This window comes from Tenrec ecaudatus, unplaced genomic scaffold, assembly GCF_050624435.1.
Source record: "Tenrec ecaudatus isolate mTenEca1 unplaced genomic scaffold, mTenEca1.hap1 Scaffold_380, whole genome shotgun sequence".
Taxonomy (NCBI): domain Eukaryota; kingdom Metazoa; phylum Chordata; class Mammalia; order Afrosoricida; family Tenrecidae; genus Tenrec; species Tenrec ecaudatus.
Genome location: NW_027459181.1, coordinates 24,011 through 96,099, shown reverse-complemented (window position 1 = coordinate 96,099; position 72,089 = coordinate 24,011). Strand labels below are relative to the sequence as shown.

The following is a 72,089-nucleotide window of genomic DNA, read 5'->3' as shown; positions in this document are numbered from 1 at the left end:
AAGGGCTGGGGCTCCCCAGGCCTGGGGCTCCCTAAGCTTAAGGGTTGGAGCACCCCAGCCTGGGGCTCCCTAAGCCTAAGGGCTGGGGCACCACAGGCCTGGGGCTCCCTAAGCCTAGGGCTGGGGCGCGCCTGGCCCGGGGCTCCCAAAGCCCAAGGGCTGGGGAGGCCCGGGCCTGGGGCTCCCAAAACCTAAGGGCAGGGACGCCCCACGCCTGGGGCTCCATAAGCCTAAGGGCTGGGGCGCCTCAGGCCAGGAGCTCCCTAAGCTTAAGGGCAGGGACGCCCCACGCCTGGGGCTCCCTAAGAGTAAGGGCTGTGGCGTCCCAGGCCAGGGGCTCCCTAAGCTTAAGGGCTGGGGCGCCCCAGGCCTGGGGCTCCCTAAGAGTAAGGGCTGTGGCGCCCCAGGCCAGGGGCTCCCTAAGCCTAAGGGCTGGGGCTCCCCAGGCCTGCGGCTCCCTAAGCTTAAGGGTTGGAGCACCCCAGCCTGGGTCTCCCTAAGCCTAAGGGATGGTCTGCCAAAGGCCTGGGGCTCCCTAAGCCTAGGGCTTGAGCGCCCCAGGCCTGGGGCTCCCAAAGCCTAAGGGCTGGTGAGCTCCGGGCTGGGGCTCCCAAAACTTAAGGGCAGGGGCGCCCCAGGCCTGAGGCATCCAAGCCTAAGGGCTGGGGCATCCCAGGCCAGGTGCTCCCTTAGCTTAAAGGCTGGGGTGCCCCAGGCCTGGGGCTCCCTAAGCCTAAGGGCTGTGGCACCCGAGGCCAGGGGCTCCTTAAGCCTAAGGGCTGGGGCGCCCCAGGCCTGGGGCTCCCTAAGCCTAAGGGCTGGCGCGCCCCAGGCCTGGGGCTCCCAAAGCCTAAGGGCTGGGGCGCCCCAGGCCTGTGGCTCCCTAAGCATAAGGGGTTGGGCACCCCAGGCATGGGGCTCCCAAAGCCTAAAGCCTGGGGCGCCCCAGGCATGGGGCTACCAAAGCCTAAGGGCTGGGGCACCCCAGGCCTGGGTCTCCCAAACCTAAGGGCTGGGGCGACCCATGCTGGGGCACCCTAAGCTTAAGGCCTGGGGCGCCCCAGGCCTGGGGCCCCCTAAGCCTATGGCTGATGCGTCCCAGTCCTGGGTCTCCCTAAGACTAAGGGCTGGGGCGCCCCAGACCTGAGGCTTCAAAGACTAAGTGCTGGGTCGTCCCAGGCCGGCGGCTCCCTAAGCCTAAGGGTTGGGGCTCCACAGACCTGGGGCTCCCTAAACTTAAGGGTTGGAGCACCTCAGCCTGGGGCTCCCTAAGCCTAAGCGCTGGTGAGCCCCGGACTGGGGCTCCCAAAACCTAAGGGCAAGGGTGCCCCAGGCCTGGGGCTCCCTAAGCCTAAGGGCTGTGGCGACCGAGGCCAGGGGCTCCCTAAGCCTAAGGGCTGGGGCGCCCCAGGCCTGTGGCTCCCTAAGCCTAAGGGCTGGGGCACCCCAGGCCTGGGGCTTCCAAAGCCTTAAGGCTGGGGCGCCCCAGGCCTCGGGCTCCCAAAGCCTAAGGGCTTGGGTGCCCCAGGCCTGGGGCTCCCTAAGCCTAAGGGCTGGGGCGCCCCATTCCTGGGGCCCCTTAAACCTAAGGGCTGATGCGTCCCAGGCCTGGGGCTCCCTAATCCTAAGGGCTGGGGCGCCCCAGACCTGAGGCTTCCAAAACTAAGGGCTGGGGCGTCCCAGGCCTGGGGCTCCCTAAGCCTAAGGGCTGGGGCTCCCCAGGCCTGGGGCTCCCTAAGCTTAAGGGTTGGAGCACCCAAGCCTGGGGCTCCCTAAGCCTAAGGGCTGGGGCACCACAGGCCTGGGGCTCCCTAAGCCTAGGGCTGGGGCGCGCCTGGCCCGGGGCTCCCAAAGCCTAAGGGCTGGGGAGGCCCGGGCCTGGGGCTCCCAAAACCTAAGGGCAGGGACGCCCCACGCCTGGGGCTCCATAAGCCTAAGGGCTGGGGCGCCTCAGGCCAGGAGCTCCCTAAGCTTAAGGGCAGGGACGCCCCACGCCTGGGGCTCCCTAAGAGTAAGGGCTGTGGCGCCCCAGGCCAGGGGCTCCCTAAGCTTAAGGGCTGGGGCGCCCCAGGCCTGGGGCTCCCTAAGAGTAAGGGCTGTGGCGCCCCAGGCCAGGGGCTCCCTAAGCCTAAGGGCTGGGGCGCCCCAGGCGTGGGGCTCCCTAAGCCTAAGGGCTGTGGTGCCCCAGCCCAGGGGCTCCCTAAGCCTAAGGCTGTTCGGCAAACCAAACTGAGCTCAGGGGGAGCTGGTCTGTGGGTTATGTTAGCCATAAAGTGAGCAGTTTGAACTCACCAGCCACCACTCCAAGGGAGAAAGAGGAGGCTTTCTGCTCCCATGGACTTACAGTCTTCGAAGTGGCAGGGAGCATTTCTATGCCTCCTATGATTAGGATCTCGGAGGGTGAGGGTGGAGTTGGTTCGGACCTGTCTTCAGGCCATTTCCCATAAGGGCTTCCAGCAGTGGCTCTGCCTTCAGGAATGTCTGATGACCTTGAGGGCAGCAAAGTCCTAAACACACTCTGGCAGTGGTTCTCAACCTTCCTAATACAGGTCCTCTTGTTGTGGTGATGCCCCCCTCCCCCAACCATTAAATGATCTTCTTGCTACTTCATCACTGTAATTTTGCTACAGTTATGAATTGGGTGAGCCCTGTGAAAGGGTCATATGACTCCCAAAGGGGTCGCAACCCACAGGTTGAGAACCACTGCACTAAGTGTTCCCCTCCCAGGCTGCCCTACCAGTGTCTGGTGTGCATAGTTCTGTGAGGTGAGGGAAATGGACTTAGTGTCTGCTTCTGGTGACAGTTGATGTGGGTCGGCTTTCTCCCTATGTCAAATCCCTCTCAGGCCATTTGTCACCACAACAGAGGGAGCCATGCACAAAAAAGCAAGAAGAGGATGCAGCACAGCAGGACAGCAAGCAGAACAAAGATTGAATAAGCACAATTCACTTCAATCATGAATCGGGTGAGGAAGACCCCAGTCTAGTGACATTAGATCAGGTTTAGGGATTGAGTGAAGGGACCCCTCTTGGCTCCCCACAGTCCCTATTTTGCTTTCCCATTGACCCTGACCCTTGCATCGTGATTGGTCCTTATTCCAGCATGATGGTTGGTTTCATAACCACGGCATATGGGAATGTATTAGTCCATAGGTTATACAGGCACAGCCTCTTGAATGGGGCTATTTGGGCTTGCTCATGCAGACCTCTAGTTGTCCTTGACATGACTGGTAGAATGGATCATGTGAAGTGATTTGAGATTGGCGTTGAGATCTGATAGGTCATGCAGACTTCTAGCTGATCCTGGAAGTACCCTATTTTAAGGAAACAGAATGTTTGGCGTTTAAGTCTTATTTGAGCTTAAATTTTGAGCAATAGGCTGTGGCTCACAGTGAGAGTCTATGTGGAGACCCTACATCCATTTTGAGGGGCCACAGATTCAGCCGCCATTGAGTTCTTTCCTACTGCTGACTGGCAGTGGAAAGCTTGTCCCTCAGGCAGTGTGCTTGCGTCCACTCCCCGGGCCAGACTCAACGATATACGGTAGTGTGCACATCCCAATGAAGGTCCCGCTCATGCTCTCACAGGCCCTCCTGAAACTCTATGAATTGATCTGTCTTCAGTCACAATTTTGTGACAAAGTTGTTTGTTTTCTATGTCTTGTTTAAGTTTTCAGGAGCCCAGGTGGTAATGCTGGATAGTGTTGGACTATTAAGAGCAAGGTCGCTGGTTCAAAGCCACTAGTCATTCCACAGGAGAAAGATGAGGTTATTGCTTCCTGGAAAGGTAGCAACTTCAGGATCCCTACACAGAGTCATTATGAGTCAGAGTCAGCAGGACAGAATGGGTGTCATTTTATTTAAGTCACTGTGGCTGTGGGTCCTTCTGACACCATTTTGGCCTTATGCGGATGCTTTCCTTCATCAAGAACAGCGGTTTGTGCCTTTTTCTTGTGTAAAACTTAGCAAAGGAGTTCCTAATAAAATATAGTTGAATTGGGAGTCTTTTGCCCCTTAAAACAAAGTAATTACATAAATAGAAACGCGACTATGGTGCTAATAACCAGTTGGAGAGTTGAGAGAGCTGAACTCTCAATCCTGATAGAAACCCATTGTGACTGAGCACCTGCTCAAGGTCATCCACAGCCTATGAGGTTGAGCCTATGTGTTGGGGAGTAATTGTGTACATAAAGTTAACAATTTATCTTTCTAAAGATTCTGTCTAAAACTTACTTTAAATAATAAGTTTTCCCCTGGGCTAGGTAAAGTTCAGAGAGTTTAACCCCCTAGTATCCACCCCCTCTCAGCATTCATCATGTTAGGCCAGAGGAGGCAAATCACACCCACTACCCAGGGAGCATTGCTTCCAAAAGCACATTGCCTGTGCCGGGGCAGAGGGGAGGTACCCGGACCAGAAATGCTGACAGAGTGGAACCAGAGAGCTCAGCCCCCAGCTTCCCGAGGGAGCAGCTGTGATGGTTCACTTCTGGATGAATATGTTTAAGCAAAGGCCAAGGGCATGACTTGGGCAGCACGAAAAGCAGATGTGCAGAGGTTGTTCACTACATTCCAGAAATTCACACACTCTCCGGAGGCTCCTTGGCTCAATGGCAGGAAGTCATTGGTGGCTTCCACCTTCACTCCCAAAAGGTCACTGCCGTCCAGTAGATTCCAACCACAGTGACCCTATATGGAGTTTTCAAGATTGTAAATCTTCATGGGATCCAGCAGTCTCATTGTCCCCCTTGGGACAGGGAGCTAGCAGCCCGTTTTGCCACCAGGGCTCCTTCCTCTCTAATTCTGGATCCAGTCCCTCCGAATATCCTGCCCTGCCCTTGTCTAGGCTTCTTAAATGCGTTCCACGCTGCTTATGTTAGTCTGGGTGCATTTGAGAAACAAATCCACAGAAACACATATGTATAAGAGAGTTGCATGTAAAGGGTGATTGCACATCAAGAAAACATGCTCGCATGTGCTTATGCACCCGCTTTGTCTTCAGCGATCATGTTGGGGTAGGCTGGTGTGCTTTTTCTATGTGGGCTTTGTTGTTTCTTAGCTAGATGGTCCCGTTTATCTTCCAGTCTTTAAGACCCCAGACGCTATATCCTTTGATAGCCGGGCACCATGGTGCTTAACTACTACACCACCAGGGTTCATTAGCATGTGACTTATCTCCTGTCATTCACACTAGATGCTCAAAATAGCAGGAGAACAGGTTTCTCCTTTGTGGCCACACCAGGTACTGACAGAACCAAGAACAGAGACACAGTTATATATCTTGACTATCATTTGCATATTATATGCCAGGAATCCCTAGGAAGTGTCTTGGAATTGTTCTACTCTGGTTCAAATTTCACACACCCTCCCAGTTTCCATACTGATTCTGCCAAACCCCTAGTAACTGATTTGCACCTCCTATCAACTTGGAGAAAACACCCTATGCCAGATATAGAAGTGGACATACTTGGTACCCAGAAAACCTGTTCAGTGTTTTGAGGGCGGCTCAGCAAACACCCTATGTCAGACATAGAAGTGGACATACTTGATACCCAGAAAACCTGTTCAGTGTTTTGAGGGCGGCTCAGCAAACAAAATGGGCACAGTGATTAAGCATTCAGCTGCTAACACAACGCTCAACTCTGTAGTGGTTCTGCAAGAGAAGGATATGGTAGTTGACCCCCCAAAAGAGTTACAAACTTGGAAACCCTACGGGTATTTGTATAGGGTCGCTATGTGTTCCAATTGAGATGATTGTCATAGGTTGGGTTTGGTTTAACCCGTCTTACTGAGTATATACATACTCCTTCTTTACACGCGATCAGTTACTTTAGAGGAAAAAGACATGCCTGTCCCAGAACAATCCAAGGACTGGTAAAGGCAACACCCACTCCCTCTGCCTGCCTAACTCTAAAATGCTGCCCATAAAACACTCTGCCTGGTAATATGTGGGCAGCACACTGGGGAGGTGCAGCAAATGTGTGTTGAATGTATGAGGCCATTTCATAGTTTGGTTGCACGATCAGGGTGTCTGTTATAAAGCCCATCTCTTTGACTCCACCTCTCAGCAGAGATGAACACAAGCTTCCCGTTTTTTTTTTCTCGGCAATGTCCTTGTCAAATAAAAGTTCCTTGTAGATCAGTAACTTGCCACAGAGCAAAACATATGGGAAGAGGCTCATCTTTCTCCTGGCTATGAAATAGAATGGCAAGCCTTTCCCTTCAACACACACACACACACACACACACACACACACACTCACACGCACACACATGCGTGCACACACACCCCTGCCTTACAACTACATTCGGTTGATTAGCAAACAAAGCTCTACAACCCAACTATGTGTTTTTCTTCTCCAGAGGAATGACGGACTTATATACCCTGCATTGTCGTTTTTTAATGGAATTACACCAGTTCTCCTCACCTTTTCGTAGATAGTGCAGTGAACTATTAGATAACTGCAGGTATTGAAAACTAGTATTGACTTCCAGTTTGTGTCACCTTTGGCTTTGAGCACCCTCCACTTCTCTAGTAAGCTTTCCATTGCTTTGGGGAAATTTTCTCTCTCTGAATTCATTATGTGAGGGGGGTAGTGTAATAATCAATGTGCCTATGGAGGACTATCCTTCATGACCTAAACTCATTAAGGGGCAGTGCCTGATGGAGCATCAGGTTGGAGGAAGGCTTATTAACAACCTGCATTATACAGATGACACAATTTTGCTGAAAATGAGAAGGACTTGATTCACTTGCTGTTGAAGTTGAAGGATTAAAGCCTTCAGTTTGGATTATGACTCAATGTAAAGAAAGCCCAGACCCTCACAACTGGACCTATTGATAACATCATGATAAATGGAGGAAAGATCGAAATTGTCAAGGATTTTGTCTTGCTTGAATCCACAATCAATTCTCATGGAAGCAGCAGAGAAGAGAACAAATGACACATTTCACTAGTCAAATCTGCTACATGAGACCTCTTTAAAGTGTTGAAAAGCAAGAGATTACTTTGAGGACTGGGGCGGGTTGATCCAGGCCATGGTATTTTCAACTGTCTCATATTCATGTGAAAGTTGAACACTGAATAAGGAAGACCAAAGAAGAATAGATATATTTGATTAGTATTGATGTAAAAGAGTAATGAATGTACCATGGACTGCCAAAAGAACAAACCCATCTAACTTGGATGAAGTACAGCCAGAATGTTCCTCATGGCAAGGATAATGAGACTTCGCCTTAACTTTGACATGTTGTCCGGAGAGATCAGTCCCTGGAGCAGGACATCGTGTTCTGGAAAGTAGAGGGGCAATGAAAAAGAGGAAGGCCCTCAACAAATGGGATTGACACAGTGGCGGCAACAATGGGCTCAAACTTAAGAACAACTGTGAGAATGGTACAGGACCGGGCAGTGTATGATTATGTTGTATGTATGGTCACAATGAATCCAAACCCTCCCTATGACACTGAACAACAACAACAACCACCACCTGACTGAATCCTCTGGGAGGACTCTTGAATGTGAGAAAATAGAACGAAGCCAGAGGAAGGATTGGAGGATGTCTTAAGTTCTTGTCTTAATCTCCTTAACCAAAAATTATCCAACAAGTCAGTAGCCTTAAAACACTTTTCCCCCTGCTTTGGAGCTTACAGGTTCAAATTTGGGGTGCGACTCTAGGTCAGGGTCCTTCTTTGTGGATACCAGAAAGTTCCTTGGCATTCCTCGCTATTTTTCTCCCCGTACTGTGTGTTACTGAATCTATCTTGGCCTTTAACTCAGAAGTGTTTAGGTTTAGGCTCAAGCCTATTCTCATATGGCCTCATTTTTTTTAACATTTTATTAGGGACTCATACAACTCTTATCACAATCCATACATATACATACACCAATTGTATAAAGCACATCTGTACATTCTTTGCCCTAATCATTTTCTTTTTTTTACATTTTATTAGGGGCTCATACAACTCTTATCACAATTCATACATATACATACATCAACTGTATAAAGCACATCCGCACATTCCCTGCCCCAATCATTCTCAAAGCATTTGCTCTCCACTTAAGCCCTTTGCATCAGGTCTCCTTTTTTTTTCCTCTCCCTCCCCCCTCCCCCTTCCCTCATGTACCCTTGGTAATTTATACATTGTTATTTTGTCATATCTTGCCCTATCCCGAGTCTTCCTTCCCCCCCTTCTCTGCTGTCAATCTCCCAGGGAGGAGGTCACATGTGGATCCTCTTAATCAGTTCCCCCTTTCCAACCCACTCACCCTCCACTCTCCCAGCATCGCCCCTCACACCTTTGGTCCTGAAGGTATCATCCACCCTGGATTCCCTGTGCCTCCCACCCCCATATGCACCAGTGTACAACCTCTGCCATATCCAGCCCTGCAAGGTAGAATTTGGATCATGGTAGTTGGGGGCAGGAAGCATCCAGGATCTGGGGGAAAGCTGTGTTCTTCATCGGTACTACCTCGCACCCTGACTGACCCATCTCCTCTTCTAAACCCCTCTATGAGGGGATCTCCAGTGGCCATAGGGCCTCATTTATATTACAAAAGAACTCCATTCTTTTCAAACAGGATCATGTCCACCAAGGTTCAAATTTCTCACATATTTTGAGGGGGCTACAGATCAATCCATAATGGTTCTTTTGGGTAGCTGTAACAAATGGCTACCAATCGAGTGACTTAAACAGCAGGCATTTGTTCTCTCACTTTTCTGAAGGGCAAAGGGTTAAAATTAAGGTGTGGGCAAGATTCATTCCTTCTGAGAGCTCTGAAGGAGAATCAAAGTAGCCTCTCTCTGCTTCTGGTCACTGCTGCTAATCCTTGATATTTCTTGGCTTATAGATGCACTGATCCAATCTCTGCCAGTGTCTTCACACGGGGTCTCTGTGTGCCCACTCCTCTTCTTATAAGAACACACCAATCAGTGCATGTAGCATCCATCTGAAATCTAAACCCAGAAAGATGGAGCTCTTGAAATCCTTAACTAAGCACATCTGCCAAGACCTCCTCTCCAAGTAAGGCCATAGCCTCAGGTTCCATGTGAACATGAATGGGTGTGTGTGAATGTGATTTAATGTACTACAGAGGGCACGCTTTGGCCTCAGGAGGAGTGTTTCGCCAGTACCTGCTTCACAGCCCTGAGATTGCCCAGGCATTTGCCACATGTTCTTGTCTTCCCACCATTTATCCACCAATAGGCCTTTTTCCCTAAGTTAGTCAAGCGTCAGTTTCTGTCACTTGTGATCATGACCCTCCCTCCCCCCCAGGTCACAAATTTAAACTGATACAGGCGGTTTCTTTAATGGGCACTATGTTATTCTGACTAGCAAGCAATCCTAAGGAGGGAGGATGAATCAGCAAGAACCCGCTTGCTTCATCTAGCTTCAGGGCAGTCCACAGAGGATTGATCCCTGAGCCACTAACGAATTTTGCAACTGTCACAGAACAATGCAAATAAGTAAGATCCACATCTGCTGAACACCATCATGAGGTCAAACTGTGTGTAAATAAATGCCTGTTTCAAGGAGTGAGTAAATCCTTAGGTAAGGAGTGACAGGGCTTTGTTGGCACAAACACAGCAAGGCATTATGGGTCGGATATTAATGAACTCATGCTCCTGGGCCTCACAGAGCCCCAGCTCAACTGCTTCAGCTTGTTGACAAACTGAACTCAGGGTACCCGGAGAGAGCACTACCATTTTGATGAACAGGGTTGGTTGGGGATGATGCTTCCTAACTTGCATTTTAATATAAATTTGATGCTTCATCTGAGCAATGTGGAAAGAGCATTCAGATAAAAGAGAGGGACAAACATCAAGTGACCAGAGGATGAAACTTCTATCTAATCTGTGCCCACTGGAATTGCTTCGTGGGAAGGTATTTTTTGGGGGTGTGGGGTTGTTCCCCTACCCTGCTCCAAGCCTTCCTCCTCATGCCCACCCCCACCCCAGCATACATCCTACTGGGAGAATGTCTCTGAATAATGAAGTTTTAATAAATGAAGCTTTAATGCGCCTGATAGTCTGCCTAAGACCCTTTCAAATTGTAGTCTTTCATTTGTATTCTTCCATCCTTTTTGAAGAAATGAACCTGATGGCAGGTAGTATGTTTCCTTTCCAGGATGAGCTGATAGAGCCTCACGCTGCTGCAGTGGGAGGTAAAACATTAAAAGGCCCTCTGTGGCTATGAGACATGCCCACTCTCCAAGAGACACTGGGCAGGTTTGCTGAAGCTCCTCAGAATTGACTAGTGGCCCTGGTCCACCCATCTCAACCAACCCAGTCTTCATTTGCACTGCATGCCCTCTCTGAGCTCCAACTGCATGCTTCATTTGATGATGACAAAGCCTCTATTGTCTGAGAAGATGCGCAGACATATAAACTAATAAATGCTCCCCCTGTCCCCGGGGAGTGTGAAATTCTCCCATCATGACCCACCAGCTTCCCTGGAAATTCCTGTCTTAACTCAGGCACTTAATATCATTGGTGTCTCTGCTTCCTTCCTTCTTGCACACCCCCCCCCCCAGGCATTAACTCTCATCCTTCCTCTCCCTAAAATATACTTTGAATCTATTCACTTCATGCCATCCCTACTGCCCCAAGGTGTGTCTTGCATTGACTATGAAACTAGATTCTGTATCCATTTTCCAGGGCTGTCAAAACAAAGCATCGTAAATCAGGTGGCTTTTAAGAACAGTCCACCACCTGTCTATCATTTCGTGGTGCAGTGGTAGCTAGAGTGTTGCTGTGAAATTGGAAGCCGTGCCACCGATATGACAAACCCCAGAAGGGTCAGCAATGATGGGCAGGCTTCAGTGGAACCTCGAGCCCTGTGGTGCTCAACCTTCCTTTAATACAATTCTTCATGTTGTGGTGACCCCCAACCATAAAATCATTTTCCTTGCTACTTCATAACTGTAATTTTGCTACTGCCAGGAATCGGGTGACTCGTGTTAAAATGTCGCTGGACCCCAAAATGGGTCACAACCCACAGATTGAGAACCACTGCTCTAGCCTAAGGCAGACTAGGAAGAAAGACCTGGTGATCTACTTCCAAATATTAACAAATGAAAGTCTTATGGGTCACAACAAAATATGGTCCTATAGAGTGCTGGAAGATGAGCCACTGACCTGCACACAACAGCTACAAAAATAGACTCAAACACACCAACAAAGGCCTGCTGAACTCCAAAGCCCTAACAAACCCACTGCCCTTAAGTCCATGCCAACTCATAGCCGCCCTATAGGACAGGGGCGAACTGTGTATTAGTCTGGGTATGCTAGAGAAAATCGAGGGAGACTCATGTGTATGAGAGAGAGTTGGTGGTTTTTAAAAATCATTTCCCTATTATTTAATCATTATATTAGGGATTCATACAACTCTTATCACAATCCATCCATCCATCCATTATAAAGCACATTTATACATTCATTGCCCTCATCATTGTCAAAACATTTGCTCTCCACATAAGCCCCTGGCACCTGCTCCTCATTTTTCTCCTCCCTCCCCACTCCCCACTCCTTATGAACCCTTGATAATTTTATTGGGGGCTCATACAATTCTTATCACAGTCATTCCATCCATCCATCCATCCATCCATCCATCCATCCATCCATCCATCCACCCATTGTGTGTCAAGTGCATTTGTACATGTGTTGCCCTCATCCTTCTCAAAATATTTGCTTTCTACTTGAGCCCTTGGTATCAGCTCCTCATTTCCCCACTTCCATCCTCCTCCCCCTCCCTCATAAATCCTTGATAATATATAAATTATTTTGTCATATCTTACACGTCAAACATCTCACTTCCCCACTTTTCTGTTGTCCGTCCCCCAGGGCAGAGGTTTTATGTAGATCCTTGTAATTGGTTCACTCTTTCTACCCCACCTTCCCTCCACCCTCCTGGTATTGCCACTCTCACCACTGGTCCTGAAGGGATCATCTGTCGTGGATTCCCTGTGTTTCCAGCTCCTGTCTGTACCAGAGTACATGTTCTGGTCTAATTCTACCTTATAAGTCCAGAGAGAGAGTTTTATATCAATCAGAAATTGTACATTAAGCAAACGTCCCAGCCCAGTGCAGATCAAATCCATAAGTCTGATATTAGCCCATATGTCTGATACCAATCTATAAATTCCTTTTCAGACCCATAAAACCTGTGCAGTGATGCTGAATGCAGGATAATCACAGGCCAATGGGTGGAAAGTCTTGTGGATCCAGTGGCATTGTAAGCATCTCAGTGCTGGCAGCGATCTCTCTGAGGCTTCTTTGGCTTCAGAGGTCTGATCGCATCCATTTGGCTTGCCTTCTGCAATGTCTCCCAAGGAGTAGCAGAGAGAGAGAGAGAGAGAGAGAGAGAGAGAGAGAGAGAGAGAGAGAGAGAGAGAGAGAGAGAGAGAGAGAGAGGTCTTCCACCTCCAAGGAGGAAGTACCAGATTTCTCAGAGTTCTCAGGAGAAGGCTATGCCCACATAAAAATCTAACTGACTATCTCCAGATTGGCAGCCTACACTCCACGCCTACACTCCTAATCCTTAACTCGACACAAGATTAGGTGAGTACCACAGGCTCCTAATCCATAACAAGCCCATTTATTTTTTCCCTGCATACCGACACCAATCCATTACCCAAAGCTTTACCCAATGGGTGGAGATCTACTTCTACAACATGAATATAGAAAAATCGCTTTTGCTTGAAGGCTCTCAAGGAAATGCTCACTGAAAACTCCATCCTATTATCACACCTCCCCCAAATTAGTCTTCTTCTGGGCTTTCAGTCACACCAAGATCTCTCCTGCCCCAAGGCCTTTACATGCACTGTCATCTCTTCCAAGCCCTGAAGTGCCAAGTTCAAAGTTCCAGTTAATCTCCCTGATGCTGAATTTTAAGAACTGTGTGTGTGGGAGGGAAGGGGTTGGGCTGTGTGTTGAACTGCTGGGTTTTGGAGCCATTTGTTATGCAACCTCATTTTGTCAGTGACTGGTTAATTAATGCAGCATTCATTTGCCCTTCTTCCACTCACAGCACATGGCTTGTATCTTTGGGATCACTCTTCCACCATGCTCCATCTCCATGTTTATGCTGGCATTGACCCAATCTGCCAGCTCCAGGCCTGCCTAGTCAGGGCATGACTTTCCTCTGTCCAAAGGGACTGGGTCAGACTCACTATGTGACTCATGCTAGGTTAATGATATCTAACCCTAAAAGTGCCCTAGAAACAATTACCCCATTGCCAATGAGTCCATTTTGAATCATAGAAGGCACCTGTGGGGTTTCTCAGACTGTAAATATTTATGTGAGCAGAAAGTTCCATCTTTTTCCCTATGAGGTAGCTGGTAGGGTAGCACTGCCAACCTTGCAGTTAGCAATCCAATGCTTACCTGATAGTACCACCAATGATTAGAAAGGAAAAGAGCCTCTCTCTAATAGAATTCCTGAGCTTCTAGATAAAACTACAGCTGTCATCAGGAAGCCTGCGTGAAACTCAAAAGGAAACAGCACTGAAAGGAAAAGGTTCAAACTCTGATGGTATCAACTGAGTGCCAGAACCCAGCTATTCCTGATGCTCTGTCCCCAGACTTACATATTCCATAGACCTACCCATTAATTCCTTCTCCTGTTCCTTCCCTTCTCACGCCATAAGGTACTTTGACTTAGCTTTGAAGGCACTCACAACTTCACGGGTTCTGCCTTGCACAGGTGTCTGCTTGCTTCCAGTTCAGTCCTGACATTGTCCCTATCTTTAGCCATGTTAGGCTTGCGTCCTAGAGCTTTCCTTTGCTTGTCTCCCTATTGCTCTTGTCCTATGAAGTCTGTGGCTTTATCTTTAAGTCTAAGTCCTGCCCTTCCGCTTTCGTAGAAATCTGTCTCTGTATCTTGGCTCGTGGCAGGTTGTGTCCTTCAAAGATGACTGTCCTAATGTTGCACATCGCACATTCTCTTGTTACAAGATGAGTTTGTGTTCATTTTTCCAGAAACAGGGCCTGCTTTCCCTCTTCCTTGCATCTTGGCAGGCCTTTGACTATGGCAGAAGTGTTGCTCTGTGACTTCCACCTGGTCGTATTGGGTTGTTCACCATTGGGACCCTGTCAGGATATTGCAAGGAAGACCAAGCCAAATGAAAATGTCACATATAGGGTTCTTCTTGAGCTCCAACCAATAGAAGTATCAGTCGTGTGAGGGAGTGAGTCTTAAGAGAGCTGCAGCCTCTGTCTTTGAGCTACCCCAGCTAATGCTTGATGAAGCCAATACTAGTGTCCTCACTGAGCTCTGCCCAGATTGCAGATTTGTGAGCCAAATTGATATTATCATTAATTTAAGATGTTAATTGTGGGGATACTTTCTGTTAGCAGCAGATCATCAGAATACTGCCTAATCAGACTGCATTGCCAGTTTTACTCTCTCCCTCCATATATCTTTCTATCTATAGATATAGATATAGTTATAGTTATAGATGTAGATGTAGATATAGATTTAGATATAGATTTAGATATAGATTTAGATATAGATATCCTCCACTCATCTGACAGTTGGTTGTACTATAATGGTTTGTGTATTGTTATGATGCTGGAAGCTCTGTTCCCAGAATTTCAAATACCATCAGGATTGCCCATGGTGGACAGGTTTCAGTGAAGCTTCTAGACTAAGACAGACAAGGAAGAGGGGCCTGACAGTCCACTTCCAAAAATTACTGAAAGAAAACCTTATGGATGACAAGAGAACACTGACTGACTAATGTGTTTTGGACACACTATCAGTGGACAATTGCTAGAGGAAGACAACATATTTGATGAAATAGAGGGACAGGGAAGATCCTTGTTGAGGCAGATTGACCTAATCGCTGCAACAATGGACTTCAACATTCAGGAATGTGTGACAATGGTGCCAGATAAGACAGCACTCCATTCCATTTCATATAAGGTCTCCATGGATCACAGTAGACTTGATGGCACTCTCTATATGTTTGTCTTCAGTGACTTCCCATAGGGCTGCTCTGCCTGGCAGCCTCTATTCTTCATGCTTCCAAATGGGGAGCACAACAGGTCCATAGCACTGATATTCCCCTCAATCCCCAGGTAAAGTAAGGAGGCATGAAACTAACTATGTTGTTCTCTTTGCCTTGTCTCTCTTCCTTTTCCCCTCCTCCAACAGGGCTAGAGGGGGTAAATACTTACCTTGCAGTCTAGAAGAGAATTTCTTCCACACCAAAATCTTCTCCTTCCTCTAAAGGCACATACATGCCTTTCTCCTTGTTTTGAATTAAAATGGCAGATGGGATGGTAGGAAAGAAAATGAACTAGTCTAACAAAATGGCCAAACAGATTTACCTTCCACATAAGAATGCAAATAACTCCTCAATCTTGTTATAGAGTCATGATATGATGAGCTCCATCAAAGCAGAGTAGAACACCACGGAAGTCAGACCAGAAAGACAATATTGAGTTGATTTTGTATGAGAGATTCTAGTTGCTAATTATACTTTTCATAACAGACAGATGGCAGGTATAGAAGCCCAGACTTAAAATGTCTTTATCTAATTGCCTGCCTAAATATATATTTGCAATATGGTCTTCAAAGGGAATACTTTCTTTACCTTAAATTCCATTTCTTTTTCCGCTCTTTTATGTAATTTTATTTAAGTATCATTGATGTACAATAAACCGTAGTGTGTTTTGCTCTTTGAGGTTTTTAAAAAGAATCATTTTATTGGGGGTTCCTACAACTCTTAGTACAATCTATACATAAATCCACTGTGTACATTTGTTGCCATCATCATTCTCAAAACATTTGCTTTCTACTTGAGCCCTTGGTATTAGCTCATTTCCCCTCCTTCCCCCTCCCCCTCCCTCATGGACCCTTGATAATTTATAAATTATTATTCTGTCCTATCTTACACTGTCCGACATCTACCTTCACCCACTTTTTTGTTGTCCCTCCCTCATGGAGGAGGTAATATGGAGATCCTTGTAATCAGATCCCTCTTTCTACCCCACCTTTCCTCCACCCTCCTGTTATTGCTACTCTCAGCACCGGTCCTGAAGGGGTCATCTGTCCTGGTTTCCCTGTGTTTCCAGTTCCTATATGGACCAGTGTATATTCCCTGGTCCAGCCAGGTTTGTAAGGTAGAATTGGGATCATGAGAGTGGGCGCGGTAGCATTTAGGAACGAGAGGAAAGTTATATGTTTCATCGTTGCTACACTGCATCCTGACTGGCTCATCTCCTCCCAGCGACCCTTCTGTAAGGGGTTGTCCAGTTGCCTACAGATAGATCTTGGATCCCCTAACTGTACCCCCCCTCATTCACAATGATATGATTCTTTTTGTTCTTTATGCCTGATACCTGATCCCTTCTACATCTTGTGATCACACAGGCTGGTGTGCTTCTTTCATGTGCGCTTTATTGCTTCTGAGTTAGATGGCAACTTGTTAACCTTCTAGTCTTTAAAACCATAGACTATCTTTTGATAGATAGGCTCCATAAGCTTTCTTCACCTCATTTGTTTATACACCCACTTTTTGTCTTGAGTGATTGTGTCGGGAAGGTGACCATCATGGAATACCAATTCCTTAAATTCCATATCTATAGGCTTAAGTCTTACCCACAGGAAGACTATTTTTATTTTATCCCTGGAACAAAATCTTGCAATAATTTTCTCTTTTTGGGTAAGTCCATCCTGAATCACTTATCCTTTAACATTTACAAGAATTTATCTATAACCAACCCCATTTACATAGTCTCATTCATGCTATTTCCACAATAATTGCTAATAACCCTATTTTTTAGAATCGGAAGAAAGCATCAGCATCAATATCCCATTGCCACTGAGTTGATTTCAACTCATGGGTACCCTATAGGACAGAATAGTATTGCCTCATAGGTTTCCAAGGCTGAAAAAAAATATCTTTATTGTGAGTTGGGTGAAGGTTTACAGAATACATCCGTTTTCCATGTGACAGTTCACCCATATTTTGCTTCATGATATTGATTGCAGTCTGCTCAACGTAATATCACTTATCGCACTTCCTCCTTGTATTTCCTGTTTCCATTCCCCCTTCTTTCCTGACCCTTCTGAACTTTATCTTTGAATAAATTATATCCTTTTGATTCAAATAGTTGATTAGTGTTACTTTTTACCTTATAGATCTACCTATTGTTTGGCTGAAGATTGAGCCAAGGGAGTGAGTTCAGTTCCAGATCTGAAGGTGCCTAAGGACAACAGTCTTGTAGGTTCCAAGAATCTCTCTCTGAGCAATACCCCTAAACTTTTAAAATAAGTTTAAACTTTGTTGCACATATTTCTCCTATTCTATCACAAAATCCCAAAGCAAATTCATTATCATTGTGTTGAAGCTCACTCATAGAGACCCTACAAGATAGAATAGAACTTCACCCTTTCATTTTCCAAGGCTTAAATCTTTACCAGAGCAGACAAACTCATATTTCTCACATGGACCAAATGATAGGTTAGAACCACTTACTTTGTGGTTAGGAGCTCAATGAGGAGTCCACTCTGCCATTAGAGCTCATTAAGAATGCTATCCAGGATTCCCTAATGCTATCCCTCTCAGATCAGTTGGTAGTGGCAATAAATGTAGATCTTAAAGGGGTCAGACTGCCACATCGTAACTCTTCCTTGGGGAAGATGGTGGGTTTGAACTGCTGATTAATTAGCCCTTAAGTGCTTAATTACTGCCTCACCAGGGTTCTCCTTAACATCAGAACAGTGGACACTTATTGGTTTATCTTGCTGGTCTCTGTTCCCTAAAAATTGCACTTCATCCACAGGGTTTTCTTCCACAACACACAGCTGCTAGTGTTTTTGGTTTTTTTCTCCACATGACTTCACCTTCCTGGTCAAAGCTGATTTGTCCAGTGCTAAACACACAATGAAAACATAGCCATATTTGCACACTACAAAATTTGAAGTGAGACAGCAAACTATTTGTTGAGTTTTTTGAATGACAGAAGTCTAAAAGGAAGTGTTATGATACAGGACACAGTGAGTTTTGATGTCCAGGATCTATGCTGGGGACCCGGTTGGCACTCCAAATGACTATTCAAAGTGATGGTATGAATTCTCCTCTTCCATGACCTACACATATAATAGATATAACCACTAAGTCCATGATTTGACAAATGTCTTGTGTGATTGAGTTTTGGTTCCCCATAGGATTAGATCCTGAGACAAAGGTTTTAATTAAGCCATTTTTGGGGGAGATATCAATAAGGAAATGGGAAACAGAAAAGGGAAAGAAGGCAGCCAATGAAAAGTACATTATCAAACAATTTAAAATTGTGAGCAACTGGAGGTTAATCTACTGGAGACACTGTAGAAAATCCACTAGTTATTCTGCCCAGAATGGGAGGGAGTGTGGCTATTTGTCCAACAACTCCTATGGGTCATTGGTTAAGGGTTACTGCAGGAAGCAAGAATTAACTCCACAACCTCCTAAGCCATGCATGCTCAGCTACAGTGGTCTACAGAAACTAGAGAAAGCAGGAAGAGAGATGTGCTGGCCATTCGGAATTAGGCTAGCATGCCAAGTTGTCAGACATGTCAGGTTCTTGCACTATCATAACTTGTGAGATATACCACTGGTATTTCAAACACAAGCATAGTTACCCGTGGTGGAAAATTTTCAGAAAAGCTTACAAGCTAAATAGACTAGAAAGAATAACCTGCCAATCTACATCTGAAAAAAATAGTGGTGTTTGTGGAGCACATTGATAGCAGTGGAATATTTTTTCATATAGTGCAGGATGATGAACCCCTCAAGTTGGAAGACACTCAAAATATAATTGGGGAAGAGCTGTCTCCTCAAAGTAGTGTTGACCTTAGTGATATAAAGTTTCCAGGACCTATATTTGTTGATGTGGCAATGACTCAAAATGAGAAGAAACAGCAGTACTGCAATAACCACTAACAAGAAGATGGGATGCATGAAATATGGATCTAGAAAAATTGGAAGCCATGAAAAAATGGAACACATAAAGATCAAACACTCTAGGTGTTATTGAACTGAAATAGACTGGTATTGGCCATTTTGAATGTCATAATAATATGGTTTACATACCAGAGTAACAAATTTGAAAGGAATGGATGACTTTCATGTTAAAAAAGAGAATGTTTCAACATCGATTCCAATGTTCACCATTGTTAGGTGTAGGATATATTACACCTACAAGGATGAATAATTAATAAAGTTATTATTCAAATTGACACACCAACCACTAATGCTAACAATAAAGCCATTGAGGATTTTTACCAACCTTTTCAGTCTGAAATTGATGAAACATGCAATCAAGATTACTGATGACTTGAATGCAAAAATTGGAAACTAAGGAGGAGGATCACTAGTTAGAAAATATGGCCATGGGGATGGAAGCCACATGGGAGATCTCATGACAGAATATTCCAATAAGGATGGCTTATTGATTGAACATTTATTTTTCAGTGATGTAAACAGTAACCATAGACATGGATCATGTATATTGGATAGAAATACACAGGAATTAAATCAACTACATCTGTTGAAATAAACTACTATATATACTCGAGTATAACCCAAGGCAACTAATTTTACCCCCAAAAGCTGGGGTGCTTTTTCAGCATAAAAAATGTGCAGAAAAAAACTCGGCTTATACTCAAGTATTTACGGTATAAAGAAGTTCAATATCATCAGTCACGAGACTGGAGACCAACTGTGGAACAAACCATCAATGGCAAATTCAACTCGAATTCAAATAAAATTAAAACAAGTCCCCAAGAGTCAAAGTATGAATTTGAGTATATCTCATCTAAATTAGAGGATATTTCAAGAAGAAAGTTGACACATTGAAAACAAATCACCTGAGATGATAAGAGTTCTGCAATAATATCAAGAACATCATAAATAAAGAAATTCAAGGATAATTAAAAAGATAGAAACTAAAGAAAAGACAAAATGGATGTCACGTTGAATGTGGAGTAGCTGAAGCCAATGAAAGAAATGATGAAGTACGAAAAAGAGAGAGAGAGAAATATAGAAATAATTGATGAAGTAAAGACGCTGAATAAAGAAGCTGAACATAAAATTTCAAAGGGGAATTCAAAAAGATGGAATAAAGAATTATATGAAAAGGTGCAAAGACCTGGAATTAGGACAGCAAAAATGAAAAGCATGTGCATTTCACTAGCTGAAAAAATGGAAGAGAAATTCAAAATACAGAATTACACAGATAGCATCAAAAGAAGATGAAAGGGATTCACTGACCACATGAAGCCCCGGCTCCACAGCGCTGAGTCCAGAAGACCAAGATAGCATAGGGTTCTCACTGCAGATTGCTCTGAGAGTACTCACAGTAGTAGGCCCTGGATCAACTTGGGAAAATGTAGAACTCAAAATAAGAAGACTAACCTTAGGATATGATAGGCACTAGTGGAATTCCCATTTGACACCTGACCTCACCTCCATGGCTCAACTTTCAGCCCCCAAATAGGAGACCTATACTGTCAACGATGTACAATTCAGAGCCCAGCATTTGTCAGGGAGTTACTCAGAAGGCAGGAAGGAATGGGAACCAAAGACCAATGGAAACGGCAAACAAAGGGAGGGAATAGGAAAAGTAGTATTGCATTGTAGGTATTGCAATCAATATCATAAAACATTGCATGAATTGTAAGGAAAATCAATTTACTCTGTAGATTTTCCCTCACATCACAATCAAAACAGTGTAAAAAGAAAATAAGTCATATGACCGAGTACACTGGTAGATCTTGCTGAAGACCAATTTCCAGTGTTAAAAGATGTCACTTTGAAGAATAAGGCACAGCTGAGCCCTAGTGGTATAGTGGTTACAAACATAATGCGTCAGAACCAACCCAGTTGGGTTGCTCAACACAAGATCAGCAGTTCTGCTCCCATACAAAGTTCCAGTATTGGAAACCCACAGGGATATCTCTCCCCTGTCCTATAGAGTTGCTAAGGGTTGGAATCAACTTGATGGCAGTGAACTGAATGTAAGACAGGCTGACTAGAGACACAAATCAAGTGCCACTCATATATGTGCAATAAATAGTTTTCTATCAAGAAGTCATTATAATATTTCTATTTCAAGGAAATATCCCAGGCCAGTCCAACTCAAGTCCATAAGTCCAACACTAGCCCATAAGTTCCTTTCCAACTTACGCAGTTACATGCAATGATGCAGAATGCAGGGATGTCAAAGGCCAGTGATTGCAATGTCTTGTGGACCCAAGGTCGATGGAAGCATGGCAAGACTCTGGCAGCTCTCAACGTGGGCAGGAAGCAGTCAGGTGAATGCAAAAAGAAGGGGAGGTTCCCAGGGCCCTCCTTATGAGAAGGCCATGGCCACAAAGAGGCAACATCAGGCTATGGTGTGATTGACAGATTGGATACCAACCTTACACTTTTACATATCTTCAAACTGACATAAAATTATATAACTATCATACTATGGCATTTTCAATCACCTCATATGTACTTGAAAATGGACAATAATTATGAAAGGTAAAATAAAAGTTGATGTCTTTTAATTATGATGCTGGTGAAGAATATTGAATATTCCATGGACTTTCAGAAGAAGGAACAAATCTTTCTTGGCGGAAGTAGAGCCAGAATGCTTCCTAGACGTGAGAATGGCAAGACTTCATATCACATACTTTGCACATGTTAACAGCTGAGCATAGTCCCTAGAGAAGGATATCATACTTGATAAATTGGAGTGGTGAAAAAAAGAAGAAGGTCCTCAATGGGATGAATTGGCATACTGGCTGCAAAAACAGACTCCAACATTAACTGTGAGGAAACAGAATGTGGGTGCTATGAGTTAGAGCCAAATTAACTGTGTCTAACAATGACAACTCCCCTCCCCCGCCCCATCTGTCAATTTGCTGCACTGTGGTAGCTTGTGCTTTGCTGTAATGCTGGGAGTTAGTCCACTAGTACTTCAAATACCAGGCAGGATCACCCACGGTGAACAGATTTCAACACAGCTTCCAGACTAAGAACTGACAGGACGACAAAACAATCAGTCCACTTCTGAGGGATTCACCATTGAAAACTTTCTGCATAGCAGTAAAATATTGTCTGATATAATGCCAGAAAATGAGCCCCTCAGATTGCAAAACAATCAAAATATCACCGAGAAAGAGAGCTTCCTCAAAGTAGAGTCCACCTTAATGATAACTCAAAACCTCACAACAGGAGCTGGAGATAACATCATAATAAATGGAGAAAATATTGAGGTTATCAAGGATTTCGTGTTGCTTAGATTCACAACTAATGATCATGGAAACAACAATCAAGAAACCAAATAACATATTGCATTAGGCAAATCTACTGCACATAACCACTTTAAAGTACTGAAGATCAAGAATTTCACTTAGGATTAAGTTGCGCCTGGCCCAAGGCATGGTATTTTCCGCCACATCTTATGCACGTGAAATTTGAACATTGAATGAGAACGACTGAAGGAGAACTGGTGCATTTGAATTAAGGTACTGACAAAAAATACTGAAAGTACCATGGGTGGAGAGAAGAACAAACAAATCTGTCTGAGAAGAAGTGCAGCTAAATGTTCGTGGCAGATAGGATGGCGAGACTTCATCTCCTGTACTTTGCAGATGTTATCAGGACAGCCCAGTCCCTGGAGGACATCATACACATTACAGTGGAGGGGTTGCAAAAAGAGGAAGACACCCGATCAAATGGATCGAGACAATTCCTACAACAATGGGCTCAAACATAACAAAATTTTTGAGTATGGAGCAGGACCAGGCAATGTTTCATTCTGTTGTGTAGGCATTATTATGAGACAGAACTGACTTGAAGGCATCTAGCAACAAAGTGTACTAAAGCTTTCTGGCACCTTCATTTGCTGATGGATTATAATTCAAAATGAGAAAAATCATTGCAACTATTCATTAATAATCAGAACATGAAACGTGAAAAATAAGAATCTAGGAAAATTGGAAATCATAAAACACGGAATCTGACCTATAAAGATCAGTATCCTAGGCATTGGTGAGTTGAAATAGTCCCTTTGAATCTTAAAATGATAAGAATGACTATGCTGACAATAACAAATTCAAAAGAATGTCTCTTTCATCCTCAAAAAGAGCATTTCTAGATCTATCTTGAAATGCAATGCTGCCTGTGACAGAATAATATCTATCTTCACACGCAAGGAAGGCCGGTTAATAGAACCATTATTCAAATTTTCTCACAAACCACTAAAGCCAATGAAGAATTGTACCAACTTCTTTAGTCTGAAATTGATCACACATGTACTGAAAATGCATTAATAATTGCTGACAATTGGAATGCACACATGGAAACATAAAGGAAGGAAGAGTAATTAGAAACTATGGCTTTGGGGATCGAAAAGAAGCTGAAGAATGCACGAAAGAATTCTGCAAGAGCAATAACTGCCTCATTGCAAACATCTTTATTCAACAACAGGAGCGGCATATATACATGTGGAATACACAGGAATGGAACTGATTAAATCTGTGGGAAGACATGATAGAGAAGCTCAATATCATTGAGACAAAATAAGACCAGGGGCCAACTATGTAACAGACTATCAATTACTAATATGCAAGTTCAAGTCATACCTGAAGAAAATTAAAATAAGAACGCAAAAGAGCCCAAATACAGCCTACATTATATCTGTGGTAGGCTGGGGTTTCTAGAGAAACAAACCAGTGATACTGATACATGTAGAAGAAGGAAATTTATATCAATAAATAATTTTACATTAAGAAGTCCACACAACAAGAAACCCCAGTCCAACTCCAGCCCATAAATCAGATGCAAACTAGAGGCCCTTCCAGACTCATGAAGCTGTTGGAGGAATAGCCCAAGAAACAGGAAAACCACAGGTTGGTGGAGGCAGAGTTGGGAGAATCCAAAGTCAGCAGGCAGTTGGCAGGCCACAGACAGCTCTTAGGGTCAGCAGGTCTCATGGTGATTGCCATCCCAAGAAGCTAGCCATAGGGTCCAGGGTCTTTTCATCAGGAAGAAAAAGAGTGAGCCCATTCTCCACAGTCTACTTATAGCTATGAAATAGGTCACACCCCCAAGGAGATTGTGACCTGCACCTTCTGAAGATCCTGATCAAGCTAAATTGACACCAAACTTTACTATCACAATATCTCACCTGAATTTAGAGCCTATCTCAAGAATGGTTCGGACATATTGAACATTAATGATCAGCTACCAGAAGACTTGTGAAATAGCATCAAGGTCATCAATCTTTTTTTTTTTTTTGTCATGTGAACTGGGGCTATTTATTTATTTATCATAAATTATTTTATTGGGGGCTCCTCAAAAAGATCATTAATAATACAGGAGAGAAAGAAAATACTACAGTGGATATCAGAGGAGATTGTGAAACTTGCTCTTGAACCTAAAGCAGCTAAAGCAAATGGAAGAAATGATGAAATAAAAGAGTTGAACAGAAAAATTTGAAAGTCCAGCTTGAGAAAATAAAGTAAACAATTATATTGTAACGTGTAAAGACCTGGAATTAGGAAAGCAAAAGGAATGAGTACAGTCAGCATATCATAAATTGAAAGAACAGAAGAAAAAATCCAAGCCTTGGACTAAAATGTTGAAGGATTATTTATCAAACTATTGAATGATGCAGGGAGAATCCAAAGAACATGGAAGGAGTATACAGAGTCTCTGTACCCAAGAATTAGTTGAGGTTCTACTAGTTCAAAAGGCCAAGAGGAAGTTGAAGCTGCAATGTAAGCATTAGTGCAAAGCAAGGAAGGGATAGGAATGGAAATATTTCAACACGCTCATGCAGTGATAGTCCATGTCAAGAAATTTGGAAGATAGCTATCTGGCCAACCAACTGGAAGTGATTAATATTTGTGTCCATTCTAAAGAAATATGATGCAACAAAATCTGCAAATTAATTTAAAATAACATTAATATGACATGCAAGTACAATTTTATTGAAGATAACTTTAAAAGTAGTTATAGCAATATGTCAACAGGAAGCTGCCAGAAATCCAGGCTGTATTAAAAGAGGGCATGAGGCAAGGTATATCAATGCTGATTTCAGATGGACCTTGGCTGAAAACAGAGGATACAAGGAAAATGCTTACTTATGTACTATTGACTATGCAGAGGACTTTACTGTGTATCATAACAAACTTTGGGTAGCATATGAATACATATGAGAACAATTGGAATTCCCGTACATTTAATTGTGCTCCTGTGGTACCTGTACACAAACCAACAGGAAGTGGTTCGAATAGAACAAGGGGATAGTGCGTGGTTTAAAATCAGGAGAGTGTGTGTTGTGGTTATATCCTTTCACCATATGTGTTAGACAGGGTTCTCTAGAGAAACAAAACCAGGACATTTATGATTTGATAGATAGATAGAACACGAAGGAATATAACAGCTAATTAGTCCACATAGCAGTACAGAGGACTCAGTTTAACTCACTTCCATGCAACAGTAAATATGGCAGTACAGCCAGGCAGCAAACTGCAGAACTAGGTAAGGCAGCCACACACTGGTCTGATCACCAGAGAGCAACTGAGAGATAGGTGTGGCTTGCTGAGCCATTTATCTCTTTGCCCACGAATCAAACTGCGAACTTATTAATCCCACATGTTCTTATTGGCCAGGTTGGCACTATAAACCTACCTATCTATCACACTATACTTATTCAAATAATCTGAGAAGCTGCTCTGTATGAAGAAGTTGAGGCATCTGAATTGGAGGAAGAATCATTAACAACCTGTGTTATGCAGATGACCCAATCTTGCTGGCTGAAAGTCAATAGGCCTTGAAGTACTTAATGATAAAGCTCATATAAATTAGTCTTCAACACTAAGAATACAAATGTCTTCTCAACTTAACAAATATAAACCCAAAACATCATTACAAATAGAGAAATGTAGCTAAACTCTATTTTACTTGGACCCACAATCAATACTCACAGAAGCAGCAGTCAATAAATCAACGTATTTCATTGGAAAAATCTGTGGTAAAAGACCTCTTTAAAATGTGAAAGAGCAAATGTTTTACTTTGGGGATTAGCAAGTTATGCCTGATTTTAGCCTTGATATTTTTAATCACCTTAGATGCATGTGAAAGGAGTCTTAATTTCAGTGTCTGGTATGGGTTGAATGACTCACAGCAAGGTTGGTGGTTCAACCCACTTGCTGCTCCACAGAAGAAAGAGGAAGCTATTTGACCCTGTAAAGATTTACAGCCTTGGAAACCCTATATGGTCACTATGAATAACAAAAGACTTGATGGTAATGTTTGGCATATGCATGTGAAAGATGGACCATACATAAGGAAGACTGAAGAAATTATGATGCCTTTAAAATATGATGTTGCAAATAATTTTGAATATACCACGAATGCCCAGCAGAACAAAGAGGTCTGTCCCAGAAGAAGTACAGCCAGAATGTGTTTTAGAAGTGAGGATGGTAAAACTTCATTTCATATACTTTGAACATGGTATCAGGAGAAATTAGTCCCTAGAAAAGGACAAAATACTTGGTAGAGCATCATCAAAAAACAGGTAAACCCGGAATGAGATGGATCAACACAGTGGCTGTAACAATAGGCTAAAATATGACCATTGTGAGGATGTCACAGGACTAGAAAGGCTTTTATTCTATTGTGCATAGGGTCACTATAAGTGGCAGTGCGTGAGTTTTTGTTGATTAACAACACTGGGATATGAGCAATGTCCCCATGGCATATGCTAAACTGTCACCATGCTGGACACAGTTGATCTTTGTGGCTTTAGAGGGTAATTATTTGGAGGGTTATGATTCCACTGAATTTTTTTCTGTGTATTCAAACTATTCCATCCTAAGATTCCACAGATCTATCCAAACCAAGCTCACTGCCATTGAATCAATGCTAACTCATATCGACCCTACAGGACATGGATAAAATTGTACCTGTGAGGTTCTGAGACTGTACCTCTTTACAGAGTAGAGTCCCATCTTTCTCCCGAAGAACAGCCGGTGATTTCAAAATACCGACCGTGCAATTAGCAGCCCAATGTGTAACCAAGAACTATTCAGGGAAGCTAGAGGGAGAGCATGAAAAGAAATGAGTAGTTGAGGTGGCTGGATGCACATCCATCCCTTTGTTCTACTCTCTATGACTTTTTCTGAGTTCATTCAAAAGGTAAATTAAGACACAAAATAGAATTCTACCCAACCCTGCTATATGCCTAAACAGTATCCATTTTTCTCATTCTTACTACTAATAGAAGCTCAATTTTGTTTAGGGTGATAATGTACCTACTTAAATCGCTCACTCCTAGGCTGCCTTGCAGCTATGCATAAACATTTGACCCAGTTTGGGCCAAATATGTGTAGGTGAAAGATACTGAGTAGGACTCCCAAGAAAGTTTTTGTTGTTGTTTAAGGCAAAACACTTCTCTGGCATAACCCATTTCATTTTTGTCCTTGGCTCTTCTGCTGTCATGCTCCCTAGTCAGAATATTGAAAGATGGGAGAGTCACATAGGTTACATGAGTTTGGCAGACCAAAAAGCATGCATTCTCCTATATCCAAGATGAGTCCCTGAGCAAATACGCCAGACCTAGGCTACCTATTTCAAGACTTACTATTGTATAAGACAAACCCCTGTGTGGTGCAAAGGGTTAACACAATTCACTGCTAAGCCAAAGATGCCTTGGAAGAAAAACCTGGCAATCTACATTTAAAAATTCAGCCCTTGAAATCTTCATGGAGCACAGTTCTACCCTGAATCATATGGGGTAACTGTAAATCAGAATCAATTCAGTGGCAACTGGTTTGGTATTTTTGGTGTTAATATAAGAAAAATGAAGCTTTTGTGATTAGACCACTAGAGTCAGTTTGTTTTTTTCCCATGTAGCCAGATACAATTTGGACTGATAGAGAAATAATTAAAAGAATGTAGAGTTAAGTAAGCGTAATGATTATGGAACTAATCATTTAGCAATGGGCTGCTAACCACAAGGTCAGTAGTTCAAATGCACCAGTCACTCTGGGGGAGAAAAGTGAAGCTCTCTGCTTCTGTAAAGATTTACAGTCTTGGAAGCCCTATATGGGGTTGCTATAAGTTGTAATCAACTTGATAGCATTTTATTTGTTTGAGTTTGGTGACTAGTACGTAAGCTTTGAGGGGGTAGTAATAGATACTTTGAATACTATTCTTAGCACTATAGGTATTATGTCTTTTGCAAATGGGTAAACGAACAAAAGCGATATTCATTTTGTGTTTTCTGTAGTTTGCCTTATTCTTCCAAGAAGATTGCTCAAGTGTTAAGACCCAGTCTTCTCAGGCATACTTGAATAAAAGAATAACTGATAGACACAGACTTGAACCCTTGCCTGTGTGATCATTGGTGTGTCACTGTTTTTCAATCCATTTCTCATCTGTGAACTGGGGATTACACACGTAGGCCACAGGGTTCTTTTGGAAATTCAGAGTAATATGTGTGTCTTTGATTGAGTGCCCGTGCATGCCGAGCTTATTCCTGAGGCCTGGGTGCAGGGAGGCTATTTGAGATCTGATGGCAGGGAGTGGGAATAGGAAAGCGGACGCAAGACTGAGTTAGGGGGAGAAGCAATCACAATGGGAACGGGGTGTTGAGGCTTTTAATGTAGGATACAGGGGCTTGATTCCCCCAGGACTTCTGAGCAACATGGGTTCTGTCCTAGAATTGTCTACCAGAAACATGGGGCTGGGCTCTTCTTCGCCTGTAGTGGTGTTGAGCATTCCTCCTAGTAAGGTGACCTCTCCTACCTTCCTGGGTTTGGCTTTCCATGCCTTTGAAAAGGCTTCGAGGCAGAAGGACATGGAGAGCTGCGTGCTGCACAGTTGTGATAAGACACCATTTCAGCAGGAGCCTGCACTTACATAGAGCCTTTCGCCACTGCTATGATGGATATCAGGAGGAGCCCTGGAAGTGCAGTGGTTACAAGTTGGTTTGCTAACTTCAAGGTCAGCAGTTCAAAACTACTAGCTCCAAGGAAAAAAGATGGGGTTTTCTACTCCAATAAAGAGTTGTAGTGTTTGAAACTCGCAGGGGGCAATTGTACACTGCCCCACAGGATCGCTATGAGTCGGTATTGACTGGAAGGCAGTGAGATGGTGTCGGAGATGGGTCAAAGGAATGTAGCATGGCAACCCTAAGAATCTGCTACAGAACCATAAAGTGCCTGGGATAGATGAGTTTATTGTGCTTGGCCTTTTAAAACCATCAAACGGGCAACAGTTAGAAAGTCAAACATACCAAGTGTCATTGGAGATCCGGGGAAAGGAGAGAAACACTGCTAATGATGCAGGTTTGCTGCACAGCAATCTGGCAGAGCTTAGTGAAAGTCCATTGAATGGACCCTAGGACCTAGTGAGCCCCTCCTGGGCGTACAACCAAAGAAGCGCAGTCACTGAGTTGACTTTCATTCCTCGTGACCCTATCAAACAAAGCTGAATGGTCCCATGATTTTTCAAGGCTTCTATTGGGAAGTAGACAGCCATGCCTTTATCCCACAGTGTGTGGAAGACGGCTTCAAACTACTGACCTTTGTGTTAGCAGCCAAGCACTTAATATCTCCCCCATCAAAGCTCTCTCCTGGATGTATAAAAGCAAACAAAACCCCAGTTGATTCTTCCTCATTAGCAACCCTACAAGGCACAATAGAATTGCTGCTTTAGGTTTACAAAACTAAATTCTTACGACAGCAGACAGCCTCTCTTTGCTCCATGGAATAGCTGGTGGGTTGGTACTGCTCACCTTGGGGTTAGCAGCCCAACACATATTTCCTGGGTATATAGGCCAAGCTATTTATCCAATTCACAGGGCCCTTGGGACATTTTTACAAGAATGGTCACCACACTGATACCTGCAGTAGAGAAGAGTTGGAGCCGAATTGGATGCCAATCAACAGACAACTGAAGAAGGAAACAAAAGAAAGATGATGATTGCTCATGACCAAGTGGCACGCAGCAGCACATACAATTGATATGCAGCATGACAATAACTCTTAATGACATTGCAAGGAGTTGAAAAGTTCAAAAACAGAATGAGATTTATATTGCAGTACCATTCATGGAAGCTGAAAGCCCATTCACCAAGCAGCATGGTCTAGTGCACATGGCTGTATGCCTATAAGGACACACACACACCAAGCACCCAGCAGGGGGTATTAGTCTGAAGAGGGGAATGGAAGTGATGTGAATGTGGAAAAGGAGGGACAAAACACAAGCAGGGCCTGACATTGATCAGGGTTCACAGTGTGCTATAAAGTAGGCATGATTAATCACTTCCCTGTACCAGAAGACTGAGCTAGATTTTTAAAGCAAATCGAGTGCCTGGAACACAATGGTTGTTAGCTGCTGTTGAGTCAGCCTCCATCCCAACTCACTGTGACAACCAGCTCCCAGTGAGTCCATGGGCAATATTCTCCCTGGTCCTGCACCATCTCTTTGGTTGTGCATCAGATTGTGATTCAAAGGGGTTTTCGTTAACTGGTTTTCAGAAGAAGAAAGCCATGCTCTTCTTCATCGCTCATCTTAGTCTGGACACATCACAGAAACAGGTTCAGTCTCAAAGCCGCACCCAACCAAGCTTCCCCATTTCAGTATCATAGCAACGCAGAATCAGTTCAGTACCTCAGCAATAACCAAGCATCCCCCTGACAAATGAGTGTTGGATGCACATGAGTTTCATTGTCTTGGACTCAAACCCAGATCTCCCACATGAAAAAGGAGAATTCTACAACTGAACCACCAATTTACCCTCAGAATATAATATGTATCCAGTAAATGGTTATTAAGAATGTGGCTGCCAGGAAAATCCAGCAATTTCCTGCCAAGGCTTAACACTAATATCTTCCCCCACACACTAGAAGGCTGCAGAGGAATGACTTTCTCCATGCCAGCCCTGGTATCTAGACAAGGGACCCTAACACTGAGCCACTGAGCCCCAGCAGGCTGGGGAGCAATGTCAAATTGGATGAGGGACAATCCTGGTTGAGTTAGTTTCCCTAAGCTTGCAGGGCAGTTTAGCATGTCCACAGCTGTGTTCAGAATAGCCATGCGATTACCACCGAGAGAAATTCTACATGCTTTCACACCCCATGCTAGTCGTTGCAGCCATCGTTGAGTACAGTTCATGCTCATCACTATCTAGAACTCACGGTGACGCTGTGGGTGAGCCGTTGGGCAGGTAACCTCAAGGTTGGCAGTTCAAAGGCACCAGTTGTTCACTGAGAAGAAGGTGAGATGATCTGCTCCTGTAAAGATTTAGCCTGAGGAATTTTATATAGGGTCACAGTGAGTCAGGATCAACTCAATGGTGTTGGTTTGGTTTATTAGACCCACTATCAGATCATATTTAATGTTTTTATTAACATGTATATTTGCCACAAATCCAATGTCTTTTATTTTTATCACTGCATTTCAATACAATTTGTGCCTTTGTGATTCTGTATTTCATTGGAGGTATTTGGAAATATTATTCTGGGGAGTGGGCAGGTGTTCCATAGCCTTTCCTAAATGCCAAAAGGATCCATGGGGTTGCAATGGTTAAGACCCTCTAATAGAGTTTATCAAAGAGCCCTGGAGGCACAATGGTTAAGTGCTCAGCTGCTATCCAAAAGGTTGAAGGTTTGAACCCACCAGTGGCTCTGTTCTTGGAAGAAAAACCAGGCAACTCATTCTTGTATAGATTACAGCATAGAAAAGACTAGAGCAGTGGTTCTCAAACTTCCTAATGCCACAACCCTTTCATACAGTTCCTCATGTTGTGGTGACCTCCACAACCATAAAAATATTCTCATTGCTACTTCATAACTGTAATTTTGTTACAGTCACCCTGTGCAAGGGTCCCACAGGTGGAGAACCATTGGTCTAGAGAGCTCTGCACTGATGCATTGAGTCACTATGAGTTGGACTGGACTAGAAGGTTCCTAAAAAAAACACCAACAATCCTTTTTTACCATGACCTTGTTAACTCAAAAAGATTAATAAGCAAATTCACAAATGAGGACATCCAGTTGCCCCTCCAAACTGGACAAGCATGAGTTAAATGGTGACCTTGACCCCACGGTGTCTTCCAGTTGGTGCCATGCTGCCTTTATTCCCTCTGCCTCTCAGTTCTGTGGAGAAGAAGGGGAAAGGGAGGGAAAGAAAAAGAAAGAAATGAAAAGATAATTTTCCCAGCTTCTTCACATCACTGAATTGAACTTTACTTTTAATAAAAGTATTATGAAATGGAAATGGTGCTTTCACTATTTTGCTTTTAGGTGATATTCAGAGACATGGTGCTGGTAATTATTTGAGCCGGGGAGGTTAATGTGCGGACTTTCTGAATATGGTTGAGCCAGCATGCCCCCTTCCAGGCCTAGCATTTCCCTGGACTATGAGAAGTTATAGACAGTCTACCCTCTTCTTCCTCTGACTTCGCTGCAAACCATGGACACACTGGTTCTGACTTGACCTGGCTCCAGTACAGAAAAAAATATCCTCCTTGCATAATTGTAGTGCTTGCATTGGAAGGCACCCAGAGACAAATCTCTCATCTGGTGGCATAATGGGTTATGTGTTGGGCTATTAACTGCAAGGTCAGCAGTTGGAATTCACCAGTCGCTCCTTTGGAGAAAGATGAGGCTTTCTTCTCCCATAAAGAGTTATAGCCTTAGATGAGTATAAAAACTCAAAATGCATTGGCAGAGATTCCACAGAGAATAAGCCTCCATTAAATCCCCTGGGACCATTCACCAGGGATGGGATTAAACCCTGCTCACCGTCAGTACATCAGAAAGTGTATTGTTGCAGATATGATTAGGTTAAACATTAACATCTTATCATTTGTCTTTACTCTTAACACGTTTTCATTTGTTCTTTTTTTAATATTCTGCTTTCCTTTTTATTGAAAAAAGTAACTAATGTCACTAAACAAGTAGAGAATTTGTTAAATGAGAATCTAATCGGTTATGTAAACTTTCATTGTAAACATAACACAATTTTATTTTTACAAAGAGTTATAGCCTTGGAAACCCAGGAGGCCGGAGTATTTTCTCTCGATAGGATTGTTATGCACCCAATGGCAATGAGTATTGTTGGATTTTGTTTCTTTATTGTTTTCTGTAGCTATGGTGGGGTATAGGGGTTATGTGTTGTGCTGCTAAACGCAATGTCTGAAATGGCAAATTTGAAATCCCCAGCCACTCCAAGGGAGAAAGATGAGGCTTTCTACTCCCCTAAAGAGTTCTAGTCTCAGAGCAGCCAGTCGACAAAGAGAACAACATGGCTGGCCCCACTATGAGACATGATGCCCCTCAGTGACCAAGGGTGATACAGGGGACAGCACTGGAGACACAGTGTGCGAATTGCACCTAACCTGATTCCACCACACCGAGGCAAAGTGTGGTGGAGTGCAGTGGAACAGCAAGGGAATGGAGTGGCAAGGTCCCCAGGGAATGCTGAAAGTGGAGTTTGGGGCCAGGTTGTGGTGCCTCAACAGACTGGATTGGAAAACACTCCTAAGGTCCAACAAATGATCCTTGAACTAACTATAAGCTCTTCTTTCTTGATGTGTTTTGTTTTGTTCTTTGTCAGTGGTTTGTTTTCGTTGTTTTGTTGTCTGGTTGTATACTGTTGCTCTGTTTTCCTCTGTCTTGTTTTCGTGCATGTTAGTGTCTCCACAGGTCTGTCTAAATAAGACAGGCTGGATGAACTATCTGGAGGAAAACAACAGGACCAACAGTTCCGGGGGCAATTGGGATAGGGGGAGGTGCGGGGTGGGGGGTAAGGAAGTGGTGTTAACAAACACAGGGACAAGGGAACAATATGGGACTCAAAATGGTAGTAAGGGGGAAGCGGCAGGCCTGGTAGGGAATGATCAAGGGTAAGATTACGTAAAGAAGAGGTATAGCTGTAACCCAGGTTGGGACGGAGCATGGTAGTGGGACAGGAGGAAAGTCAAGGGAGATGGAGGAGAGAGCTAGGAGTCAAAGTGCATTTATAGAGGTCTAGACAAAGACATGTACATGCAAATATATATATATATATATATGTATATATATATATATATATATATATATGTATGGGGAAATAGATCTCTGTGTCTATATTTATAGGTTTAATATTAAGGTGGTGGCAGGACCTTGGGCCTTAACTCAAGCACTCCCTCAATGCATGAATACTTTCTTTTATTAAATTGGCACTCTACAGTGCTCATCCTCCCGACACAACTGCTGAAGCCAAAGCTGGTGAACAAGTAAATGTGGTGAAGAAAGCTGATGGTGCCCGGCTTTCAAAAGAGATAGTGTCTGGGGTCTTAAAGACTTGAAGATAAACAAGCGGCCATCTAGCTCAGAAGCAACAAAGCCCACATGGAAGAGCACACCAACCTGTGTGATCACGAGGTCCCGAAGGGATCAGTTATCAGGCATCAAAAAACAAAAAAATCACAGTATTGGCTGCACACCTCCATGATACGATTGGCGAAGACAAATGGGTGCATAAGCAAATGTGGCGAAGAAAGCTGATGGTGCCTGGCTATCAAAAGAGATAGTGTCTGGGGTCTTAAAGGCTTGAAGGTGAACAAGCGGCCATCTAGCTCAGAAGCAAAAAAGCCCACATGGAAGAAGCACACCAGCCTGTGCGATCACATGGTGCCAAAGGGACCAGGTATAAGGTATTATGCAAAAAATATATACATACCATATATATGGTATATATATGTATATATATATATGTATATATGTGGATATATATATATATATATATATATATATATATATATATATATATATATATATATAAAAAATAGTGAATGAAGGGGGAAGTGCAGAGTGGAGACCCAAAGCCCATTTGCTGGCCACTGGAGATCCCCTCACAAAGGGGTTTAGGAGAGGAGATGGGTCAGTCAGGGTGCGATGTAGTACTGATGAAAAACACAGCTTTTCCCTAGATCCTGGATGCTTCCCCCCCACAACTACCATGATCCGTATTCTACCTTGCAGGACTGGATAGGGCAGAGGTTGTACACTGGTACGTATAGGAGCTGAAGGCATAGGGAATCCAGGGTGGATGATACCTTCAGGACCAGGAGTGTGAGGGGTGATACTGGGAGAGTAGAGGGTGAGTGGGTTGGAAACGGGGAACAGATTACAAGGATCCACATGTAACCTCCTCCCTGGGAGACAGATGGCAGAGAAGGGGGGGAGGGAGACTCCGGATAGGGCAAGATATGACAAAATAACAATCTGTAGATTATCAAGGGCTCATGATGGAGTGGGGAGCGGGGAGGGAGGTTAAAAAAAAAGAGCACCTGATGCAAAGGGCTTAAGTGGAGAGCAAATGCTTTGAGAGTGATTAGGGCAAAGAATGTACGGATATGCTTTATACAATTGATGTATGTATATGTATGGATTGTAATAAGAGTTGTATGAGCCCCTAATAAAATGTTTAAAAAAAAAAAGAGTTCCAGTCTCAGAAACTCACAGGTGCAGTTCTACCCCAAACTGTAGAGTTGCCATGAGTCGGCATCAACTGGATGGCAGGAAGGACACATAACGATTCAGACCCGGGCTTAGTTTGGGTTCTCACTGAAGCAGACCCTGGCCAAAGACTTAAAGGCAATGAGCTTATTTAGGAAACTCTGAGCATGCAGGTAATGATGTGGGGTTGTGAGCCAGTGGAGGGAAGGCCACCGATAACAAATAGATTGTGAATCCAATGACAAACCTGGGAACCTGCTTCTTAATCACTTAGGAAGTCTCCAGGGGTAGGGTGTAGCACACGCCTCTCAGAGTTTTGCCATCCAAGGAGTGAGGGGCCTGGTCAGGGCTGTTCCCACTGGCATATGTTCCTCAGCACATTCAGCCAGCACCAGCAAAGGGATCTTCAGAGCTGGCCATTGGTGACTGAGGCGAGTACACGGAATCAGGAATTTGGGAGTAAAGAGAAGGAGCACCGGGAGTGTCTGCTACAGATTGGAGACTGGAAAGTCAACTCGTTGCTCCTCAAGGGGACAGGCGCTCCCCTCTCTGGATCTCACTTTTAACATCGATACACAAAGGTCGATTCTGTGAGGGTCACAGACTGTGGACTCCCATAGCCAAATGAGGACCTGTGTGGACTCTGGTTGGCCTGATTATTCACTGCCATCTAGAAGATTCCAACTCACCGTGACCCTGTAAGACCGAGCAGAATTGCCCCTGTGGGTTTCTGAGGTTGAAATTCTATATGGACTAGAAAGTCTCATCTCTGCACAACCCCCACCCTATCCCCCACACCCCGCTCCCCAGTGTGACTGGTGGTTTCAAACTACTGACCTTCTAGTTAGCTGCCCAACACATAACCCACTGTGCCACCAGGGCTCTTTGGCCTACCTAGCTTCTATCCAATGTTATTGAATCGCCTTTGAAAAAATCAGGAGCTTTTTAAGAAAACAGGAATTTTAACTTTCTCTAGAAAAATCGATCTGGCATCACTGGAACCTAAACTAGAGGATCCACAATTCCACGTGGCTCTGGGAATCTCAACATTTCTTCCTCCTGCTCAAAGTAAAATGGTTTAAGGGGACCTTTCACAGCTGGTGGGCTGGTCTCCTTTCTAGAAAGTTGCCTCTGTAAAGAAAATGCATCTTTCTTCCCTTTTACCTAGTTGGGGGTGGTGAGGGTAGCGGGAGCCATTGGGTTAAGAAAAAACAGTCGAGGTAGCTTCAGTTGCCCTGCCAGGGCTTTAGAGTCCAAGCCTTTTTTGCTCCACCTGACTGGCCTGCTGTTTCCAGGGCAGCCCCACCATCTGTTCCCAGATGCAGGGAGGGAGCCGACTTTCCTTCATCACACCTGCCCCAAACTCAGGCCCAGAACTACTGTCTAAACACAGAACAACTTTTTTCTGTGGCCAAATGTGGGACCCCAAATTTCTTCCCTCTTTCCCAATACTCCTTCAGTGACTTGATGACCTGGGCCAGGCTGAGATGAATTAGCTTGCTCCTCACAGCTGGCTGCTGGGTTCCAGTCAACTCCCAGAGGCCACTGGCTGTGCCCATCAGTAGAAGTGGGAGTTGAGAACCCTCAGCTCTTGGCTGAGCAGCTCTGTCAGTCTGTAGCTGTTGACTGTAGCTGCTTCTGACAGCCAGTCTAGCTGGTGCTTTAAGTCATTTCAGTCGCTCCACCTCAGCTGTGATTAGTCTAGTCTCTGTAGCCTCAGAGGGAGGGGAAAACAAAACACCTCAATTACTTTGAATCAGAGTGGGTTATCCTCTTTTAAAAGGCAGAAAGTCTGAATTGGAGGATATTTTGGGGGGTCTCTTTTATGCATTTCACATTTACAAAATAAGAACTAACAGTATTTGTTCCAGTAAGTGGATCAGAACCAACTAAGGGCCCACTCCTCCCACCAGGCCACGTCTCACTAAGAATAGAGGTCCATCACTTGTCTGGCATTTTGTGGTACTGTGGTGACTTTTGTTTTGTGTGATACTGGGAGCTATGTGATTGGCATTTCATATACCAGCAGGGTCACCCAAAGAGCTTCCAGACAAAGAACAGACAATGAAGAAGGAATTGGCTGCCCGCATGGGAAGAATGAGCCATTGAAAACCCTATGGATAGCAGCAACACTGTCAGTTACTAGACCCCCCATGAACAACAGAAGAACATTGTCAGAACGTGTGCCAGAAGATGAGCTCTTCAACTTGGAAAGTATTCAAAATACGGCTGAGGAAGAGGAAGAGCTGACTTTTCATAGGCAAGTCGACCATAATGATGCAAATCGAGTATAGCTATCAGGACCTTCATTTGCTGATGGGGCACAACTCAAAATGAGGAGAAACAGTTCAAATCGTCATTAATAATTGAAACTTGGGATGTATGAAATATGAATCTAGGGACATTGGAAGTCATTAAAAATGAAATGGAATACATAAAGATTGATATTGTAAGCATTAGTTAGCTGAAATGGACTGATATTGACCATTTTGAAACAGAAAATCTTATGGTTTACTCTGCTGGAAATGACACAATCAAGAGAAACAACATTGCATTCATCATCAAAAGGACATTTTAAGATCTATTTTAATGTACAATGCTATCTTTGATAGGATGCTATGTAGCCCCCTTCAAGGAGAACCAATCAATACAACTATTGTTCAAATTTATGCACCAACCACCCAAAGCTGGTGACACAGAAATTGAATAATTCTACCACCATATTCAGTCCCAAATTTGTCAGACTTGCTATCAAAATGCTATTGGAATGCAAAAGTTGAAAACAAAGAGGAAGGATCAGTAGTTGAAAAATATGGTCTTGGTGATAGAAACCAAGCTGGAGATCGCATGACAGAGTTTGCAAGACCAATAAATTGCTGATAGCATATACTATGTTTTCCAACTTCTGTTCTTTCCTCTTTGGTTCCTACATTTGCACTCCAATCACCAATAATTACCAATTTATCTTGATTGTATGTTAGAATTTTGCATGATTAATGATTTCTTCAAACATATGATCAACAACAAAAAAGGTGACCATAAATGTGGACTTCTCCAGATGGAATACACAGAAATCAAATTGACTACACCTGTGGGAAGAGACAATAAAAGAAGCTCAATATCAGCAACTGAAACCAGTCCAGGGGCTGATTGTGGAACAGATCAGCAATTGTTCATATGTGAGCTCAAGTTGAAGTTCAAGAAAATGCAAACAAGTACACGAGAGTCAATATACAACCTTGATAATAACCCACCAAATTTTGAGAACATCTCTGAATAAAGCACAGTGTCATTTTAAAAAAAAAGGAAAGAAAAGATACAAGTGCATGTCAGAAGAGACTCTGAAACTTACTCTTAATCAGAGAGTAGCTAAGGCAAATGGAAGAAATGATGAAGTAAAGAGCTAAAAAGAAAATTTCAAAGGACAACTCGAGAATACAAAGTAAAATATTATCACAAAATGTGCAAAGGCCTAGAGTTAGAAAACCAAAACAGATCATATTCAGCATATCTTAAACTGAAAGAACTGAAGAAAAATGTCAAGTCTCGAGATGCAATATTAAAAAAATTCTATGGGAAAAATATTGAAGGAAACATCTGAGGAAGATGGAAACAATATGGAGTCACTGTATCAAAAAGAATAGACCAACATTCAACCATTTCAGGAGGTAATATATGAGCAAGAACCAATGGTCAGGAAAGAAGAAATCCAAGATGCATGGAAAGCACTAGCCCAAAACAAGATGCCAGGAATTGCTGGGATATCTATTGAAATGTTTCCACAAGCCGATAAAGCACTGGCAGCACTCACTCATCTATGTCAGGAAATTTGGAATACAGCTACTTGGCTAACGGACTGGAAGAGATCCATATGTGTATACATACCAAAGAAGGGAGACCAACGGAATGGTCGAATTATGTAACCCTATCATTGGCATCACATGTGAGTCAAATTGTACTGAAGCTAATACAACAACAGTTGCATTAATTCATTGACAGAAAGTTACCATATTCAGCATTCAAGAGCCATCGTGGCACAGTGGTTACAGGTTGGATTGCAAACCCCAAGGTCAGCAGTTCAAAACCACCAGTCACTCCGTGGGAGAAAGGCAAGGTTTTCTACTCCCATAATGAGTTACAGTCTCAGAAACTCACAGGGGCAGTTAGTTCTACCCTATACTATAGGGTCAGGATGAGTTGTCATCAACTACAAGGCAGTGAGTTTGGTTTCCCAGAGATTTAAGCCAGATTCAGAAGAGGATGTGGAACAAAGGATATCAGATATCAGATGGATCTTGCCTGAAAGCAGTGAATACCCAAAAGATGTTTACTTATGTTTCATTAACACCCAAGGTATCTGACTGTGTGGATCATAACAAAACATGGATAGTTTTGAGAAGGGAATTCCAGAACACTTTGTCTTGCTCATGTGAAACTTGTACATGGATTAAGAAGCAGTAGCAAAATTAGAACAAGGGTAGATTGCATGGTTTAAGAATCAAGAAAGGTGTGCATCCAGGTTACACCCACTTATTATACTTTTTCAATCTGTATAGTGAGCAAATAATCAGAGAAGCCAAATTATATGAAGAAGAACACAGAATCAGATTTGGAGGAAATATTATTAACAACCTGCTATATGCAGACGACACAGTTTGGCTTGCTGACAAGGATGGGGGACTTGAAGCACTTGCTGGTGAAGATCAAGGATTGCAACCTTCAATGTGGGATACAACTCAACACAAAGAAAACCAAAGTCCTCACAACTGAACCAATAGGTAACATGATGATAAATCGAGAAAAACTTGAAGTTGTCAAGGATTTTGTCTTGTCTGGATCCACAAGCAATGCTCCTGGAAGCAGCAGTCAAGAGATGAAAAGATACATTGCACTGGGTAGATCTGCTGCATAAGAGCTCTTTAGAATGTTGAAAAGTTAGGATGTTACTTTAAGCAGGAAGTGCACCTGATCCAAACCATGGTATTTTCATTGGCCTCATCTGCATGTGAAAAGCTTGCCATTGAGTGAAGAAGACCCAGGTAAACTGTATGAATTTGAACCATGGTACTGGCAAAGAATATTGACAGTACCATGGACTGCCAAAAGAACAAACAAAATCTGTCTTGGAAGTACGGCCAGAATTCCCATTAGAAGTAAGGATGGTGAGACTTTGGACATGTTGTCAGTGGAGACCAGTCCCTGGAGAGGCATCATGCTTAGAAAAATGGAAGGGCTGTGAAAAAAGGGTGAAGGCCCTTGAAGAGCTGGATTGACACAGTGACTACAACAAGAGGACTGAGCATAGGAACACTTGGGTGGATGGAGGAGGAGCTGTTATTGTTACATTCTGCTGTGAATAGGTTTGCCATGGACCAGAACCAACTGGATGGCAAACTAACAACAACAACAACAACAACAACAGGGAGAGACATTAAAAAGCCAAACTCACTGCCATTGAGTTGACCTTGATTCAGAGCAACCCGTGAGTTTCCCGAGAGTGTAACTTTTCACAGGAGGGGAAAGCCTGTTTAACCTACTACTTAGCAGCCCAGCCCATCACCAGGGCTCCACAAGGATAGCGAGAAGCACTGTTAGGGCTGGATAGGGCAGAGGCTGTATACTGGTACATATGAGGGCTGGAGGTACAGGGAATCCAGGGTGGACGATACCTTCAGGACCAAGGGTGTGAGGGGCGATGCTGGGAGAGTGGAGGGTGAGTGGGTTGGAAAAGGGGAACTGATTACAAGGATCCACATGTGACCTCTTCCATGGGAGAGGGACAGCAGAGAACCGGGGAAGGGAGACTCTGGATAGGGCAAGATATGACAAAATAACGATGTATAAATTACCAAGGGCACATGAGGGAGGGGGGAAGGGGTGGGAGGGGGAAAAAAAGAGGACCTGATGCAAAGGGCTTAAGTGGAGAGCAAATGCTTTGAGAATGATTGGGGTAGGGAATGTATGGATGTGCTTTATACAATTGAAGTGTGAATATGGGTGGATTGTGATAAGAGTTGTATGAGTCCCTATTAAAATGTAAGAAAAGAAAAGAGGAGAAAAAAAATGATTAGGGCAAAGACTGTACAGATGTGCTTTATACAATTGATGTATGTATATGTATGAACTGTGATAAGAGTTGTATGAGCCCCTAATAAATTGTTTAAAAAAATGATCCTCAATTCTATCTGAATCTTTGCCAGGGCTGCAAGTTGCCTTAATAAACACGAGCAAAAAAAGTACCTCTGGCAGCAGACCGCTCAGGTTCAAATCCAGGCTCTCTAACTTATTGACTATGTGACCTTGGACCTCTCTGTGCTTCCAAAGACTCACTTTCCAAAAGGGAAGTCATAAGCCAACTTTTCTTATTCCTCACTGGGTTGCTTTGAAGATGAAATGAGACATCTGTCTAAAAATGCTTCTGACCATCCCTTGGTTCTCAGAGCTCCACAAATGCTATGGATTATTGTTTTAAGATTATGAATGCTTTTTTTCCAAGGGTAGTGCAAAGATTAACATCAGTGCTACTTCTCTCTGACAAAATATAAATCCAAATTTCTAAATAGCAGGGTCTGAACGGATGCGCTGTTAACAGCATCTTGCTTTTTCTCCCATCACTTGTCACAGTAAATCTGATAAGAAATGCTGGGCTAGGGCCTGCAGCCAAGCCCCTCACTGGCAGAGTGCAGGACCTCAGGTTGTTGGCAGGTCAAGGGGCATCACAATGGCAAGAGGAGACTCCACAAAGGGCCCCTGATTCCTCCCCCACGCCCCCCTTCCCCACGTTCAGGGTGAAACGTCAAAATACAATTTTTTTTGTCACCTGGTGAAATAATGAGCCCCATTCCCGTTGCCTTGGTATCATCAGAGCGCAACAGCCACGTGGGGTAATCGCTGTCTCCGTGTTAATGCTGCTCAGTTCAAACATTTTCACAGGCCCTGGCGAAATGAAACCCGTGCTTTCTACCTAGGTGGAGTTTGAGGCGATTCAGCCCATTTGCTTCTGCTGAAGAGGCTACCTCAGAAAAACAGGAAATAAAAACATAGAGGGTGCCATTGACATTAGGTTTCTCGTTTTCTTCCTTTCTTCCCTACCTTCCTTTCTTCTTCTTGCCCTTCTCTTTCTCTTTTCTTCTTTCCCTCCCTTTGCTCACGTCTTCCTGGCTGCCTTCACCGTCCATCTTCCCTCCCACACTCCTCCATTTCTTCTTCGCTCTTCTCTCCCCACCCCCACCTTTCTCCTTTCCTTCCCTGCCTTTTCCCTTCAGCCTCCCAGTCCCCCTCCTTCACTCTCTCCCTTTCCTCCTTCCTTTCCCCACCTTGTTTTCATCCAGTGATTTGTACTGCTTTCTTCCTCTCATCCCACCCCTCCCCATTGCTGGAGAAACATCAGTTCCTTGTGGCGCTGGTTTTTTGGCGCCAGACACTGTTCTTTGTGTGCTCACAAGTCTGCGTCCTGTGTGCAAACATAAGACAGACATATGATCAGGGTTGGACAGAAGATGGGATTTGACAGGTGTTCTGCACCCGAAATCTCTAGGAGGCAAAGGTAAAGTCAGGCTCCTGCCTTTAAGGTTATATCTCCCATTGTAACTGCATCCCACAGAGGCTCCTGCCTCCTGGCCACCTGAGGCCTGCTGCCTGCCTTCCTCTAGCTCCTGGGGAATTGGGGCAGCAGTGGCAAGAACAACAAAAATCCCCAGGAGTTGACAAGAAGGGAGGCTGCCTTGCTCAAGAGACGGCCCCCTCACCCACCTGCATGTTGTTGAGATGCAGGTTCTCATCCCTGTGGCTGGGCAAGAAACGCCCCCTCGGCCAAACGCAGTGGCTTCAAACAAGGACCATCATCGTGTGGTTGCTGGGAGGCCACTGGGTCGTGCTTGGAGTCTCCCATGAGTTGGCAGTCACATGGGAACTGGGGCAGGGGCCTCTGGTGACTCCAGTGCGTACACGTGCACTCAGAGGGCTGGCAGCTGAAGCTGGCCGTTAGCTGTGTGCTTAGCTGGGTTGTTGGTTGGAGTGTCTCCACGTGGCCTTTCCAGGTGGCTCAGGCTTCTTTCAGCATAGTGTCCGGGTGCAGAGAAGTGTCCTGAGAGGTAGCACGTGGAGGCTGGACATTCTGAGGGTGAGCACTCAAGAAGAAGACTTTGAAGGGATTTTTCAGAAGCTGTGAAGCACTTTGGTGGAGGGAAGGGGGTTGCCCAAACTAGATGTCACAGTGTCATCTTCTCCATAATCTATTGGTCACAGAGGTCATGAAACATCCCAATTTAAGGGGAAAGGGCATAGACTCTACCTTCCTATAGGTTGCCTGTCAAGGAATTTGGGGGTCACATACGAAGACTGGGAGACCCTGGGTGGCACAAATGGTTAAGGACTCAACGTATCAAGTGGTGGGCAGTTGCACCCCTCAGAAGAAATAAATAATGGCCTGCTTCTAGAAGCCCACAGGCTTGAGAATCCTGTGATGTGTAGTTTCTCCCTGGCACCTAGGGGGTCCTCGGGAGCCAGAACCAACATAACAGCAACGGGTTGGGTTTTTGTTGGTTTTGTTTGGGCTAATATTAAAACGACTAGTATGAAATTATATATTTATTGTGTTTAACTCTCAGGACTCTGATTATGCTGAAGTTGAACAAAACCGTCTGCCTCTTCTATGAATGCCAGCCGATGGAGGCAAAGGGTGAGGGTCTAGAGGAACAATGAATGTCACATTCCCGTCCTTATGTTTCAGTTGTCCTTAAAGGGCACAGGGGACAAACCAGATGTCTTTGATATGATTTTAGCCTAATGATGTGCTAGTATGATGATGAGCAGCCTGAAAAGTGGTTTTAACTAATGTGATCCAATATTTGAAAAGTTGACGATTTCACATCGAATTTTATATTCTCAGCATCTCAGTTACAAACAGAAAATCAGGCCTTAAAATCCTTGCATTTCCCCAAGGCAACAACAGTCTGGAGCTAGAATTTGAATGTCCCCTATGGATGAGCTGACACGTGCCTGTTAACCACAGTCCCCATCCATCCCTATTGCCCCCAACACAGAGGTTGGCTACTAGTATCCTTTATCTATATGGCTAAATAGGTTAGTTGGTTTGGATTGGGTTGCTAGTTTTTCCTTTTTTTTTTTTTTTGCTTACTTTTGATTTTTTGGGGGGCTAGGAAATGGTGTGTATTTTGGTACCATGTCTTCCAAAGCGAGAAAATAAAACCCAGTAAGCCAAGAAGGTCAAACAGTCTAGATTAATGATGAAAGGAGGAGCCCTGTTGGTGAAATAGATTATGAGTTGGACTTCTAACTGCAAGATCAGAAGTTCGAAACTCCCCCCACCCCACCCCCACTCTCTAAGAGAAAGATGAGATTTTCTACTCCTGTAAAGATTTACAGCCTTGGAAACCCACAGGGGCAGTTCTATACTCTGTCCAAAGGGTTGCTATATGTCATAATTGATTCCAGAGTAGTGAGGTTTTCTTGATTGATATAAATAATTTTTGGTGAGTATTGAAAAAAACCAGTCAATATTATTTTTAATACACATCAAAGAAGGTCCACATTAATTGTTCACACAACCCTGCCACCTTCTTTCTTTATTCCCTTGCCTCTCACTCTCCTTTCTTCCTCCCTATGGTCTTTTATCTCATTCTTTTTCTTTCAAGGGTTAGCCTAGGAGTGGGGAAGTCTGAGTAATTCTTAACCAAAAGACTAAATTGGTTTTATTGTTGGTGTTATTACTTGGGTTAAATTTTTTTCTTTTCTCTTCTTCTATTGGTTTGTGTCATGTAACCCAGAAAATGAGGAAACATTTGGAACATCAAAACACTATCCTTTCTCAGTAGACTACAAGCATTAAAGGCAACAGAGATAAATACTCCAATAATAAAAATAACATACAAGGATAGCTAGAGAGATAAATAGATAGATAGAAAAACCACAAAATCTGAGCAGTTGTGGGAAGGAGAATGGGACTAGACCCATGAATAAATATAGGTTTGCCAGAGAATAGTTCTATATACATATTAGCATATACTACAAATATGTCCATGAATATAATAGTACATCCAGGAGGCATAGTTATGAAAATGTCTTAGGTATAACAAAACCCCTTGAGGGAGCGTGTCCTAAATATGGGGGATCAGGAACATAGCTCTGAGAGACCTCAAGATCAATTGGAACAAACTAGCTCACAAAGACAATGTTCTGTATCCATCAGGGAAGTGACTGGGGTCTTCAAAAGCTAGTGAGTAGCAAACTAAAAGTCGGTTCTTGGTCTCACCCTATGTGTTGGACAGGGTTCTCTAGAGAGACAAAACCATATTGCTAGTAATTATATATAAATATATTTATAAAGCTAGATATACAATACAAGAAATGAACCACTAAATTATATACAGATAGATAACACAAGAAACTAACAGTGAAATTATAAAACAGTGAGACACTAGCAGTCCTTTAAGGCTTGAGAGCCGCCAGTTGCCAGTCCCTTTCTGCAGAGAGAGCTGGGCTATATATACCCAGGCAGCAAACAGCAAGGCAAGTCACCAACTGTCACCAACTGTCGGTCCCCAGCTCCAGAGATGAACATACCAATCCTGTGGGATTAAATGGACCTCAACTTACAGCGACACAGTCCACAAGCTAGGCATCCCACAGGTAGTGTACCCCTTTAAATTGAGGCACAGAACAAGCAAGGCGAGGCTCACGAAACCATCTATCCCTCTGCCCTTCGATTAATCCTACTTGTGTTTATCGGCTAGGCTGGCACTATAAACTATTGGACCCTGTCTGGAGCAAATAACAGTGAATAAAATCAAGATGCCTGGCAACAATTAGTCCAAATCAGTAATGGACTATGCGTACCTCAGCCTCTATGATGCTAAGGTCAGAAGAACTAAATGGTGCCTGCCTATCACAAACAGCTGCTCTGAAAGGGATCATGGTACATGATCCTAGATAGAGTGGGGAGTAATGTGTCAGAAAACTGAAAGTCATACTACTACTACCAATAGTAATAATAATAATGATAAAAGATGAGGTTTATTGGTTAGATAGACTAGAGAGATCCCCACTACTATGGTCCTTCATCACCCTTCAGGTCTGGAACTGAATTCCACCCCCTGAAAAATAGACAGGTTTATAAAGTGAACCTTATGAGAATCAAAGGTTGCAGCCCTCAGTATGGATTACAACTCAATGTCAAGAAGACACACATCCTCACAACTTGATCAATAGGTACCATGATAAATGGAGAAGTTTGTTGTTTTTTTATTTGTTGTTATTTGTTGACGTTGTCATGGATTTTTGTCTTGATGAAGTCTATAATCAATGCTCTTGGAAGCTGCAATCATGAGATCAAATGACGCATTGCATATGTATACATTTGGTGCACAATACGTCTGTAGAGTGCTAAAAAGCAAGGATGTTACTTTGAGGACTAAGGTGCACCTTACCCAAGCCATAGTAATTTAAATTGCCTCATAAGTATGTGACAGTCAGACATTGAATAAGGAAGGCTGAAGAAGAATTGATATGTTTGAATTGTGGTGCTGGTGAAGAATATTGAAAGTAACATGGACTGCCAAGGGAACAAACAGATCTGTCTTAGAAGAAGTATGGTCAGAGGGCTCCTTAAAGGCAAGGATGGTGAGACTTCCTCTCACATACTTTGGTCATGTTATTAAGAGAGACTAGTCCCTGGAGAAGGACATCATGCCAGGTGAAGTAGAGGGACAGTGAAAGAGAGGAAGCCCCTTAAGGAGATGGATTGACAGTGACTGAAACAAGGGGCTCAAGCTTGGGAACAATTAGGAGAATAATTCAGGGCTAGGTAGTGATTCTTTCTGTTTGGCATAGGGTCAATGTGGGTTGCAACTGGCTCAATGGCACCTGATAAGAACAACTACACCAAAATGAATCATAGCACTGAGGAGCACACATTCCTCAGAACCATCAACCATTCAAAAGCTAATAGGCAGTATTTGCCCAAGGCCAAATTCAAAAGGCAGGCAAGGTTAGGGGAGAAGGGTGAATGAAAACAGGAAGCAGAGTTTCAATGGCATGAGTGATATTACATTGCAGGAGATTGTCATCAATGTCACATAAAAAAACGAGTATAAATTGTTATGTGCAAAGCTGATTTTCTCTGTAAATCTTAACCCACCTTACAATAAAAAGTTTCTTTTTTTTTTTAAAAAAAGACACCATAGTTCATATAATAGACACAGCCAAAGATCTCCTGGACAATTCTAAAATGATCTCCCAAATGATTTGGGTAGTTAGCCCTCCCCAGGGAGTTCTACCCATTGAAACGCTGGGCGGTTATGGCTGCAATTATATTTCAGGCCAGAAGAGGCAGCAGAGGCCTGGTTGTTCAAATGCTGCAAAACTACCAGACAATGGGCAAACAGTTTCTTTCCATGGACGACTAGCGGCTCTGTCATATCCATGTCTGGTGTTCAACACTTGGCGACAGAATCCAGCCCGCTGGGTTTGGGTGGGGTCTGTTTCTCACCCATGCTTGGCTTGGGATTGTTCTATGGCATCCACTAAGTGGAGTCCTTTCCTTTCTGATGTCCCAAGAAAGCTGTTTTCTCCTTTTTCTCTCTCTGGCCCTCTTCCCAAGAACCCTGGGGTTCACTCTGCTTTCCTCTGGTTGATGTTTCTCAGGCAGTTACTTGACCTTGGTTCATCTACTGCAGGTGACCATTTGCAAGGAACTGTACCGTCCTTGGATGGTGTTGTTCATGAGCTAGGCTGCGAACTATGGGTTAAAGGTTTGAATTCACCCAGAGGTGCCTTCCAAGAAGGGCCTGGTGATATGCTTCTGGAAAAAAACCCACCTCAGCCATGGAAAATTCTAGGGACCGGACTTCTCTAACACACTTGGGCTCTATATGAGTCCGAGTTGACTCAATGGAAATTGGTTGCTGGTATTCCTGTAAGTAGAAGAAAACAATCTTTAAGCAGTCCCTCTTGGATTCATGGGAGGAGGATGGCTTCCGCTGAGAGAACTTCTCAGGGCTCCAAGGGCTCAATGATCTTACAAAAAATGAGAGAAACGATGAGCCTGATGACAGATGATATTGCTATGCAGGCCCCGTTTAAGGATGCTCAAGTTTCCAGGTCTTTCCCTGACTCACAGTGGAGCCCTGTTAGGTTCCAAATAGAAGGTCACCCTTGCTCCCAGGACCTGGAGCCTTGTAGCTGAGCAGAGCAGTCATGATGAGAAAGAGGACCCAAGGGGGAAGTCAGAGGGATGCTTCATTTGTCTCGTTGTCAAGCAAACAAATGTTTTGGCAGGAAATTTCTCTTCAAGAGTGTTCTGATTTCTTGAAGGAAATCTTCTTCTGAACCATTTCCTCAGGGGAAAACCACTCAACTACCTCTGGAAGGAAGATTTTTCTCCTTCCAAGCTTACCAGGCTGTGCTAACTCACAGAGGAGGTGTGACTAGCAGGCAATGAAACTGATTTCCAGACTCCTATGAAAACCAGCAAGTGCTCGGCTGCTAAGTGAAAGGCCGGCAGTTGGAAAACCCCAGCTGCTCTGCAGGAGAAAGTGGTGGCTGACTGTGTCTGACAAGATGACAGCTTTGGAAACCCAATGGGGCAGTTCTCCTCTGTGCTCTACAGTTGCTTTCAGTTGGAGTGGACTTGATAGTGATAGAGCTGATCTTTTTTTCCCCATGAAAATCAGCTTGCACGAATACATGTGCATTCATGGATGTCTGTGTCTGCTTTGGCATGCATGTGCAAATATGTGCCTATTTGCACGTGGATGGATACGTCTGTGAATGTGGGCGTCTCTATTTACTTTGCCATGTGTGTGCACATGTCTGCCTTTGTCAGTATGCATGCGGGTTCAGGCAGCATAGAGAGATCACAGAGAAACTTGGAGAGAAAGAGAAAAGTAACCTATTTTCTCATGGGTCTCCCATACCTGACGGTCTACTGGCATCCACCGCCACGAAGACCAGAGGTCACTCCATGCCATGTGTCCAGCTGCCCATTGCTGGTTGAGGTCAGTCACCAGGGAGGCAAGTCAGACTGGCCTCGCCATCCTACCACCCACCTGCAGGAGTGATTCCCACCATCTGTCCTGGAGCCCCTCCCACCTTACTCAGCCTCCCTAGACATTGAGTGAAAGGCGTTTCCAACGTTTTTACATAAAGATTTCTGAGATTGACTGAAGAAATGATTTCATTTGACAAAACATGAAGCTTTGAATTTAAAGATTTGAGGCAAGTGCCCTCCAGAGAAGGGGACACAGGACGGGGCCATGCTCCCTTCCGGTATGCACGGGGGTTGCTATGAGTTGGAACCAACTTGATGAGCACCTGCCAGCAACAACAACATCCAGAAATTGTCCAAACTTCTGTGGCCTCAACTCGGAAATGAGAATATTAACATTGCCTCCTAGAAAGAACTCAAGGTATGTACAATTGGTTAATAGGCGTTTGGAAAGTGAGTACATTTAGTGGACTGATGACATTGATAAGGCAATAAGAAACTGAGAAGGCTTCACTAACAGGTGCTTTCACATCTGTAACCAGTAGATTCCTTCCTTCTTCATCTCTTGCCATCTTAATCAGCTCCCACACTTTCCAGGCAGCTTGAGGGATTAAATGTTCAGTCTGATCCTATTATAAGCCTCAGCCTCAGAATCAGAGGCTTTACCTGAGTTTTGAGGAGCTATACTGGGAATGAGGGAGAGTAACCTGTCTTTTCTATTGCTCTCCTATCGCTCCCTCTTCCCTAGCCCTTCCCTGTCTCTGGGCCTGCCTTTCCTCCCTAGAGCATTGGCTTCTGGGAGAAGGGGATGGAAACAATGAGCACAATGAGCACATTCCTGACCAGGCCTCTTACTATGCTATCTTCCAACCCTCTCTTGGAAGGGCCTCCACGAAGTCCTCTTATGTCATCTCACAATAACTTGTTAGATACCATTGAGTGAGCTCCTGACTCATAGCAAAAGTACACATAAGAGATTGAAGGCACCGCCTGGTCCTCACACTGATACTCATACCTTTGTAGAATTCCTAGAGGGCTTCTGACTTCCTGTCCTTTTTACACACATACACACATAGATGCATCCTTGCCGAATTTCTGGATGGCTTCTGACTTTTTTCCTTTTTAAACACACACACACACACACACACACACACACACACACACACACACACACAAACACACCCTTGCCGAATCTCTGGATGACTTCTAACTTCATGTCCTTTTAAAAAATCAGACTCACCATTGCAGAATCTCTAGAGGGCTTCTGACTTTGTGTCCTTTTTACACAAACACACGCACGCACACACACACACACACACCCTTGAAGAATCGCTGGAGGCCTTCTGACTTCATAACTTTTTACACACACATACACACAACAAGCACCTTTGCAGAATCTCTGGAGTGCTTCTGACTTCGTGTCCTTTTTACACACACACACACACACACACACACACACACACACACCCTTGCAGGATCTCTGGAGGGCTTCTAACTTGGTGTACTTATTACAAACACAACACACACGTACATACCCTTGCAGAATCAATAGTGGGCTTCTGACTTCGTGTGATTTTTACACACACACACACACACACACACACACACACGCACACACACACATACACCCTTGCAGAATCCTTGGAGGGCTTCTGATTTTGTGTCCTTTTTACACACACACACACACACAAACACACATACATCCTTGCAGAATCTCTGAAGGGCTTCTGACTGTGTCCTTTTTACACACACATACACACACCCTTGAAGAATCTCTAGAGGGCTTCTGATTTCGTGTCCTTATTACACACACACACACACACACACACACACACTCACAACCCAAACTCATTCTCTTACAAAATCTCTGCAGTCCTTCTGACTTCGTGTCCTTTTTTAAAAACACACACACACACACACGCACAAACACACATTCACTTGTAGAATCTCTGGATTGCTTCCGATTTCGTGTCCTTATTACACACACACACACTCCCTCACTCTCACACTCATACCTTTTCAGAAAACCTAGAGGGCTTCTGACTTCGTGTCCTTTTAACACAACACTCACCCTTGCAGAATCTCTAGAGGGATTTTGACATCCTGTCCTTTTGACACACACACACATACACACACACACACACACACACACACACCCTTTCAGAATCTCCAGACGTTTTATGACTTCGTGTCGTTTTCACACAAACACACACACACACACACTCTTGCAGAATCTCTGAAGGGCTTCTGACTTTGTGTCCTTTATACACACACACACACACACATACACCCTTGCAGAATCTCTGAAGGGCTTCTGACTTTGTGTCCTTTTTACACAAACACACACACATACACACACCCTTGAAGAATTTCTAGAGGGCTTCTGATTTCGTGTCCTTATTACACACACACACACACACAACGAAAAACTCATTCTCTTACAAAATCTCTACAGTCCTTCTGACTTCGTGTCCTTTTTTAAACACACACACACATACACTTGTAGAATCTCTGGAGGGCTTCTGACTTCGTGTCCTTATTACACACACACACACACACACACAAACACACAAACACTTGGAGAATCTCTGGAGGTCTTCTGATTTCGTGTCCTTTTTACACTCACACACACATTCACACACACACACACACACACACCCTTGCAGAATCTCTGGAGGGCTTCTGACTTCCTGTCATTTTTACACACACACACACACACACACACACACACACACACACACACACATCCTGGCAGAATTCCTGGATGGCTTCTTACTTTGTGTCCTTTTTAAACACACACACACACACACACACACCCTTGCAGAATCTCTGGAGGGCTTCTTACTTCATGACCTTATTACACCCGCACGCACACACACACACACACACATAAATCCTTGCAGAATCTCTTGAGAGCTTCGTACTTGGTGTCCTTTTTACAAACACACACACATACTGGCAGAATCTCTGGAGGACTTCTGTCTTCATGACTTTTTTACACACACACACACACACACACATACACACACCCTTTCAGAATCTATGGAGTGTTGGGCGTGGCAGGCAGGTGGCAGGGGTGGTAGGTGGCAGAGTGTGTCTAAGTGCTCTGCCCACACCTGCGAACTTGACAGCGGTGATGGAGGAGGAGTGCTCGTCCAGCGTCTGCTGCAGGCTATACTCCCGCCCTGCGTCTAGCACATGGATCAGCCGGTCCCGGCTCGCTGAGGCCAGCAGCTTCAGACCTGGGATGGGATGAACTCCGTCAGCTGATGAGTGCCCAGCAAAGAGCACCCAGAGAAACTGAGCCCCACATCCTTAAGCCACATGAGCCATGGAGTCGGGCAGAGTTGAGATGCAGTCCTCCCCAAAGCCTTCAGAGACATCAAGAAGGATCACTAACTCTTTTGGTAGCCAAAAGAACAATCAGCCCCATAGTCAAGAGGCAGGACAAGTATCAGTGGCTCTGGCCAGACTGGAGGGGCTCACTCAAGGCCATTCTAGGCCAGGGCCAGGTACCTGTGTCTGGCTTCGAGTACTCCAGGCACAGAATCTCTGACTCATGGGCCTCCTCCTTCAGCATTTCACTCAGGGACTGCAATTCATGGACCCTGCAAAATGAGAAGAAAGGAGAGGCCGTTCAGTGCCAGGCAGCGGGGGAAAGAATCATCACCCACCCCCTTCCACCTTTTCCTCTCCATCAAGAGCTGTTTTACTTTACCTTTTGGGTTGAACCTTTAGACTTAGAAAAATGAGTCCAGATATGTCACATTCAACTCTCTCACCTGGTCTCCCTTCGTATTAATGTTTTATGTACTACAGTACACAGTGATAAGGACCACGGAGGTCACACTGGTACAACATTATTAGACTTTATTTAAATGTCACCAGCGGGGGTTGCTCTGAGTTGGAATCAACCCAATGCCAATGAGTTTGTTTATCCCATGAATGTCCTTCTGCTCCAGGATCCTAGGAGCCCCCACGGCACATGGGTGTCATCTGTCCCAGTCTAGAACGGCTTTCAGTCTTTGCTTGTCTTTCCTACCGTGACACCTGGGAGAGTATGATATGTTACTCTGGCAGGTGTACCTCAAATGAAGTTTGCCTGATGTTTCCTCATGACTATCCTAAGTTCCTTATACATTTGGGTCAAGAATACCAGACACAATGCTAGGAGGAGGCTGCATGGAAAAACAGAACTAAAAGAAACTTTCCATCAACGTTGGTTGTTGTTGTTCAACATTTTATTGGGAGTTCTTAAGAGTCATAAGATTTTCTGGGAACATTTTGAAGCCTCTCAGTGTACCCTCTCACCAGATTCATGCTGCTGCCACGGGAAGTTAACCTTAATGACTTGGCTAAGGGTGGGTTTTGCCGTTTCTTCATTGTCAAGTTAGTATCTTTCCCTTGAAGATAATAAATTTTGTCCCCAACCCTTTTCAGCTAAACCCTCCTGAACCTCTCTCCTTGGGGGCCTAAAGTTCCCCCATCCTGTCCCCTGGAGGCAACGGGTTGCACTCCACAAATGGCCTTACCTGAGCGTGCCCATAGGGTCCTCTGATGCTAGATGCTGCCCGTTGGGGCTGATGCACATAGAGCGGATGCCCACATGGGGGTCCATCAGGGACCCATCGGCTTTGTCTCCCCCAGGCAGCTCGGTGTCCAGCAGGGCCAGCATGTTCCCATCCATATAGATGATCTTAATGAGGTACTAGTGAAACAGGTCAGGAGAAGAGGTGGTTGAGGAAGGCCTGACACAGGACACCTGTCAGGGAGAGAAATGCGGGCCAAGAGCACATCCTTGTCAGAGTTTGGCCAAACAACATCTGGAACAGTCTGGTCTGGAGAACCAGATCCTGAGACTGTGGTGTGGGGGCACCAGGCTCACGTGGCTGAGGATGTTTCGGTGCAGGGTGGAGCCATGCACGCCAAAGCTCTCTGTATTCCACAGGCGATGGTGCTGTCAGAAGAGCAGGTGATAAAGGAGCTCGGGGGCAGGCAGGCCTGTTGACTGTCCTTCACCTCAAGGTAGACCTGGAGGAGCACAAGGACCAGAGGGACCCGGGTCAGACCTTGGCTGCCCACAGAGATGGGACGGAATGAGAGTAGAGAAAAGGCTGGTCAAGACTTAGCCCCAGGCTTATCCCATAGCAAGCATGTCATAATGATTAGCTCTTGTCTTTAACAAGTAAAGGAATATACATTAACCAAGCACCTAGTAAGTACTAGGCATTCTAAATCTCCCACTTACATTGTCTCCTTTTCGTAAAAATCAAATGCATCAGGTATGTCATTTCATAATTGCAGAAACTAAGGTTTGGTCAAGTTCAGGAACATGTCCAAAGAGGCCAAGCTAAGACTGCACAGGGGCATACAGAAAAAAGTCTGAGATGAGTCAGCACTAATATCCACTCGCATCCTCAGAGCCAATTAACAGATATGAAGGGACCCAGGGGCACTGCTGGGGGAGCAAGGGTGCTGGAGGAAACAAATTCCACACTTGAGGAACCCCAGCTCCTAATGGTAGCCCAGGAAACACGGTCAGTCTCAGCAGACCTGGCCCACGTACCTCTACACTCCAGACGCAGGAGGAATGATACAGAGCTGAATACACCTTGCCCACTTTCTTGGGGTCCTTCACATCCCAGACAAAAGTACTATGGTCATTGTACACACAAGACAGCCACTGATTTGCAGGATCAAAGGTCAAGGCGATGGTGTCCCGATACTTCGCATTGGCCACTCCAGCAAAAAGGCAACTGAGGAAAGAGGGGAGCGGGGTGTCCTGGGCAGACAGGGCAAACTGGTGAGTGAGCGCTAATGAAATGGGGCACTAAAGGGAGGAGCAGCAGGTTGGCCAGCAGTCACTAGAGAAAGAACGCAGCGGCTGGCCTGGCATTCCTTGCCATGGGGCTCTCCAAAAGAACACAAGCTATTTCATAGCCCCCAACGTCAGGCGGGGACAGTGTGTGGCCGTGATGCAACCAAGCAGATGTCAGGCCCTTCTAGACTCACATCAGAGGACAAGGAAGGGCACTGTGCAAACCATAATCATGGTCATATATCATTTCCTGCCAATTGCAGATTTAGCCCCCTCCTGGCCTGAAAGAGAAATTAATATACCCAACTGCAGAACTGCCCCGCTTCCTGACAGCACTGAAACCAGAGCAAAACTTCACTTCCTGCAATCACCCAACCCATGGCCCGAGGCTACAATAAGACCATCCTACCGCAGCTGCTACCCAGTACCACCCTGAGGGAGAAAGGTCTGCTCCGTCAGGTTTCCAGTCTCTCTCAGAAACCCTAAGGAACTGCCCGTCTGTCCTAGCTGTGGTCTTTACAGGACAATGCATTACCACACTGCAGACTCAGATTACCACGGTTGCCCACAGTGAGTAACAAATGCTAAAAGACCCACCTGTGCTTGACTGCAAGGGTCTTCCCAGAGGTCTATGTGTGCCCTCCTCTCCTTGCAGCATGCCAGGGATGGCCTGGCACAGAGTGGGGCTTTGACAGGACTCAGGGGCCAACCAACACCGCTCACCTGGCCTCTGTGATGCTGGCAATGTCTGTCCCCAGGGCATGGGGCCGGGGCAGCGTGCTGAGGAAGTACAGGTTGGAGGGGTTGAAAAGGTGCACGGTGCCGTCAGCACAGCCACAGAAGATTTAGTCCTGGCTCACCGAGATGCAGTGGGCCACTGTGGTCTGTGAGCACAGAAGCCCCAGTCAGCAAGGGCGTCTGCCCACTCCTTCACCTGACACCTCAACAGCCATGAGCCAAGAGGCAAGGACAAGCGCAAGGCAGGCCAGCTGCCCTGGCTGGAGCCCCTCAATGCCCCTCCCTCTAACAGCAGCTGGCCAGAGGGCTCACAGCCCCGTGCAATTAGGGGGAAGGAGTCAGCAAGCCTTATAAGGCACCTGAGGTTTGGGCAAAGACACACCCAGAAAAGGCCGGCCAAGAGAAAGGCAGCAGAGGCAGTGGACAGGGCCAGCACACTTACTGTGATGCTGTCTGTGTGCTGAGCAGAAGAGGAAAGCAGAGGAAGAGGCAGAGACAGAGAGCACGAGCGAGCAGTGAGGTTTCCAAACACCTTCCTCCGCCTGGGGCCTCCCCCAGCGTGCATGCAGACTCAGGTGTCCCGGAGCCCGGAGGTGACAGACGGGAGGGTGCCTGCCGACAAAGCATTCACTTACCCTCAGCTCCACCCACTTGTCCAACAGTCTCCGGTCACTGAACTCACACAGCTGCCCTGAGGATGTGATACAGAAGGTGCTGTCAGTCTTCTTCCCGCGGACACAGGCTACTTCAGTGAACAGGTTGTTCCGCAGGTTCCCCCAGCAGCCCAGAGCGGCCCAGCAGGGGCACAGTGGCATTCACCTGTGGAGACCCACCACAGGTGCCACCCACCCACCCTGCAGGCTATCCCCTGGAAAGCAGGCCCTGGGGAGAGAGGGAGAAGGCTTCCCTTGCAGATTGACATAGCACCTGGCCCAGCTGAGACTTCCAAGGGGCTTTTGAGCATGCAGAAGGGGGCGCAGGTGGAACAGATCTGAGCAGACCCCACCCTAGTGGCTACTTGCTGCCTCACCTTTGAGGTCTTGCTGTCATCGAGGTACCAGAATTTGATGTGCCGGTTGCCTGCAGTGACAAAGTAGCTGCAGTCCTCAGAGAAGGATACTGCTGTCACCCGACTGGACACCTTGTTGGAAGCCACTACAATGTTTTTCTGGAGAGAAAGTCAAGGGAAATCAAGGCTCTGCTTCTAGGAGCTGAGGGAAAAGAAACTTACACACTGAAGGAGGTTAGACAAGCTGTGAACTGGACCTCTCCTTCTGCCCCTTCTTCAGCATCCTAGATACCCAGTTGCTCCTTTCTGCTCAGAGTTCTTTAGAAAGGGACTGAGGCCAGCAGGCGGAAGTTAAGGCCACCGGTCAGCAATTTTTTGGCTCCCATCCCGGCCCCGCCTGTCCTGAGGCCAGCAGCCCACTCACCTTCCAGGCCCAGACATTGACGATCATGTCATGCTGGTAGCCCACTGAGACAATGTACTTGGCGCTGGGTGAGAAGGCCACACATGCCACGCCATACTTATGCTCCTGAAGCTCCGCCACCTGGCTGCGCTCCGACACATCCCATACCCGCACAGCAGGCATGTGTCCACTCTGCAGGGACCGAAGACCCCGAAGTAAAGGCCAGAGGCAGCCAGCTCCCTCCCCATCCATGGAGGCCTGGCCCTCCCAGCCACTGGACAAGAGCCTGCACATAAATGAAGGACACCTAACCTAATGCGCCTGCACATGAATCAAGGACACCCCCGGAGGGAATGTGATCAGTGTTGGGGAACAGGGACACTCAGGGACGGGCTCCTGGCGTGATTTGGATGGGCAAGAACCACCACTCCTGTGGTTTGCTCTCACAGCCTCACAGGGCAAGTCTATGGGAGGGCAGTCCTGTTCCACACTGTGACCAGCAGGGGGACTCCAGGGATAAGGAATGTTTTAAGGAGGTGTTTTCCAAAATGTGGTTCCCAAATTGGCAGCTTCAGCCTCACTGGGAACTACTTGTTAGCATTGCAAACTGAAGAGAGCCACCCCAGACCTGCAGAACCCCAGAGCCAGCAGTCTGTACTAAGGGGTGACCATGGCACTTCTGATGCAGGCTACAGCCTAAGAACACTGCTCTAGGGCAGACCAAACACCCAAAGTGGACACCAGTAGAGAAAGTCAAAATTGGCACCAGTCCTATGCGGGCCGCAGGCTGTCACTCTCTGCTAAGGCCAGGCCCCCCCCTCTGCAGTGCTTGAGCTTCCTTCCTCACTCATCTCACCGGTGACCATGTACTTGCCATCAGGAGAGAAGGCAAGGGCAGTGATGGTTTTCCTGAAAGGAATCGGGCAGGCTCAAGAGGGGCACTGGCAGCCTGGCCCAGGTCTGGCCTCTCACAGTCCCCTCTCAAAACAAGGGCAGCAAACCCGCTGTCCCTGTGCTGCTTCCCTCCCATGCCTGGGGCCCAACAGGGCCCAATGCCACAGAGAAGCAGGTGGCACCCCTCTGGCCGTCCCTGGGGAAAGGTGGCACTCCCCAAAGCCCCTGAGCCCATTTACCTGGAGCTGTTGAGGATGTGGTGCTGCTTGTGTTTCTGGGGGTTGAAGAGCACAACCACACACCTGGGGAGAGGGAGAGGGAGAGGGAGAGGGGAGCACAGACTTAGCACCCCACCTCAGCGGCCCAGCCCAGAGGACCCCACGTTGCCAGAGTGCAGCTGGCTCCTGACAGCACTCTTCTGCCTTTCTCCCCTTCTGTAGCCCCACATGGCGCAAGGTCCTGTAGGGAGCCCTGCTTGCCCAGTGCTCTGTACACCAGCACCATCGGGACATGCCCCATAGCGATGGGGTGGCCGGTATTCCCAGAGCTCTTGTCCCTACCCCAGGGCAGAGGGCAGAGAGAAGGATGCACATGATTTGGGTAAGAACAGGCCTCAGCTGTGCCCTTGTTTACAGACCTGGTTTCCAGGAGAGAGTGGGATCTCTCATGTCTGCACCCATGTGTGTACTTGGCAAGAGCTAGCCCACCACATGTTGGATGAGGAAGCAAGTGGAAGGTCAGGGCCCAGGGCCAGGCCTGCAGGGAGACTAAGTGGGATGGAGGGGCAGAAAACTGCCTGAGGGAGGGAACTTCATGGAGTTGCTGGCCCACGTCAGACTCTTTAGCCCAAAGAGCCTGAGCAGCGCCATTCTAACAGCCTCCAGTCTCCCTCTCCAGTCAGGCAGCAAGGCTGGGTGAGATTGGAAGGAGACTGAAATTCAAGAGTGAACTCGAGAGAGGGAGGCAGGTAACAGTCAGGGACAAGGAGCTGGGAGCCAACAGCTCTCGTGTCTCAGGGACCATGGCGCTCAGCAGGTTTAGGCCCTCTGCCCAGCTGTCCCCTCTCTTCATTAGCGCTATGCCTACTAATTGCTATTAGCTGGCCACAGCAAGCCTGGAACCTGCTACCCCAGGTAAGGGGGTCGACTGGGTAGATGGGGGAGAGACTCAGTAGAAGGCTACTTGTCCCAACCCTGCCTTTTACAACAGGAAGCAGACCGCAGGACCCGCATCTGGACCCCACTGCTTGCAGATGGGAGCAGGAGGTGCCGCACAGGGCTTGGTCTCTGCTGCAGACAGAGGCCTCCGGCTCGGCTCAATGAGCCAGTTCGCAATGCAAATTCCACTGTCAACTAGGGATTCTGGGATCTTGAAGGTACACCAGGTAAGCTCACAGCTGGCTACCAGGCTGATTGACAGCCTTAGAAGCCTGAGCAACACCCTCTTCTCCTCAGAGCCCCTCCCCTCCAATCCTTTTTCACCCTCTTTTTCTTTGTTCTCTTTTTTATCCCCTTTCTCTCTTTAAACCGATTTGAAGACCGCTGCTCTCCACATTCCTTGAATGAGAAAAACAAGATGACCTTAGAAACACGCAGACACACACCTGCCCAGTTGCTCTGAAGGAGAGTCTAATACATGGGACTGGCCTAACTCCTCTAAAACAGAGCTGCCTGCACAGAGGATGAAAGGAAGGTGTTCAAACACTCAACCACATTCACTGTCACTGAGTCGATTCTGACTCACAGTGACCCCACAGAACACAACAAAACCGCCCCTGTGGGTTTCCGATACGAACTATCTAGGGGACCAGAAAGTGTCATCTTTCTCCTTTGGAGTGCCTGGTGGGGCCTAGCTGCTGTCCTTGCCGTTAGAACCCCAACACAGAACCATGACACCCTCAGGTATCTGGGAGTCCAAATTTGAGAGATAAGGACCACTAAGGAACAGAGCCAGGGCTCACAAACAGGGCTTCTGATTTCGGGTCCTTTTTACACACACACACACACACACACACACACACACACACACACACACAGACAAACCTTTGCAGAATCTCTTGAGGGCTTCTGACGTCATGTCCTTGTTACACACACACACTCTTGCAGAATCTCTGGAGGGCTTCTGACTTCGTGTCCTTTTTACGCACACACACACACACACACACACACACACACACACACACACACATAGATGCATCCTTGCAGAATTTCTGGATGGCTTCTGATTTTTGTCCTTTTTAAACACACACACACACACACATACACACCGTTGCAGAATCTCCAGAGGGCTTCTGATTTCGGGTCCTTTTTACACAGATACACACACACACACACACACACACCCTTGCAGAAACTCTAGAGAGTTTCTGAATTCCTGTCCTTTTTAAACAAACAAAACCACACACACACACAACCTTTTAGTATCCATGGAGGGCTTCTGACTTCATGTCCTTTTTATACACACACACACACACACACACACCCTTGCAGAATCTCTAGAGGGTTTCTGAATTCTTTTCATTTTTACACACACACGCACACACACTCACACCCTTGAAGAATCTTTGGAAGCCTTCTGACTTCATATCTTTTTACACAGGCATACACACACACACAAGCACCTTTGCACAATCTCTGGAGTGCTTCTGACTTCGTGTCCTCTTTACACACACACACACACACACACACGCTTGCAGGATCTCTAGAGTGCTTCTGACTTGGTGTTCTTTTTACACACACACACACACGCACACATACACCCTTGTAGAATCTCTATAAGGATTCTGAATTCATGTCCTTTTTACACACACACACACACAACCTAAAGCCACTTTCTTGCAAAATCTATGCAGTACTTCTGACTTCGTGTCCTTTTTAAACACACACACACACACACATACTTGTAGAATCTCTGGAGGGCTTCTTATTTCGTGTCCTTATTACACACACACACTCCCTCACTCTCACACTCATACCTTTCCAGAAAACCTAGAGGGCTGCTGACTTCATGTCCTTTTAACACAATACACTCACCCTTGCAGAATCTCTAGAGGGCTTCTGACTTCGTATCCTTTTGACACACATACACACATACACACACACACACAACCTTGCAGAATCTCCAGACGGTTTATGACTTCGTGTCATTTTCACACACACACACACACATACACACACTCTCTCTTGCAGAATCCCTGGAGGGCTTCTAACTTGGTGTAATTATTACAAACACAACGCACACACACACACACACACACCCTTGCAGAATCGATAGTGGGTTTCTGATTACGTTTGATTTTTACACGCACACACTCACACCCACACACATACACCCTTGCAGAATCTCTGAAGGGCTTCGAACTTTGTGTCCTTTTTACACATACACACACCCTTGAAGAATCTCTGGAGGGCTTCTGACTTCATGTCCTTATTACACACACACACTCCCTCACTCTCACACTCATACCTTTCCAGAAAACCTAGAGGGCTTCTGACTTCGTGTCCTTTTAACACAATACACTCACCCTTGCAGAATCTCTAGAGGGCTTCTGACTTCTTGTCTTTTTGACACACACACACACACACACACACACACACACACACCCTTGCAGAATCTCCAGACGGTTTATGACTTTGTATCGTTTTCACACACACAAACATACACACACACACTCTCTTGCAGAATCTCTGGAGTGCTTCTAACTTGGTGTAATTATTACAAACACAACACACACATACACACACACACCCTTGCAGAATCAATAGTGGGCTTCTGACTTCGTGTGATTTTACATGCACACACACACACACACATACACCTTGAAGAATCTATGGAGGGCTTCGAACTTTGTGTCCTTTTTACACAAACACACACACATACACACACCCTTGAAGAATCTCTAGAGGGCTTCTGACTTCGTGTCTTTTTATACAAACACACACACACACACACACACACACACACCCTGGTAGAATCTCTGGAGGGTGTCTTACTTGGTGTCTTTTTTCACACACACACACACACACACATACACCAAGAACCGACTTTTAGTTTGCTACTCACTAGCTTTTGAAGACCCCAGTCACTTCCCTGATGGATACAGAACATTGTCTTTGTGAGCTAGTTTGTACGAATTGATTTTGAGGTCTCTCAGAGCTATGTTCCTGATCCCCCATATTTAGGACACACTCCCTCAAGGGGTTTTGTTATAGCTAAGACATTTTCATAACTATGCCTCCTGGATGTACTATTATATTCATGGACATATTTGTAGTATATGCTAATATGTATATAGAACTATTCTCTGGCAAACCTATATTTATTCATGGGGCTAGTCCCATTCTCCTTCCCACAACTGCTCAGATTTTGTGGTTTTTCTATCTATCTATTTATCTCTCTAGCTATCCTTGTATGTTATTGTTATTATAGGAGTATTTATCTCTGTTGCTTTTAATGATTGTAGTCTACTGAGAAAGGTTAGTGTTTAAATGTTCCAAATGTTTCCCCATTTTCTGGGTTACATGACACAAACCAATAGAAGAAGAGAAAAGAAAAAAATTTAACCCAAGTAATAACACCAACAATAAAACCAATTTAGTCTTTTGGTTAAGAATTACTCAGACTTTCCCACTCCTAGGCTAAACCTTGAAAGAAAAAGAATGAGATAAAAGACCATAGGGAGGAAGAAAGGAGAGTGAGAGGCAAGGGAATAAAGAAAGAAGGTGGCAAGGTTGTGTGAACAATTAATGTGGACCTTCTTTGATGTGTATTAAAATAATATTGACTGTTTTTTTCAATACTCACCAAAAATTATTTATATCAATCAAAAAAACCTCACTACCCTGGAATCAATTCTGACATATAGCAACCCTTTGGACAGAGTATAGAACTGCCCCTGTGGGTTTCCAAGGCTGTAAATCTTTACAGGAGTAGAAAATCTCATCTTTCTCTTGGGGAGTGGGGGTGGGGAGGGGAGTTTCGAACTTCTGATCTTGCAGTTAGAAGTCCAACTCATAATCTACTTCACCAACAAGGCTCCACCTTTCATCATTAATCTAAACTGTTTGACCTTCTAGGCTTACTGGGTTTTATTTTCTCACTTTGGAAGACATGGTACCAAAATACACACCATTTCCTAGCCCCCCAAAAAATCAAAAGTAAACAAAAACAAAACAGGAAAAAATAGCAACCCAATCCAAACCAACTAACCTATTTAGCCATATAGATAAAGGATACTTGTAGCCAACCTCTGTGTTGGGGGCAATAGGGATGGAAAGGGACTGTGGTTAACAGGCACGTGGCAGCTCATCCACGGGGGACATTCAAATTCTAGCTCCAGACGGTTGTTGCCTTGGGTAAATGCAAGGATTTTAAGGCCTGATTTTCTGTTTGTAACTGAGATGCTGAGAATATAAAATTCGATGTGAAATCGTCAACTTTTCAAATATTGGATCACATTAGTTAAAACCACTTTTCAGGCTGCTCATCATCATACTAGCACATCATTAGGCTAAAATCATATCAAAGACATCTGGTTTGTCCCCTGTGCCCTTTAAGGACAACTGAAACATAAGGATGGGAATGTGACATTCATTCTTCCTCTAGACCCTCACCCTTTGCCTCCATCGGCTGGCGTTCATAGAAGAGGCAGACAGTTTTGTTCAACTTCAGCATAATCAGAGTCCTGAGAGTTAAACACAATACATATATAATTTCATACTAGTCGTTTTAATATTAGCCCAAACAAAACCAACAAAAACCCAACCCGTTGCTGTTATGTTGGTTCTGGCTCCCGAGGACCCCGTGGGTGCCAGGGAGAAACTACACATCACAGGATTCTCAAGCCTGTGGGCTTCTAGAAGCAGGCCATTAGTTATTTCTTCTGAGGGGTGCAACTGCCCACCACTTGATACGTTGAGTCCTTAACCATTTGTGCCACTCAGGGTCTCCCAGCCTTCGTATGTGACCCCCAAATTCCTTGACAGGCTACCTATAGGAAGGTAGAGTCTATGCCCTTTCCCCTTAAATTGGGATGTTTCATGACCTCTGTGACCAATAGATTATGGAGAAGATGACACTGTGACATCTAGTTTGGGCAACCCCCTTCCCTCCCCCAAAGTGCTTCACAGCTTCTGAAAAATCCCTTCAAAGTCTTCTTCTTGAGTGCTCACCCTCAGAATGTCCAGCCTCCACATGCTACCTCTCAGGACACTTCTCAGCACCCAGACACTATGCTGAAAGAAGCCTGAGCCACCTGGAAAGGCCACGTGGAGACACTCCAAACAACAACCCAGTTAAGCACCCAGCTAACGGCCAGCTTCAGCTGACAGCCCTCTGAGTGCACGTGTAGGCACTGGAGTCACCAGAGGCCCCTGCCCCAGCTCCCATGTGACTGCCAACTCATGGGAGACTCCAAGCACGACCCAGTGGCCTCCCAGCAACCACACGATGATGGTCCTTGTTTGAAACCACTGCGTTTGGCCGAGGGGGCGTTTCTTGCCCAGCCACAGGGATGAGAACCTGCATCTCAACAACATGCAGGTGGGTGAGGGGGCCGTCTCTTGAGCAAGGCAGCCTCCCTTCTTGTCAACTCCTGGGGATTTTTGTTGTTCTTGCCACTGCTGCCCCAATTCCCCAGGAGCTAGAGGAAGGCAGGCAGCAGGCCTCAGGTGGCCAGGAGGCAGGAGCCTCTGTGGGATGCAGTTACAATGGGAGATATAACCTTAAAGGCAGGAGCCTGACTTTACCTTTGCCTCCTGGAGATTTCGGGTGCAGAACACCTGTCAAATCCCATCTTCTGTCCAACCCTGATCATATGTCTGTCTTATGTTTGCACACAGGACGCAGACTTGTGAGCACCCAAAGAACAGTGTCTGGCGCCAAAAAACCAGCGCCACAAGGAACTGATGTTTCTCCAGCAATGGGGAGGGGTGGGATGAGAGGAAGAAAGGAGTACAAATCACTGGATGAAAACAAGGTGGGGAAAGGAAGGAGGAAAGGGAGAGAGTGAAGGAGGGAGCCTGGGAGGCTGAGGGGAAAAGGCAGGGAAGGAAAGGAGAAAGGTGGGGGTGGGGAGAGAAGAGCGAAGAAGAAATGGAGGAGTGTGGGAGGGAAGATGGAAGGTGAAGGCAGGCAGGAAGACGTGAGCAAAGGGGGGGAAGGAAGAAAAGAGAAAGAGAAGGGCAAGAAGAAGAAAGGAAGGTAGGGAAGAAAGGAAGAAAACGAGAAACCTAATGTCAATGGCACCCTCTATGTTTTTATTTCCTGTTTTTCTGAGGTAGCCTCTTCAGCAGAAGCAAATGGGCTGAATCGCCTCAAACTCCACCTAGGTAGAAAGCACGGGTTTCATTTCGCCAGGGCCTGTGAAAATGTTTGAACTGAGCAGCATTAACACGGAGACAGCGATTACCCCACGTGGCTGTTGCGCTCTGATGATACCAAGGCAACAGGAATGGGGGCTCATTATTTCACCAGGTGACAAAAAAAATTGTATTTTGACGTTTCACCCTGAACGTGGGGAAGGGGGGCGTGGGGGAGGAATCAGGGGCCCTTTGTGGAGTCTCCTCTTGCCATTGTGATGCCCCTTGGCCTGCCAACAACCTGAGGTCCTGCACTCTGCCAGTGAGGGGCTTGGCTGCAGGCCCTAGCCCAGCATTTCTTATCAGATTTTCTGTGACAAGTGATGGGAGAAAAGCAAGATGCTGTTAACAGCGCATCCGTTCAGACCCTGCTATTTAGAAATTTGGATTTATATTTTGTCAGAGAGAAGTAGCACTGATGTTAATCTTTGCACTACCCTTGGAAAAAAAGCATTCATAATCTTAAAACAATAATCCATAGCATTTGTGGAGCTCTGAGAACCAAGGGATGGTCAGAAGCATTTTTAGACAGATGTCTCATTTCATCTTCAAAGCAACCCAGTGAGGAATAAGAAAAGTTGGCTTATGACTTCCCTTTTGGAAAGTGAGTCTTTGGAAGCACAGAGAGGTCCAAGGTCACATAGTCAATAAGTTAGAGAGCCTGGATTTGAACCTGAGCGGTCTGCTGCCAGAGGTACTTTTTTTGCTCGTGTTTATTAAGGCAACTTGCAGCCCTGGCAAGGATTCAGATAGAATTGAGGATCATTTTTTTAAACAATTTATTAGGGGCTCATACAACTCTTATCACAGTTCATACATATACATACATCAATTGTATAAAGCACATCTGTACAGTCTTTGCCCTAATCATTTTTTTTCTCCTCTTTTCTTTTCTTACATTTTAATAGGGACTCATACAACTCTTATCACAATCCACCCATATTCACACTTCAATTGTATAAAGCACATCCATACATTCCCTACCCCAATCATTCTCAAAGCATTTGCTCTCCACTTAAGCCCTTTGCATCAGGTCCTCTTTTTTTCCCCCTCCCACCCCTTCCCCCCTCCCTCATGTGCCCTTGGTAATTTATACATCGTTATTTTGTCATATCTTGCCCTATCCGGAGTCTCCCTTCCCCGGTTCTCTGCTGTCCCTCTCCCATGGAAGAGGTCACATGTGGATCCTTGTAATCAGTTCCCCTTTTCCAACCCACTCACCCTCCACTCTCCCAGCATCGCCCCTCACACCCTTGGTCCTGAAGGTATCGTCCACCCTGGATTCCCTGTACCTCCAGCCCTCATATGTACCAGTATACAGCCTCTGCCCTATCCAGCCCTAACAGTGCTTCTCGCTATCCTTGTGGAGCCCTGGTGATGGGCTGGGCTGCTAAGTAGTAGGTTAAACAGGCTTTCCCCTCCTGTGAAAAGTTACACTCTCGGGAAACTCACGGGTTGCTCTGAATCAAGGTCAACTCAATGGCAGTGAGTTTGGCTTTTTAATGTCTCTTCCTGTTGTTGTTGTTGTTGTTAGTTTGCCATCCAGTTGGTTCTGGTCCATGGCAAACCTATTCACAGCAGAATGTAACAATAACAGCTCCTCCTCCATCCACCCAAGTGTTCCTATGCTCAGTCCTCTTGTTGTAGTCACTGTGTCAATCCAGCTCTTCAAGGGCCTTCACCCTTTTTTCACAGCCCTTCCATTTTTCTAAGCATGATGCCTCTCCAGGGACTGGTCTCCACTGACAACATGTCCAAAGTCTCACCATCCTTACTTCTAATGGGAATTCTGGCCGTACTTCCAAGACAGATTTTGTTTGTTCTTTTGGCAGTCCATGGTACTGTCAATATTCTTTGCCAGTACCATGGTTCAAATTCATACAGTTTACCTGGGTCTTCTTCACTCAATGGCAAGCTTTTCACATGCAGATGAGGCCAATGAAAATACCATGGTTTGGATCAGGTGCACTTCCTGCTTAAAGTAACATCCTAACTTTTCAACATTCTAAAGAGCTCTTATGCAGCAGATCTACCCAGTGCAATGTATCTTTTCATCTCTTGACTGCTGCTTCCAGGAGCATTGCTTGTGGATCCAGACAAGACAAAATCCTTGACAACTTCAAGTTTTTCTCGATTTATCATCATGTTACCTATTGGTTCAGTTGTGAGGACTTTGGTTTTCTTTGTGTTGAGTTGTATCCCACATTGAAGGTTGCAATCCTTGATCTTCACCAGCAAGTGCTTCAAGTCCCCCATCCTTGTCAGCAAGCCAAACTGTGTCGTCTGCATATAGCAGGTTGTTAATAATATTTCCTCCAAATCTGATTCTGTGCTCTTCTTCATATAATTTGGCTTCTCTGATTATTTGCTCACCATACAGATTGAAAAAGTATAATAAGTGGGTGCAACCAGGATGCACATCTTTCTTGATTCTTAAACCATGCAATCTACCCTTGTTCTATTTGTGCTACTGCTTCTTAATCCATGTACAAGGTTCACATGAGCAAGACAAAGTGTTCTGGAATTCCCTTCTCAAAACTATCCATGTTTTGTTATGATCCACACAGTCAGATACCTTGGGTGTTAATAAAACTTAAGTAAACATCTTTTGGGTATTCACTGCTTTCAGGCAAGATCCATCTGATATCTGATATCCTTTGTTCCACATCCTCTTCTGAATCTGGCTTAAATCTCTGGGAAACCAAACTCACTGCCTTGTAGTTGATGACAACTCATCCTGACCCTATAGTATAGGGTAGAACTAACTGCCTCTGTGAGTTTCTGAGACTGTACCTCATTATGGGAGTAGAAAACCTTGCCTTTCTCCCACGGAGTGACTGGTGGTTTTGAACTTCTGACCTTGGGGTTTGCAATCCAACCTGTAACCACTGTGCCACGATGGCTCTTGAATGCTGAATATGGTAACTTTCTGTCAATGAATCAATGCAACTGTTGTTGTATTAGCTTCAGTACAATTTGACTCACATGTGATGCCAATGATAGGGTTACATAATTTGACCATTCCGTTGGTCTCCCTTCTTTGGTATGTATACACATATGGATCTCTTCCAGTCCGTTAGCCAAGTAGCTGTATTCCAAATTTCCTGACATAGATGAGTGAGTGCTGCCAGTGCTTTATCGGCTTGTGGAAACATTTCAATAGATATCCCAGCAATTCCTGGCATCTTGTTTTGGGCTAGTGCTTTCCATGCATCTTGGATTTCTTCTTTCCTGACCATTGGTTCTTGCTCATATATTACCTCCTGAAATGGTTGAATGTTGGTCTATTCTTTTTGATACAGTGACTCCATATTGTTTCCATCTTCCTCAGATGTTTCCTTCATTATTCAATATTTTGCCCATAGAATTTTTTAATATTGCACCTCGATACTTGACATTTTTCTTCAGTTCTTTCAGTTTAAGATATGCTGAATATATTCTGTTTTGGTTTTCTAACTCTAGGCCTTTGCACATTTTGTGATAATATTTTACTTTGTATTCTCGAGTTGTCCTTTGAAATTTTCTTTTTAGCTCTTTACTTCATCATTTCTTCCATTTGCCTTAGCTACTCTCTGATTAAGAGTAAGTTTCAGAGTCTCTTCTGATAAGCACTTGTATCTTTTCTTTATTTCCTTTTTTTAAAAATGACACTGTGCTTTATTCAGAGATGTTCTCAAAATTTGGTGGGTTATTATCAAGGTTGTATATTGACTCTCGTGTACTTGTTTGCATTTTCTTGAACTTCAACTTGAGCTCACATATGAACAATTGCTGATCTGTTCCACAATCAGCCCCTGGACTGGTTTCAGTTGCTGATATTGAGCTTCTTTTATTGTCTCTTCCCACAGGTGTAGTCAATTTGATTTCTGTGTATTCCATCTGGAGAAGTCCACATTTATGGTCACTTTTTTTGTTGTTGATCATATGTTTGAAGAAATCATTAATCATGCAAAATTCTAACATACAATCAAGATAAATTGGTAATTATTGGTGATTGGAGTGCAAATGTAGGAACCAAAGAGGAAAGAACAGAAGTTGGAAAATATAGTATGTGCTATCAGCAATTTATTGGTCTTGCAAACTCTGTCATGCGATCTCCAGCTTGGTTTCTATCACCAAGACCATATTTTTCAACTACTGATCCTTCCTCTTTGTTTTCAACTTTTGCATTCCAATAGCATTTTGATAGCAAGTCTGACAAATTTGGGACTGAATATGGTGGTAGAATTATTCAATTTCTGTGTCACCAGCTTTGGGTGGTTGGTGCATAAATTTGAACAATAGTTGTATTGATTGGTTCTCTTTGAAGGGGGCTACATAGCATCCTATCAAAGATAGCATTGTACATTAAAATAGATCTTAAAATGTCCTTTTGATGATGAATGCAATGTTGTTTCTCTTGATTGTGTCATTTCCAGCAGAGTAAACCATAAGATTTTCTGTTTCAAAATGGTCAATATCAGTCCATTTCAGCTAACTAATGCTTACAATATCAATCTTTATGTATTCCATTTCATTTTTAATGACTTCCAATGTCCCTAGATTCATATTTCATACATCCCAAGTTTCAATTATTAATGACGATTTGAACTGTTTCTCCTCATTTTGAGCTGTGCCCCATCAGCAAATGAAGGTCCTGATGGCTATACTCGATTTGCATCATTATGGTAGACTTGCCTATGAAAAGTCAGCTCTTCCTCTTCCTCAGCCGTATTTTGAGTACTTTCCAAGTTGAAGAGCTCATCTTCTGGCACACGTTCTGACAATGTTCTTCTGTTGTTCATGGGGGGTCTAGTAACTGACAGTGTTGCTGCTATCCATAGGGTTTTCAATGGCTCATTCTTCCCATGCGTGCAGCCAATTCCTTCTTCATTGTCTGTTCTTTGTCTGGAAGCTCTTTGGGTGACCCTGCTGGTATATGAAATGCCAATCACATAGCTCCCAGTATCACACAAAACAAAAGTCACCACAGTACCACAAAATGCCAGACAAGTGATGGACCTCTATTCTTAGTGAGACGTGGCCTGGTGGGAGGAGTGGGCCCTTAGTTGGTTCTGATCCACTTACTGGAACAAATACTGTTAGTTCTTATTTTGTAAATGTGAAATGCATAAAAGAGACCCCCCAAAATATCCTCCAATTCAGACTTTCTGCCTTTTAAAAGAGCATAACCCACTCTGATTCAAAGTAATTGAGGTGTTTTGTTTTCCCCTCCCTCTGAGGCTACAGAGACTAGACTAATCACAGCTGAGGTGGAGCGACTGAAATGACTTAAAGCACCAGCTAGACTGGCTGTCAGAAGCAGCTACAGTCAACAGCTACAGACTGACAGAGCTGCTCAGCCAAGAGCTGAGGGTTCTCAACTCCCACTTCTACTGATGGGCACAGCCAGTGGCCTCTGGGAGTTGACTGGAACCCAGCAGCCAGCTGTGAGGAGCAAGCTAATTCATCTCAGCCTGGCCCAGGTCATCAAGTCACTGAAGGAGTATTGGGAAAGAGGGAAGAAATTTGGGGTCCCACATTTGGCCACAGACAAAAGTTGTTCTGTGTTTAGAAAGTAGTTCTGGGCCTGAGTTTGGGGCAGGTGTGATGAAGGAAAGTGGGCTCCCTCCCTGCATCTGGGAACAGATGGTGGGGCTGCCCTGGAAACAGCAGGCCAGTCAGGTGGAGCAAAAAAGGCTTGGACTCTAAAGCCCTGGCAGGGCAAATGAAGCTACCTCGACTGTTTTTTCTTAACCCAATGGCTCCCGCTACCCTCACCACCCCCAACTAGGTAAAAGGGAAGAAAGATGCATTTACTTTACAGAGGCAACTTCTAGAAAGGAGACCAGCCCACCAGCTGTGAAAGGTCCCCTTAAACCATTTTACTTTGAGCAGGAGGAAGAAATGTTGAGATTCCCAGAGCCACGTGGAATTGTGGATCCTCTAGTTTAGGTTCCAGTGATGCCAGATCGATTTTTCTAGAGATAGTCAAAATTCCTGTTTTCTTAAAAACCTCCTGATTTTTTCAAAGGCGATTCAATAACATTGGATAGAAGCCAGTTAGGCCAAAGAGCCCCGGTGGCACCGTGGGTTATGTGTTGGGCAGCTAACTAGAAGGTCAGTAGTTTGAAACCACCAGTCACACTGGGGAGCGGGGGGTGGGGGATAGGGTGGGGGTTGTGCAGAGATGAGACTTTCTAGTCCATATAGAATTTCAACCTCGGAAACCCACAGGGGCAGTTCTGCTCGGTCTTACAGGGTCACGGTGAGTTGGAATCTTCTAGATGGCAGTGAATAAGCAGGCCAACCAGAGTCCACACAGGTCCTCATTTGGCTATGGGAGTCCCAAGTCTGTGACCCTCACAGAATCGACCTTTGTGTATCGAT

General features: G+C 44.9%; 3 long non-coding RNA genes across 3 annotated transcripts; all 3 read right to left on the bottom strand.

The window, feature by feature from the left end:
* Window positions 1-31,065: 31,065 nt before the first annotated feature.
* Window positions 31,066-42,945, bottom strand: LOC142436520 (uncharacterized). The gene is made up of 3 exons (XR_012781984.1): window positions 42,812-42,945; window positions 42,316-42,507; window positions 31,066-32,147 (listed from the first exon to the last, which is right to left on the bottom strand). It is a non-coding gene; the product is annotated as an uncharacterized LOC142436520 (long non-coding RNA).
* An 11,092-nt stretch (window positions 42,946-54,037) lies between these two features.
* LOC142436521 (uncharacterized) lies at window positions 54,038-56,196 on the bottom strand. Its single transcript, XR_012781985.1, has 3 exons — window positions 56,042-56,196; window positions 55,067-55,256; window positions 54,038-54,531 (listed from the first exon to the last, which is right to left on the bottom strand). It is a non-coding gene; the product is annotated as an uncharacterized LOC142436521 (long non-coding RNA).
* Window positions 56,197-56,691: 495 nt separating this feature from the next.
* LOC142436519 (uncharacterized) lies at window positions 56,692-57,572 on the bottom strand. The gene is made up of 3 exons (XR_012781983.1): window positions 57,490-57,572; window positions 57,087-57,224; window positions 56,692-56,747 (listed from the first exon to the last, which is right to left on the bottom strand). It is a non-coding gene; the product is annotated as an uncharacterized LOC142436519 (long non-coding RNA).
* Between the last annotated feature and the right edge of the window lie 14,517 nt (window positions 57,573-72,089).